Here is a 72,089-nt window from a genome sequence, read left to right on the forward strand (position 1 = left end):
CAAACAATAGCATGGCATTCTTTCACTCTAATAGCTACTGTAAATTGGACAGTGCAGTTAGATTAACAAGAATTTAAGCGTTCTGCCCATATATGTCTATGTCTTGGGAATATTTTTTGTTTCTTAGAACCTCATGCTGATCGCATTAGCCTATGTTAGCTCAACAGTCTTGCGGACAGGACACCGATCCTGAGGAAGTTTTTAATATTTTCTGGCTGACATAAATACTGACTGGCTTTCAGTCAGTATTTATGTCAGCCAGAAAATATATGTCTCTGTTGATAGCACATATAGTGGCTTGCAAAAGTATTCACCCCACCTTGGCATTTTTCCTTTTTGTTGCCTTACAACCTGAAAATAAAATTCACTTTTTGGATGTTTGTATCATTTGATTTATACAACATGCCTACCACTTTGAAGATGCAAAATATTGAGCGTGCATGACTATTTACCCCCGCAAAGTCAATACTTTGTAGAGCCACCTTTTGCAGCAATTACAGCTGCAAGTCTCTTGGGGTATGTCTCTATAAGCTTGGCACATCTAGCCACTGGGATTTTTGCCCATTCTTCAAGGCAAAATTGCTCCAGCTCCTTCAAGTTGGATGGGTTCTGCTGGTGTACAGCAATCTTTAAGTCATACTACAGATTCTTAATTGGATTACAGTCTGGGCTTTGACTAGGCCATTCCAAGACATTTAAATGTTCCCCTTAAACCACTCGAGTGTTGCTTTAGCAGTATGCTTAGGGTCATTGTCCTGCTGGAAGGTGAACCTCCGTCCCAGTCTCAAATCTCTGGAAGACTGAAACAGGTTTCCCTCAAGAATTTCTGTATTTAGCACCATCCATCATTCCTTCAATTCTGACCAGTTTCTCAGTTCCTGCTGATGAGAAACATCCCCACAGCATGATGCTGCCACCACCATGCTTCACTGTGGGGATGGTGTTCTCGTGGTGATGAGTGGTGTTGGGTTTGCGCCAGTGTTTTCCTTGACGACCAAAAAGCTACATTTTAGTCTCATCTGACCAGAGTACCTTCTTCCATATGTTTGGTGTTACGCACGCTCTGTGAAGAGGGAACGCAACTCCCTGCTGCAACTCAACTCCCCATGAAGTGAAAGCGCTATGGACTGTAGGTGCGGGTAAGGATGACAAAAGGCAGAATGTGGTACCGTTTACAAGGAATTTATTCCTTCACACGGTAATATGGAGAAAAGGGGCTGGACGGAACCAAAGCAAAGAAAGTAAATATCAAAGCCCCCTCTCCTATCTTACCTGCCTAACCACTACTTACCTAATTTAGCACCACCTGGTGCCCTAACCAAAATACAAGGGGGTGGTCCACCCAGGTCTTACCTAGTGTGCCTAGACAGTGAATATACTATGGGTAGATGTATACCCGCAGGCCTCTTGCCTAAGCACTCCCTAGGTGCCTTCCCCTTCCCCCTGGGAACAAATGAAACAGGAGAACAAACAATTTCTCAACAAACTAAGAAACAAAATACATCCAATAAGCTCTATCTGAGCAACAAACTCACACAGAACATACCAACTGCTCCCAGCAACAACTAACACAGTACATACCAACGACCAACATGCTATAACCCTGAGCCATCAACCTCCTCTCTCAGCAATGATCTATATCACATTCAATCTCTCCCCTGAACAACAGAACACTGGCTTTTATAGCTTCAGAAGGCATTGGAAATTGGAGACAGCTGCGTCCTGACGAGGGACGGGGTCAGCTCTACAATTAATCGTGGAGTTGACCAATCAGCTGCTGGGGGATTTCAGGAAGCCATCTCCTGAAACACACTCAAATACACAAACTATAACACAAGAGGTGGGGAACGTAACATTTGGAGAGTCTCCTACATGACTTTTGGCGAACACCAAAAGTGTTTGCTTATTTTTTTCTTCAAGCAATGGCTTTTTTCTGGCCACTCTTCCGTAAAGCCCAGCTCGGTGGAGAGTACGGCTTAAAGTGGTCCTATGGACAGATACTCCAATCTCCACTGTGGAGCTTTGCAGCTCCTTCACGGTTATCTTTGGTCTCTTTGTTGCCTCTCTGATTAATGCCCTCCATGTCTGGTCCGTGAGTTTTGGTGGGCGGACCTCACTTGGCAGGTTTGTTGTGGTGCCATATTCTTTCCATTTTTTTATAATGGATTTAATGGTGCTCCGTGGGAAGTTGTAAAGATTCAGATATTTTTTTATAACCCAAACCTGATCTGTACTTCTCCACAACTTTGTCCCTGACCTGTTTGGAGAGCTCCTTGGTCTTCATGGTGCTGCTTGCATGGTGGTACCCCTTTCTTAGTGGTGCTGCAGACTCTGGGGCCTTTCAGAACAGGTGTATATATATATATATATATATATATATATATATATATATATATATATATATACTGAGATCATGTGACATTTAGATGTCACATACAGCGAGGCAAAAAAGTATTTAGTCAGTACACCAATTGTGCAAGTTCTCCCACTTAAAAAGATGAGAGGTCTGTCATTTTCATCATAGGTACACTTCAACTATGACAGACAAAATGAGGGAAAAAAATCCAGAAAATCACATTGTAGGATTTTTTATGAATTTATTTGCAAATTATGGTGGAAAACAAGTATTTGGTCAATAACAAAAGTTTATTTCAATACTTTGTTATATACCCTTTGTTGGCAATGACAGAGGTCAAACGTTTTCTGTAAGTCGTCACAAGGTTTTCACACACTGTTGCTGGTATTTTGGCCCATTCCTCTATGCAGATCTCCTCTAGAGCAGTGATGTTTTGGGGCTGTTGCTGGGCAACACAGACTTTCAACTCCCTCCAAAGATTTTCTATGGGGTTGAGATCTGGAGACTGGCTCGGTGTCACACCCTGGCCATAGTTTACTTTGTATGTTTCTATGTTTTGGTTGGTCAGGGTGTGATCTGAGTGGGCATTCTATGTTCAGGCCTACAGTGCGCCTCGCCTCTCCAGCGCTGCCGGAGCCTTCCTCCTCTCCTGCGCTGCCGGAGTCTCCCGCCTGTTCAGCGCAGCCAGAGCCTTCCTCCTCTACAGCGCTGACAGAGTCTCCCGCCTGTTCAGTGCAGCCAGAGCCTTCCTCCTCTCCTGCGCTGCTGGAGTCTCCCGCCTGTTTAGCGCTGCCAGAGCCTTCCGCCTCTACAGCGTTGCCGGAGTCTCCTGCCTGTTTAGCGCAGACAGAGCTGCCAGCCTGCATGGAGCAGCCAGAGCTGCCAGTCTGCATGAAGCAGCCTGAGCTGACAGTCTGCATGGAGCAGCCAGAGCAGCCAGTCTGCATGGAGCAGCCGGAGCTGCCAGTCTGCATGGAGCTGCCAGTCTGCATGGAGCTGCCAGTCTGCAAGGAGCTGCCAGTCTGCAAGGAGCTGCCAGTCTGCAAGGAGCTGCCAGAGCTGCCAGTCTGCATAGAGCAGCCAGAGCTGCCAGTCTGCAAGAAGCCGCCAGAGCTGCCAATCTGCATGGAGCAGCCAGAGCCGCCAGTCAGCATGGAGCAGCCAGAGCCGCCAGTCAGCATGAAGCAGCCAGAGCTGCCAGTCAGCATGGAGCAGCCAGAGCCATCAGTCTGCCAGGATCTGCCAGTCAACCAGACTCTTCCAGATCTGCTAGTCAGCCAGACTCCTCCAGATCCGCCAATCTACCAGACTCTTCCAGATCCGCCAGTCAGCCAGACTCTTCCAGATCTGCCAGTCAGCCAGACTCTTCCAGATCCGCCAGTCAGCCAGACTCTTCCAGATCTGCCAGTCAACCAGAATCTTCCAGATCCGCCAGTCAGCCAGACTCTTCCAGATCCGCCAGTCAACCAGACTCTTCCAGATCCGCCAGTCAACCAGACTCTTACAGATCTGCCAGTCAACCAGACTCTTCCAGATCCGCCAGTCAGCCAGATTCTTCCAGATCCGCCAGTCAGCCAGGATCTGCCAGAGCCTTCCTCCTCTCCTGTGCTGCCGCAGTCTCCCGCCTGTCCGGCGCTGCTGCCGGAGTCTTCCGCCTGTCCGGCGCTGCTGCCGGAGTCTGAAGAGCCCCTCTGTCCCGAGCTGCCCCTCTGTCCCGTTATTAAGTAGGGTTGCGGTGAAGTGGGGGCCACGTCCAGCACCAGAGCCGCCACCGCGGACAGATGCCCACCCAGACCCTCCCTGATAAGTTCAGGTTTTGCGGCCGGAGTCCGCACCTTGGGGGTGGGGGGGTACTGTCACACCCTGGCCATAGTTTACTTTGTATGTTTCTATGTTTTGGTTGGTCAGGGTGTGATCTGAGTGGGCATTCTATGTTGGATGTCTTGTTTGTCTATTTCTATGTCTGGCCTGATATGGTTCTCAATCAGAGGCAGGTGTTAGTCATTGTCTCTGATTGGGAACCATATTTAGGTAGCCTGGGTTTCACTGTGTGTTTGTGGGTGATTGTTCCTGTCTCTGTGTTTTGCACCAGATAGGGCTGTTTAGGTTTTTGTTATTTTCTTAGTTTCTCAGTGTATAGTTTCTTTATTAAAATAAAATGAATAACAACCACGCTGCATTTTGGTCCGCTCCTCCTTCTACAGATGAAAGCCGTGACACTAGGCCACTCCAGGACCTTGAAATACTTCTTACGAAGAAACTCCTTCATTGCCCGGGTGGTGTGTTTGGGATCATTGTCATGCTGAAAGACCCAGCCACGTTTCATGCTCAATGCCCTTGCTGATGGAAGGAGGTTTTCACTCAAAATCTCACGATACATGGCCCCATTAATTCTTTCCTTTACACGGATCAGTCGTCCTGGTCCCTTTGCAGAAAAACAGCCCCAAAGCATGATGTTTCCACCCCCATGCTTCACAGTAGGTGTGGTGTTCTTTGGATGCAATTCAGAATTCTTTGTCCTCCAAACACGACGAGTTGAGTTTTACAAAAAGTTATATTTTGGTTTCATCTGACCATATTACATTCTCCCAATCTTCTTCTGGATCATCCAAATGCTCTCTAGCAAAATTCAGACGAGCCTGGACATGTACTGGCTTAAGCAGGGGGACACGTCTGGCACTGCAGGATTTGAGTCCCTGGCGGCGTAGTGTGTTACTGATGGTAGGCGTTTGTTACTTTGGCCCCAGCTCTCTGCAGGTCTTTCACTAGGTCCCCCTGTGTGGTTCTAGGATTTTTGCTCACCGTTCTTGTGATCATTTTGACCCCACGGGGTGAGATCTTGCGTGGAGCCCCAGATCGAGGGAGATTATCAGTGGTCTTGTATGTCTTCCATTTCCTAATAATTGCTCCCACATTTGATTTCTTCAAACCAAGCTGCTTACCTATTGCAGATTCAGTCTTCCCAGCCTGGTGCAGGTCTACAATTTTGTTTCTGGTGTCCTTTGACAGCTCTTTGGTCTTGGCCATAGTGGAGTTTGGAGTGTGACTGTTTGAGGTTGTGGACAGGTGTCTTTTATACTGATAACAAGTTCAAACAGGTGCCATTAATACAGGTAATGAGTGGAGGACAGAGGAGCCTCTTAAAGAAGAAATCTTGCTTGTTTGTAGGTGACCAAATAGTTATTTTCCACCATAATTTGCAAATAAATTCATTAAAATCCTACAATGTGATTTTCTGGAATTTTCTTTTGTCTGTCATAGTTGAAGTGTACATATGATGAAAAGTACAGGCCTCTCTCATCTTTTTAAGTGGGAGAACTTGCACAATTGGTGGCTGACTAAATACTTTTTTGCCCCTCTCTAGGTGGAATTTATTTAAATAATTTTGTGAATTCTGAAGGTAATTGGTTTCACCGGATCTTATTTAGGGGCTTCATAGCAAAGGGGGTGTATACATATGCACGCACCACTTTTTCATTGAATATTTATTTTATTTCCCTTCACCAATTTGGACTATTTTGTGTATGTCCATTACATGAAATCCAAATAAAAATCCATTCAGATTACAGGTTGTAATGCAACAAAAATAGGAAGAAAGCCCAGGGGGATGAATACTTTTGCAAGGCACTGTACCATATCATGCATTTCACACATATTATCCAGATACTCACTGTTAGCACTTGGTGGTCTATAGCAGCTTTGGTCAAGAATGGCCTTTAGGTGTGGCAAGTGAACCTGTTGCCATATTACTTCAACAGCATTTTACAGAGGAAGACATGACAGTGATATTTATGTTTGAGCTGACAGTGCAGGGTGAGCTGCACTCAGCGGACTTCCTACTAGGGCCAACTGCCTCAGTGCTATCAATGTAACTCAGGTTCATAGGCACATGATTACTGCATACTGTCACACCCTGATGTGTTTGACCTGTCGTTGTGCTTGTCTCTACCCCCCTCCAGGTGTCGCCCATTTGCCCCATTATCCCCTATGTATTTATACCTGTGTTCTTTGTTTGTTGCCAGTTCGTCTTGTCTCGTCTACCAGTGTTTTTCCCATACTCCTGTTTTTTTTGTCTAGTCCCTGTTTCCCCAGTTTTGATCATTCTGCCTGGACTGAGCTTGCCTGCCGTTCTGTACCTTGTAACACTGCCCTGGATTATTGACCTCTGCCTGTCCTGAATCTGCCTACCGTTCTGTACCATTCGGACTCTGCTTTGGATTACTGACCTTGATCTGTCATTTGCCTGCCCCCTGTTTTGTAATAAATGTTTGTTACTTCAAACTGTCTGCATCTGGGTCTTATCCTGAGATCTGATACATGCAATAGCTGTAGGATTGACAGAGGCATTCAGAGGAGTTAGATGGACATAAATTAGGTTACTGACATTGTGACTGCCAACGCCGCTAGGACAATGTACATTTGCAGCAGCACTATGACAACTCAGCAACACAATGGTAGAGATTTACTGAGCAGGGCTTAGGTCACTGATAAGCCATTGTCTCAATGCAGCCTTGAAATGCAGGACAGGGTCCAGGAGTCAAGATGATTTTGATGTACTTTGCATTCCTGTAGAGCATCTTCTGTTTCTTAAATGTGTCAAAGTTATCTATACAAAAGTTAGGCCAACAAAGCTACTGTTAAAAGCAAGAAAATAATATACTGTATAATTGAATATTTTCCGCACCTGGTTGCAGGAAGAGAATAATAGAGAGTTGTTATAGCAGATCTGGGGAGAAGCAGAGGCACTTACTGAGATGGAACGTTGAGGCCCTGGGCCAGAAGGCAAAGCATCTGCTCTCCCAAGAGACTGTCATCAGCAGTTTGGGATAAAAGAATGGTGAGTTATGAACAAATGCATCTGTATGTCCTTTATTTTCTGCCTAAGATTGCACTACTGTATTAATCCCTTTCAAAATTGCATGTGCATGCATTGATGTAACTACTTAGGTGTAAAAGGGTAAAGGTGTAAAAATGGGGGAAATTGACCCGCAATGATCTCAAAAAGACGACTTGTACAGAGAGGCTTTGCATATTGCTCAGTCTTTTTATAGACCTGGGCCCTACCAGAAACCAAAAACCAGAGTGTATATTATGTAAACCTCTTAAAGCGACTCCCCCTATAAAACAACTAATCCCTTTGAAAATGGCCTATGTGGCATCGAAATGAGTCAGAAACATTTAAGATGAGGGAATACGTTATTTATAAGGATTGCCTGCTGCAGTTGTTTGAGAGATGTCCAGTTTGCAGCCAAACATGCAACATAGAGAAGACCAGCAAGAAGACCCTCTGCATCACACAGACATGCCCTCGCTGTGAGCATTCCTATATATTGAGCAGGGAGGACACTTTAATCAGGTTGGTGACATTTAACCTAGTCAAAGGTCAACAAAAGTTTTGACTTTTGTCCCAATTCACCTTCATAACCTAGCCTGGAGGAACCAGCCTGATTTCTGCGTTTACCATTATATTTCACTTCATATATCACGATATCTGAACTGAACTAGAAAGGTGAATACAGCGATCAGGTTGGTTCCACCATGCTAATCATAACCATCATTGATAATGTAATCAGTGCTCTGTGTATGTGACCTACCAGTATCTTTGATGAGGGGCCAGGAGCTGATCTACGCTGTCCTGTCCATAAATGGGGCACTGGCAAAGACCTTACCTTCAGCCTCACCTCTTGCCTGCTCACCAAGGTCGTCGATAGGGAGACCAGAATTAGGTAGGTTTAGTCTGACTTGTTCAAACTTAAACCTAGTATATGATTGTTTGTCAGGTATCACCTATCCTAACTTCCATTGGTAATTGAACATTGACTGTGTATGTCTTCACAGATGCATCTATGGAGCCAGCATTTGGAGACTTGCAAGATGCTGTGATGAACTCCAGACTGACAGGCTTGATATTGATATCTCTAAATTTGTGAGCGACCTAGCACGTGGCATTCCAATTTTACTAGACAGAACTTTTACTTAAATTGTCTTTTTTTATTATTGAATTCAATGGTGCCAGTCAATATCGGGAGTGGGAAACCCTGTGTATTCTGCACCAGAATCAGGGAACTCCTGTTGTATACAGGACACTACACAGGAAGGTATGACCACTCTAACATGTTTGCCAGTGTAGCCCCATTACCACCAGACAAAATATTGATATGCACAGTATCTGTATCGGCTAGGAATGACATTGAAAGGTGAAAGGTGCACATTGTTACATTAGCAGAACACTGATGCTATGGTATTATGTAAAGGGTTGTTTATTCTATATGTGTCACGCCCTGACCTTAGAGAGCTTTTTATGTCTCTATTTTGGTTTGGTCAGGGTGTGATTTGGGTGGGCATTCTATGTTCATTTTTCTATGTTTTGTATTTCTTTGTTTTGGCCGGGTGTGGTTCTCAATCAGGGACAGCTGTCTATTGTTGTCTCTGATTGGGAACCATACTTAGGTATCCTTTTCCCACTGTTGTTTTCTGTTTTGTGTCTGCACCAGACAGAACTGTTTCGTTTTGTTCAACTTTGTTATTTTTGTTCTAGTGTTCAGATTTTAATAAACATCATGAACACATACCACGCTGTGCTTTGGTCCACTCCTTCTTCATTCAACAGCCGTTACAATAAGGATCTGTTACGACATTTGACATTTATCAAAACACTTAGTTTACACTTAATATCACACTTAGTATCTAAATAAATTCAGCAATCTCATATTACTCTGTAGGCTACTGACCTATTCAAAGCTTCATCCGGCATCTCACCATACATCTATCTGCCTGTAGCAATTGAACTCAACCTGCAGGAGTTTTTTTTGTTGTGATTGAGTGCGGGAAAACAGCTGCGGGCAAATTTCTGACAGATGGGTGTGTCTTGGTGGTGGCAAGGACACACCCAAGAAACACCCACATCATATCACCTCCAAGCCAACTCACGTTTGGTTTCTGTCAAGGCCACGAGCATTTCTTGAGGAGCAAGCCAAAAAAAACAAGGCCAAATCAGCAGGTGCAGTTCCCCTTTAAACTTCTGTGTCTCAGTTTCCAACTGAAATCACGTCGGGGTAAGAATAGTGAAGTTTGTGCCTGGTAAGTTAATTAAGTGTTTGCTGGGGGAAAGATTACATCTGTGTCTCACTGTCATCCATAACAAAAATCTATTAAATGTTAAGATCATCAGGTGTAAAATGTGGCCACACTCAATTTCCGTTAAACACGAGAAGGCAATACATTTAAAAATACCCAGCTTCCTCAGATCGAGACCAAAATTATTCTAATAGTGGTTTGATGGGATCCTACCCAGCATTAGCACACCACAATATATGATACAAGGCCTTGGCTTTCAGACTAGGTCTCCCTTTAAAGATAATCATATTTCTTACTTGGCTGAACCCACAAGAGGGCTCATGTAGATGGACCAGCCCCTAACTGTTTGCCATTGACCTAAGAAACAAGCCACAATTGCTGCTTAAAACAGAATCACTCAATGAAAATGCTAATGATTGGAAGTTGAAAAGAATCACTCATCGTCTCATGCTGTCTTGTGGTTTATTGGCACTGGTGATTGATATGCCTCTGAGAAAATGCATTTAGATCAAACAATAAAGGAAAGGCTTTTCCCCCTCTTTAAAAAGTCTTGTGTTTTCTCAACATTAAAACGGCTTTTAAATGAGACTCTTTATTAATGTCAGTTGAGGAAATGATAATTAGATTATGAATAGCAGAGCCTGGTAAGGTGGCCGGCACAATCACAGCTCAAGACTGCAAACGTCTGTGTCTGTCTCGGTGTCTGTCTCCATCTCTGTTTTCGTCTCTGAATCCGTATCTGTCTGTCTCCATGGGCAGATTCGATTATGCTAAGCCGCGGGGAACCGGCCTATGGCCCGTTACATCATCGGGCGAAAGCAGGGAGGGTGGAGCTCCCTTCTCAAATGGAACAGCAATCTGACATTTTGTCAACAAGGCAGTATGGTGCATCGTCCAGAAACATCTCTTTTCCATAAAATTGATGTTAAAATTTTCTAACTATATTTTACATTGGGAAGTCAGATAAAGCATTTTGCATGGGGAAACATTGAATCCTAATTGTACTTAATTGCATCACTTCTGTTTTGAGCGGACTTCACCTTGGGCACCTTTTTCACACACGGGGGGCAGCCCGGTTCCAAATCGAATGCAATCAACTTTCAGCTGATGCAAACGCGCCTACACGGGTACCCGGGGCAGGGTTAATCGAACCCCCTCCATCTGTCTTGGGAAAGACAGAGAAATTAATGCCCATTCCTGTTGCAAAAACAAAACACACACCATGATGAGGTTGGGTGTGCCTGAATACACAGGTGACAATGAGTAAAGCACACAACCAAGACTAAAAAAAAACAAGTTCACAGAGCCCTCAGGCAAGTGGTGGTTGAAGATCCTACCCGTTTGGCTTCCTCTTACTAAGGCAGCGTCTTGGCTTCTCCAGAAGTGTTAGAATAAGTTATCCTTCTGAGGAACCTACAGAGAGGGACCTAAAACACAATTAGTGGTTCTGCTGGCACGCTGTGGTTGTGTCCTTCCAACTGCACCACTGGTGTGGAACATTCATGCCACTGTGTTGATTAGAGAATGCCTTGCAGGTGTGTTGATTATTAATGCTATACAGGTATGTTGAGTGACAAAGCGCTGTCCTTTGCCAGCATGGTGCTGTAGTGATTGGGGTTGTAGCTGTTTAGGTTGCTGAAATTGGGTTTCTTCACTGTGATGCAGTGAACAGAGCTGTCCATGGAACTAAACTGGAGCATCTTGATAATACTGTAGTGAGTAGACCTGTCTATGGTGCTGAAACTGGAGCTGTTCAGTCACGGCTATACCCCTCACTGAGCTACACATGTGGAATAGCAATACATGTAATGGTGAGAAGATTTACAATCATTAAAGTGTTTATTTCAGTGTAACGATATCAAGCTTTCCTACTATGAACTCTTTGTAGTAGGTTCGACATGTTGTATTGTTCTGAATGAACAACAATACTGGTATAATTAAGAATTTTGACACACTCCAGGAAGTCTTTAAACAATGTGCCTTCAGGAGTAAATGTCAATGTCAGCATTAATATCATTTCCAAATGTCATGTGCGATTTTTGGAACACCAAAACCTTTCAGAATTTTGGTCACTCACGACAGCAGTAGACATTCCTGCAACTCACAATTGCATCACTGTATATGCACTGTTCACTTTAGACCCACGTGCATTACTGCCACCATCTCACAGAAAGGTTTTGAGATAGAGGTAACTGCCAAAATAATGGAAACACGAGTAAATGAGGGACACAAAATATAATTAAAGCAGGTGCTTCCACACAGGTGTGGTTCCTGAGTTAATTAAGCAATTAACATCCCATAATGCTTAAGGGCATGTATAAAAATGTCCAGTTGCCCATTATTTTGGCTATCATGGCTAGAAGAAGAGATCTCAGTGACTTTGCAAGAGGGGTCTCATAGGCGCATAGGGGGTTTAAAATGTGTGTGTGTGTGTGTGTCTCAGTCACCAGATCTAAACCCAATTCAAAATTCTGCAGCGGCGCCTGAGACTGTTTACCACCCCCAAATTATGGAAGAGGGGTGTCACATCCCTCCAATAGAGTTCCAGACCCTTGTAAAAATCTATGCCAAGATGCATTTAAGCTGTTCTGGCATTTTATGTTGGTGTTTCCTTTATTTTGGAAGTTACCTGTATGTCATAAATATATAGTCATATAAGTCATATAGTCACAATAAAGAAAAATAATAGCCCCTCGGAGACTAGAGAATTTACTCGCCTGGAGACTGAGCATTCAGATCTGCAGAAACTTAACGTGTGCTTGGTTGATGCCAGGACGTATTGTTTTTCAATGAGATCCTTGCATTTTTGCACCGCTTTGACGAAGTAGCTTAATCCAATGGAGCTTTGAAGCATATCGCTCGCTCCTAACGCTGTCAAAGACAAATCTCATTCATTCAATGTTAAAACAGCCCTGTTGTGGGCTGCATGCTGAAGATGTCTGAGGCTGGGAATGATTGTCTAACTCTGATTCTGCTCCAAGATATTTAAGTTGTCTCTGTTTGTTTCTCTGTTATCCTCTTCTTCACATCGTGTCTCCTCCATCCCCATCAGAGTGTTGATTATTACATAGCCTCGCAGCAGAGACGCTCATTCAAAGTGACATTATGCCCATAACCCCTGAGAGGAGTGTGTCACACTTTCTTCTCTTGCTCCATGTTTTTATTCACTCCTTGGCCTCCATGGGAATGAACCTCACCTTTCCAATCAAGCCGAAAATGTTTTCACCACTTTTAGAGCAGTGTGATTTCAGGGCCGGGGGCGTGTTCTGTATACCAGTGATAAAGATTTGAAACAATGCAGTGGAGGAGTGGAGCTGGCTTTCAGTCATACCGTGGGTATAGAGGAGGGAGGACAGCCTCTCTCAGCCTTATTGTCTTCCACACATACTGATCAGGGCTGACTTACTCCTTGTAATGGCACTTACCTCTCCCTTATTTCCTATGGTAGCCATTAAACCATCACTTGACTGATGAAGTTGACTATTTGAATATCCCTCTCCGCCGTCCAGTTTATGAACAGCCTAGCGTTAAGGAACCTTCACCAGAAGGTTGATTTCAGCTCTCTTCTTTAAACTTCTTATTACTAATGAGTGGCGATTTGGTTATGAATATATATTATCTGCAGTCACCATGAAGAGGATCAAGCATATGAAATGTACAGGGCAATTAGATGGTAACAGAGTGATACTGAGACTTAGATTTTTCACAAAATGAATGCCAAACAAAAACCAATGATTACAAAGTTAAACAAAACAGCCAACTATGCAGATGCAAAGTTTGGTGACAAAATGATGGCACAACAACAGCACAAACCGGCACAGCACAACGTTGCATCTGCACCGTTCTTCAAGTGAATGTGTTTTAGTAAAATATTCAGTGGAAATTGTCAAAAGTAACCCATGTGCATAGAGTTTTATGGTTTGTTTAACTTTTCAATCATTGTTTTACTTTTTTTAACATACATTTTAAAGTGAAAATCTGAGTCTCAGCATCACTCTCTTTGCATGGAATTGCCCTACATGAAATGTAGCCTGGTTTGATTGCACCCACTTGCGTGTCATATTACCATGTTATGCTGTGAGGAGAAGTGCATCAAAAAATGTGTAAGATGTACTAGGTAAATATAATCTATGTAAGTGTCTATAGGTGTTCTAAAGTGGGTGTTCCTATGTGAGACCACCTGTGTTGATTTCCAATGGTAAGAGGCTGATAATCAGGACTGACCATAATGTACCTTGCCGTTTCAGTGTGATACTAGGGCAATCTTGCTTTAAGACCTGATAGTCTTTACACTCAGGCAGGCTGTAGAGGAACAGTCATTACTTAGTGCTCGCTGAGGGGGACAGAGCTAGAACGTGTGCTCAGAGACTGCCTGTCAATGGGAGGAGGACGCAGACGGACAGAGCGAGAGAGAAAGCCAAAGAGAGAAAGAGAGAGCGAGAGGGGAGATTCTACAGCAGTTAATTAAGGATCACTCTGTATGTGCCTGTAAACGCAAAGAGGCAAATCTATTCTGTGTCAGTGCCAGGGTCTCCTCGAGGGAATACAGTGATATTTCAAAGGAGGAAATGGCAAGGCTCTAAATCTGTTTCAGTCTCTGTGCTCATTGTTGGTCGTCCTCAGACAAAGTGAAGGAGGACAAGCCGTGAAGTGTCAGAGGAGTTTGGGAGTCTCGACACCTAAATCAAGGATAAAGTTGTGGGGAGATTCACATCAGCTTCGGGATGGATGGATTTAAGATAATGTGATCTAATGTGATCTAAGAATAATTATTTACTCTACCAGGATTACCAGGATCTTTACTCAGGTAGGAGATTTACTGTATAAAGGAGGAGAAATGTTTAGTGTTTCGATGGAAGTATAAATAAAACTGTACCCAAGGGACTTGAACAAATATGGAGACCGTTTCATAAAATCTGCATCACTTAGATTTAAGTGAGTTTGTACGTAGTTATGCATTAAGCAAATTCCTTAAAAGTACTGTGCTCTGTTTTTATGACATACATTTGCTTGTAATTTGTAGTAACATTACTTTTACAATATTTACTGTTTGCATAATCTTGTGGATTTCATGTTCCTCTTTTATTCCAAGGCTGATTTATTCCAAAGGTTACATCCAGTCTGTTGAACTACATAATGTTTGAACTATCAAATGTACTGACAGTTTTTGGAAATGTTCTGGGCCAATTATGTTATGTACAGTACTTTACTGTACATGAACACATATGAGAACATCGATAGTGCATTAGAAAGAAAATACATGTAATGTGTTTTGCAGACTATGCCACCTTTTTACAGATGTAAGGTCCTTTAAACAGGGAAAACAGAGACTGTAATATCTAGGCTGAACTACGATAGGATCTTAATGTGATCACCCTGTTGTTTCTCCTGCAATGTAGGAAATGTAACACTTGTAATGTATTTAAGGTTTAAAAGGGCTTATGAAGTTTTTCATTTGGATTTAGTGTTGATTTTCACTTACGAAAAATGTATCAACCCCAAACAAAAATGTTCATTAATTATAATCCACATAATAATTCAATTTCCTGTTACTGCAGGAAGGTTTTATTGCTGTAGCAAACTGGCTCAAATGAAGATCCTATATCTATACAGTAGGATATGTGGAATGAATAACAAAAGGCCAGCTACATTTTTTGTCTGAAGCACTATCATTGAAAGCCAATCCAAGGCGGAAGCACACTCTACTCAAATTTCACACAGACACAGTAGGCTACATTCAAAAAAATATCTAAAACCTAATCTAATAGAAAATCTCATTAACTATTAAAGACACCTGCATAAAAGCAGATTTTCCTTTGACATGCTCCCTGAAAATATTCACATTTTGTAATGTGTTGAACCGAAACACTGCTTGCCGGCAACAACTCTAGTTTGTTGATGTAAAGATATGTTGACAGTGGTAATTATTTCGATTATAACTGAGAAAAAAACAACACTGAAACTGAATCTAATAAAAAATCGTACTCCATGACAAAGGCACCTGCCCAAAAGCTATTTTCTCTTTCACAAGCTTCACTAAAAATGAATAATTTTGTAATCTGTTGAATACAATCACAATGTAATGCTATCACCACATTTATTGATGTCAATATATTCTTACAGAGGCAATTATTTACAATATTGAATCATTCTCAACCCAACCCTAACCTTAACCTGGATCTGTATGTGTCTTGAAGCCCCTTATCTAAACAGCTTTGTGAGAGACATTACATGATCGTTGATTCCCATTATGGTTCTATCACTTTCAAAACCTTGTGACATCCAAAAGACACCCATAGAAAATAGATGGCAGCTAACTGCCTGCGAACCAGGAGAGAAATCTTCTTTTTTATTTCTAATTTTGGTTTAAAGGCAGGCAAGAAGAGATAGTCAGGTTGAAGAGGGGGATTCAGCCTGTCAGGGGAAATCTCAGCTGCATGGAATAAGTCTCCAGGGACCATTCCACATTTTCTGCGGCGCTGTGGCTCAGGGACAAAATAGGGCAGGAATAAAAAGATCACAAACGAGCAGTTGATTATCACGCTGAATGATACACTGTTTATTATGAGGTTTATGTGGAAGTTCATTGGGTCAATGTGCCAGGACATGGTTTTGTGTGTTTCTGTGTGTGCGTGCGCGCGTGTGTGCTTTCATTTGGTCATGAGGGTATCTGTGCTTGCGTGTGTGTTTCTGTGTGTGACATGATGACCTTTGACTGTGCCCCCCCACCCCGCTATAGCAGATGTGTGCTGTCATGTCCTGGCTGCTTTGCCTGGTCTTCTGGGTCAGTGGGACAGCCATCCAGCTCTGCCAGGCCACCTTCTATGAGACCATACAGCTACAGCCGCACCATGTGACACGGCCTGGAAGGACTTCCATTCACATGATTGGTGAGTCATCAACAACACCCTTCTCCACGTCTACCTCTGCTTTGTTCCACTTTTGAGCTGTGTAAATGTAGGTCTAATGGAACATTGCAAAAGGTTTTGTCCCTTTTTATAGCCTTTGTAAGGATAATTGCGGTACAGAGTAATGGTTATTTACTGGAACAAAACAAGATAGGGAGGAGGGCTTGTGCAATATACATATATTCTATGTAGAACTGTGTGTGTTCTTTGTAAATAGTCACTGAAAAAAATGACCAACTTTCCCTAACCTCTTGCAGGTTAATGTATTTCGTCATGAATCTTGTTCTGGAGGCAGCTCTTGTAATGCCAGGAGTATAGTGGAGGAAGAAGTCAGGCGCAGGAAACAGAGAATTCAGGGTAGCAGTACTTTTAATTCACCACACAGGTGAAACCGACGCCAACCCAAACAAATGCCCCAAAACACGGGGAACTAAACAGTCCAGAAAATACACACATACACGGACAACCATGACCTACAGTCGTGCACAAAATGTACACAGAGAATAATCCCGCACACCCAGTAGGCGGGCCGGCTGGATAATAAAGCCCCACCAATAAACCTAATTAAACACAGGTGTAACTAATAAACAGACAAGGAGGAAAAAAGGATCAGTGGCAGCTAGTAGGCCGGTGACAACGACCGCCGAGCGCCACCCGAACAGGAAGGGGAGCCACCTTCGGTAGGAGTCGTGACAGCTCTGCAGAGTGGTCACTAGCTGGCATAGCCACGAAGTCATACAATCTGATTTTAACCCTAACTTTAACCCTAACCTTAACCCTAACCTTAACCACATTGGTAACCCTAATACCTAACCCTGACCTTAAATTAAGGCCAAAAAGTGAACTTCTGTTGTCATACATTCTTACAATTTAGCCAATTTTCACTTTGCAGCTGGCCCATCTAGCTGAAGTCGCTACGTTCTGCCTCCAGGACAAGACATCCCAATAAACTTCAACCTGTTAACCACTTTAGAAAAGGTTATGGTGTGTGTGGTGTCACTGGGGGCTTCTTTTGACAAAGCCATTATTTTCTAATGGATGACAGGCTAATTCGCTAGGACTAATCACCCATTAGCTATCTAGCATGCACATTGCACTGTGTTACATTTGTCTTTTGTGTACAGAGGGTTTGCTTCAAAAGTCCAAACCAGTGTGGCAAGACTGTGTGTTTATTCATTTTGAGCTACAGTTTGCAGGATCTGGCGGAAATATTTACTCTTGGGTCCACCTCAGCCCCAATAACTCTCATGCTGATATATGAGTTAATTTACCAACAAACGATTCTCCTCCTTTTGGTTCGGGTGATTACAATCTCTATGAAATTGTGCTGAATTGAAATTGGACCAGCGGTACTTTTATTTTCAGGAAGCCTAAGTTATGGATATTGTGAATGGAAGTATACATAGGAGAGAATCATTCAAAAGCTGCATAGTGAATCTTGTCAAGGCTTTGCAAAGAGAGCTGTACCAGTGCTTTTAACTGAGCGTGCAGCACTCCTCAGTGGCTGTTCTATTTCCAACGCTTTAGTAGTGGTAAAGCAGGTCAACTGCTTCTTGTATTCAACATTTGATGTCAGTGTCAGGACAGTAATTCTCGCTACACCACCTTTGTTTCATCGCTCAGTCACACGTGAGTATAATATAGTATGTGCTATCATATGTGGACAAATACAGACCAAACATATTCCAGGGTATAATAACTTCTGGACAAATGCAGCCCAACCAAAACCCAGGGTATAATAACATGAGGACAAATGCAGCCCAACCAAATGCCAGGGCATTATAACATGTGGACAAATGCAGCCCAACCAAATGCCAGGGTATAATAACATGAGGACAAATGCAGCCCAACCAAATGCCAGGGCATTATAACATGTGGACAAATGCAGCCCAACCAAATGCCAGGGCATTATAACATGTGGACAAATGCAGCCCAACTAAATACCAGGGCATTATAACATGTGGACAAATGCAGCCCAACCAAATGCCAGGGCATTATAACATGTGGACAAATGCAGCCCAACTAAATACCAGGGCATTATAACATGTGGACAAATGCAGCCCAACTAAATACCAGGGCATTATAACATGTGGACAAATGCAGCCCAACCAAATGCCAGGGCATTATAACATGTGGACAAATGCAGCCCAACTAAATACCAGGGCATTATAACATGTGGACAAATGCAGCCCAACTAAATACCAGGGCATTATAACATGTGGACAAATGCAGCTCAACTAAATACCAGGGCATTATAACATGTGGACAAATGCAGCCCAACTAAATACCAGGGCATTATAACATGTGGACACATGCAGCCCAACTAAATGCCAGGGCATTATAACATGTGGACAAATGCAGCCCAACCAAATGCCAGGGCATTATAACATGTGGACAAATGCAGCCCAACCAATCCCAGGGTATTAGAAGATTCCATGTTTGTGTCCTGATCTCTACAGAGGCTATTGAGGCAGCAATAATGACAGGTTCAAAAAACACTTTCACAATATAGCCTCGAATGCACAATTTCAAAGGTTTTATACAGTACATCCTCCTACTGCATTTTTAGACTACTAAAAGTACCTTTTGTGTGTTAATTATATTGTTTTTCTTTGGTGAATGTAATGTCAGCACAACATACAGTAGACTAAATGCTTATTGGGTTCTGTTCTTTTCCATGTCAAATCTCCACTTTAGTGAGATTTATTTGGAGAAAGCTGTGAGCCTGATTGGAGTTACTGCTCTCTCGTGAGTCTTTGTTGTTTAGACGTCCCTGATCATAGGCTTTCCTGAAAAGATTGATTGCGCCGGTACTGAAAGCAGCTAACTGGCCTAGCTGGTCCAATCATAAAGCAATGAGGAGTAACCCAACATGGATGTCATATTAGTACAGTGGCTTGCGAAGGTATTCATCCCCCTTGGTATTTTTCCTAATTTCTTTCCTTACAACCTGGAGTTAAAATGCATTTTTTGGAGGTTTGTATCATTTGATTTACACAACATGCCTACCACTTTGAAGATGCAAAATATGTTTTCTTGTGAAACAAGCAAGAAATAAGACAAAAAAAACTGACAACTTGAGCGTGCATAACTATTCACCACCCCAAAGTCAATACTTTGTCAAGCTGTCTTTTGCAGCAATTACAGCTGCAAGTCTCTTGGGGTATGTCTCTATAAGCTTGGCACATCTAGCCACTGGGATTTTTGTCCATTCTTCAAGGCAAAACTGCTCCAGCTCCTTCAAGTTGGATGGGTTCCGCTGGTGTACAGCAATCTTTAAGTCATACCACAGATTCTTAATTGGATTATGGTCTGGGCTTTGACCAGGACATTCCAAGACATTTAAATGTTTCCCCTTAAACCACTCGAGTCTTGCTTTAGCAGTATGCTTAGGGTCATTGTCCTGCTGGAAGGTGAACCTCCGTCCCAGTCTCAAATCTCTGGAAGACTGAAGCTGGTTTCCCTCAAGAATTTTCCTGTATTTAGCACCATCCATCATTCCGTCAATTCTGACCAGTTTCCCAGTCCCTGCTGATGAAAAACATCCCCACAGCATGATGCTGCCACCACCATGCTTCACTATGGTGTTCTTGTGGTGATGGGTGGTGTTGGGTTTGCGCCAGTGTTTTTTCTCTTATCAATGTTTTTTTTTGGCCACTCTTCTGTAAAGCCCAGCTCTGTGGAGTGTACTGCTTAAAACGGTCCTATGGACAGATACTCAAATCTCAGCTACGGAGCTTTGCAGCGCCTTCAGGATTATCTTTGGTCTCTTTGTTGCCTCTCTGATTAATGCCCTCCTTGCCTGGTCCATGAATTTTGGTGGGTGGCCCTCTCTTGGCAGGTTTGTTGTGGTGCCATATTCTTTCGATTTTTTTTAATAATGGATTTAATGGTGCTCCGTAGGATGTTCAAAGTTCCTGATATTTTTTATAACCCAACCCTGATCTGTACGTCTCTACAACTTTGTCCCTGACCTGTTTGGAGAGCTCCTAGGTCTTCATGGTGCCGCTTGCTTGATGGTGCCCCTTGCTTAGTGGTGTTGCAGATTCTGGGGCCTTTCAGAACAGGGGGTGAATACATGTGCACGCACCACTTTTCAGCTTTTTATTTTTTTATATATATTTTTAAACAAGTTATTTTTTTCAATTCACTTCACCAATTTGGACTATTTTGTGTATGTCCATTACATGCAATCCAAATAAAAATACATTTAAATTACAGGTTGTAATGCAACAAAATAGGAAGAACGCCAAGGAGGATGAATACTTTTGCAAGGCACTGTAGCTCTAGTCATTGAGAGTAAAAACTAAACAGAACGCCATTTAAACCTACACAGAGCGCCACTTAAACCTACACAGAGCGCTATTTAAAACTAAACAGGGCGCCATTTAAACCTAAACAGAGCGCCATTTAAACCTAAACAGAGCGCCATTTAAACCTACACAGAGCGCCATTTAAAACTAAACACGGCACCATTTAAAACTACACAGAGCACCATTTAAAACTTAACAGGGCACCATTTAAACCTACACAGAGTGCCATTTAAAACTAAACAGGGCACCATTAAAAACTATACAGAATCCATTTAAAACTACAGAGAGTGTTATTTAAAACTACACAAAACCCAATTTAATGCAATGGCCTTGTACACAGATACACAATGCATAGACTTATTTTTCTACTGTATTATTGACTGTATGTTTGTTTTACTCCATGTGTAACTCTGTGTTGTTGTATGTGTCGAACTGCTTTGCTTTATCTTGGCCAGGTCGCAATTGTAAATGAGAACTTGTTCTCAACTGCCTACCTGGTTAAATAAAGGTGAAATAAAAAATTGTTTAAAAATAGATACACAAATTAGATGGGACTAATATAGGACTGTAATGCTGAATGTTTCAGTTGTGTGTCTGTCCCATAAACATTTCTAAACAACAATGAAGGGGAACATGTTTTCTGAGCTCGAGATTCCCAGCTATCGAGTAATAGCCTTATGAAATCTCCTCTGAGACATCAGTGCTGCTGTTCTATGAGCTTTGTGATGGAACAGCCCATAATTACATTCTCCCACTGAAGAATCAATCACTTGGGATGTTGGCATACAGCTGTAAAGACAATACACTCGACAAACACACATTTCCAACAAGGATTTGAGAGAGATTTCAAATTCAACCAAAAATATGAATAGTGGTTAGTTAATCTTGTAGAAAGCATACAATCGTTAATTTTCTGGATCAGGGGAAAGAGTAAAAACCTTGTTATTCCTGAATACCATAATTTGTCTTGTCCTCATGCCAGGATAAATGGGATGCCAGTATTATGAGAGCAGAATGGGATGCCTGGATTGACCGTGACATCAGGGCATTTGTTCTGTGTTGTGTGTTGTGTGGCTGTTGGATTGGTAGCAGTATTGGGGTTGACGGGTCATGAATTGGTGGCAGGAAGGACATTGGCTGTGGACCGTTGGGCCAATCATTGAAGCCGGTGACATGCCTTAAATTCTCAGTGACTGGTACTACCACAGGAAATTGAGATCACAAGGGGCTGGAGATCAGTTTTTTCTTTGCCAATGAAAAGTGTTGGGCTGTAGAGGTAAACAGGTTCTCTAAGCAGGATAAATGGCAGGCATAGTGCAATGAAAGGTTTTAATATGATGATTACGGCTAAATGCAACTCACATGGTCCAATATGAACACGAACAATGCATTATTCCAAACAACAGACATTGATTTTGAAAGCCTTGAACAAAGGTAGGTCTATGTGTATAATTGCCTTGAGCCAATTTTAAATGTATTGCAAAAACAACACAAAGCATCCCAAGGGTTCCAGTGTCCCAGGCCCAGCACGCACTAACTCTAGCTGGAGGTAGGATTCCTGAATAGCTGATTATGTATGTCCAGTGAATCAGGAGGAGGTAGTGTACTCCTCTCCACCCTTCAGCTGTACTTATAGGATGCAGCAGCAGCCGGAGCTTCACTCTCAGACGTGCTGTGGGCTGTTTTACGCTCCTCTGGTGAAGACGGACAGTGCAGTTTGCCGAGCTACGGGTTGCATGATTCACAAGGTGCCTTATTCCGTGCAATGAGCGTGAACAGCAGCAGGAACAGATTGTGGTTGTCGTGCATGCAAAAGGGGTGTCGGCTTTATGGTCCTGAGTTGACATGCCACCATCCACCCCCAACAGGGATCACAGGAAACACACTAGAGCACTCAAACGTAAAGCACTCTTGCCACTGTTACAAAGTTTTATTGTGTTTTTCTGATCACACATTATCTCTAGAACTCATACACTTTAACTCATACATAAGGCTTTGTCCCATGGTTTGAACTTACTTTACACACTTAACCATATTGCTCAAAACAAACAAGCAATGCCACCTACAATTAATCTGTAGTGATATGGTTATATAAACGATAAGGTTATATAGTATTTAAGTGTATGAAAGGGGTGTGTTGACAGGGACTTTTAAATGCTTAATGCTATCTGTCAGACAGTCCATTTTCCCATGTGGTGTGTGTGCACTTAAGAGTAATGTATATAGAGAAGAGGGAAACATAATGCTATCTTAAAATAATCTGGCGTGATTGTATTGTAACTTTGTACTATCTTCAAATAGGAGGACAGATTTGTTTTTAAATGGTAAGAATTCTATTGAGTGGTTGGCCTGAATCTCAGTTCCATCTGAAGGTGTCAACAGAGCCGCCTCTTCCTATAATTAGACTAGGTGCTGCGTGTAGGGCCCCACACACTCTAGGGGGGCCCAACCCCCCACACACAAAAAAATGGAACTCAGTCAAGGTCTCAACTTACTGTTGAGAGTTAGAAAAGAAGAATACATGAGGTGGAATTTCGAAATTTGGTTGTGCATCAGCAGTTTTCCACTTGTTATGTCATTCCCTCAATTAGCCCATGGCAGCTACATTTTGTGGGGATTGCTAGGTAATTGCTAGCCCCGTCCAAATCTCGCTTGGGGCCCCCAAAAGGCTAGAAGCGGCACTGGGTGTCCACAGAGAGACAACAAATAGGAATTAGGAGGACACAGAAGCCTGAGGTGGTCTCACTCATCAGCTCCCTCTCACCTACACTACGACTGGCAGGGTTTGAACTCAGACAATACTGGTTTGAACTTCACTCGGCTGAATGTTTTTTTCCCTAATTGCGCTGAAAAAACATCAACATCGGGTTTGTGTTCTCGACTCCCAGTATGTTCATTTGAATTCTCAGTGCAAATAAGTACTTAAACTGACAGACACCCAAACATTACACCCCAAATGATATAGAAATCAGACACACACGTCAACATATAATATATAGGTAAGGGGCAGTGGTTATACGTAGGCTATTCCATTTTAATGTTGCTTGCAAGCTACATGTTTTTCATTGTGTATCTTTCTATAAAAGAGAGCGAGAGAAAAAAAAGGAGCAAAAACATTTCCCCATGCTCTCTAACAAAGGAGAGACATAGTACAGTGCTACTTCCTCGCCAGAAACAAACATGAAAAATTGATTTTCAGCGGTCGCAAACAAAGGTTGCATCCTTCTAGACAGTGACAGTTTAATAGCCTTATATAATGCCTCTTGCAGGCACATTTCTTTGACTTACATGTCGCTCATCCTCCCCTCAGACCTCCTCTAATACTATTTGAAATCTGTCATATATTTTAAGCGTTTGATTCAGTCTGCATGGAGAGCCAGGTGTTATAGGTTCGCACTTTTGAGACTTTGCATTCCAACAGGAAAGGTTAATCAAGCACAGGTACAATATTTGAAAAAATAAATCCAATATTATTTGAACCCATGTCTGCCTCTGAGCCAGGAAGCCATGCCTTCACTAGGTCTCATCCCAGCCTACCTGCAGTGTCTATGGGAAGTGGCATGCAGCCTGAGCCTACTACATCTGGTGCCTGCCAAGCCCACTTTGTCCCAATATTCTCCATACATGCCAGTGTGACCCCAGGGGACCAACTCTCCATACAATTCCATTATGCAGTGGTGGAAAAAGTACTAAATTGTCATACTGGAGTAAAATTAAAGATATCTTCATAGAAAATGATTGAAGTCAATGAATCAATAAATCAATCAAATGTATTTATAAAGCCCTTTTTACATCAGCCGATGTCACAAAGTGCTATACAGAAACCCAGCCTAAAACCCCAAACAGCAAGCAATGCAGATGTAGAAGCACGGTGGCTAGGAAAAACTCCCTAGAAAGGCAGGAACCTAGAAAGAAACCTAGAGAGGAACCAGGCTCTGAGGGGTGGAGATTACAACAGTACATTGCCAAGATGTTCAAACGTTCATAGATGACCAGCAGGGTCAAATAATAATAATCACAGTGGTTGTAGAGGGTGCAACAGGTCAGCATGTCAGGAGTAAATATCAGTTGGCTTTTCATAGCCGACCATTCAGAGTTAGAGACAGCAGGTGCGGCAGAGAGAGTCGAAAGCAGCAGGTCCGGGACAAGGTAGCATGTACGGTGAACAGGTCAGGGTTTCATAGCCGCAGGCAGAACAGTTGAAACTTGAGCAGCAGCATGACCAGGTGGACTGGGGACAGCAAGGAGACTTCAGGCCAGGTAGTCCTGAGGCATGGTCCTAGGGCTCAGGTCCTCCGAGAGAAGAGAGAAAGAGAGAATTAGAGGGAGCATACAGACACCAGATAAGACAGGAGAAATACTCCAGATATAACAGCCCCCCGACACATAAACTATTGCAGCATAAATACTGGAGGCTGAGAAAAGTGAAAGTCACCCAGTAAGATACTACTTGAGTGAAAGTATTTGGTTTTAAATATACTTAAGTATCAAACGTAAATCAAATTACTAAAATATACTTAAGTATCTAAAGTTAAAATATGTGTTTAGTGATTAGTGAGTCTGTCAGATCAGAGGGAGTAGGGATGTGATTTGGACCATTTCCCGGTGCTGGTAAGCATTCAGAAGGTAACGAGTACTTTTGGGTGTCAGGGACAATTTATGGAGTAAAAGTATATTAATTTCTGTAGAAATGTATTGAAATTAAAGTAAAGGTTGTCAAAAATATAAATAGTGAAGTAAAGCACAAAACGAAAAAAAATACTTAAATAGTACTTCAAAGTATTTATACTTAAATATATCCCATTTAGCAGACGCTTTTGTCCAAAGCGACTTACAAGTCGGCTGGGGCCACTACCATGGGTGGCCCCTGCCATTATGCTGCAAGCGCCATGCTCTACCGACTGAGCCACACAGGACCCAAGGACTTTACACCACTGCCATTATGCTAAGGTACCTTCTTAGACTAATTTCCAATCTATAAAGTAGTATTTCCATGTCATCTGACACATTTTAATTAATTTGTATTACTTATGTAACCTTTTATTGAACTAGGCAAGTCAGTTAAGAACAAATACTTTTTTCCAATGACAGCAGTATTTGTGGTAATTATTATTATTTTTAACCATTTTTTATTTCACCTTTATTTAACCAGGTAGACTAGTTGAAAACTGCGACTTGGCCAAGATAAAGCAAGCAGTGCAACACAAACAACAACACAGAGTTACACATGTAATAAACAAACATACAGTCAATAATACAATAGAAAAAGTATATATACAGTCTGTGCAAATGAGGTAAGATTAGGGAGGTAAAAGCAATAAATAGGCCATAGTGGCGAAATAATTACAATATATCAATTAAACACTGGAGTGATAGATGTGCAGAATATGAGTGTGCAAGTAGAGATACTGGGGTGCAAAGGAGCAAAATAAATAAAATAACAGTATGGGGATGAGGTAGTTGGATGGTCTTTTAACAGATGGGCTATGTACAGGTGCAGTGATCTGTGAGTTGCTCTGACAGCTGGTGCTTAAAGCTAGTGAGGGAGATATGAGTCTCCAGCTTCAGTGATTTTTGCAGTTCGTTCCAGTCATTGGCAGCAGAGAACTGGAAGGAAAGGCGGCCGAAGGAGGAATTGGCTTTTGGAATGACCAGTGAAATATACCTGCTGGAGCACGTGCTACGGGTGGGTGCTGCTATGGTGACCAGTGAGATAAGGCGGAGCTTTACCTAGCAAAGACTTATAGATGACATGGAGCCCGTGGGTATGGCGACAAATATGAAGCGAGGGCCAGCCAACGAGAGCATACAGGTCGCAGTGGTGGGCATTGTGATAGACTGCATCCAATTTGCTGAGTAGAGTGTTGGAGGCTATTTTGTAAATGACATCGCTGAAGTCGAGGATCTTTAGGATAGTCAGTTTTATGAGGGTATGTTTGGCAGCATGAGTGAAGGATGCTTGTTGCGAAAATAGGAAGCCGATTCTAGATTTAATTTTGGATTGTAGATGCTTGATGTGAGAGTTTACAGTCCAACCAGACACCTAAGTATTTGTAGCTGTCCACGTATTCTAAGTCAGAACTGTCCAGAGTAGTGATGCTGGACGGCGGGCAGGTGTGGGCAGCAATTGGTTGAAGAGCATGCATTTAGTTTTACTTGCATTTAAGAGCAGTTGGAGGCCACGGAAGGAGAGTTGTATGACATTGAAGCTCTTCTGGAGGTTAGTTAACACAGTGTCCAAAGAAGGGCCAGAAGAGTACAGAATGGTGTCGTCTGTGTAGAGGTGGATCAGAGAATCACCAGCAGCAAGAGCGACATCATTGATGTGTACAGAGAAAAGAGTCGGCCCGAGGATTGAACCCTGTGGCACCTCGATAGAGACTGCCAGAGCTCCGGACAACAGGCCATCCGATTTGACACACTGAACTCTGTCTGAGAAGTAGTTGGTAAACCAGGCGAGGCAGTCATTTGAGAAACCAAGGCTGTTGAGTCTGCCGATAAGAATGTGGCGATTGACAAAGTTGAAAGCCTTGGCCAGGTCGATGAATACAACTGCACAGTATTGTCTCTTATCGATGGCGGTTATGATATCGTTTAGGACCTCAGTGTGGCTGAGGTGCACCCATGACCAGCTCAGAAACCAGAGCGGAGAAGGTACAGTGGTATTCAAAATGGTCGGTGATCTGTTTGTTGTTAACTTGGCTTTCGAAGACCTTAGAATGGCAGGGTAGGATAGATATAGGTCTGTAGTAGTTTGGGTCGAGTGTCTCCCCCTTTGAAGAGGGGGATGACCGCGGCAGCTTTCCAATCTTTGGGGATCTCACACGAAACAAAAGAGAGGTTGAACAGGCTAGTAATAGGGGTTGCAACAATTTTGGCAGATAATTTTAGAAAGAGAGGATCTAGATTATCTAGGCCGGCTGATTTGTAAGGGTCCAGATTTTGCAGCTCTTTCAGAACATCAGCTGTCTGGATTTGGGTGAAGGAGAAATGGAGAGGGCTTGGGCAAGTTGCTGTGGGGGGTACAGGGCTGTTGACCGGGGTTTGGGTATCCAGGTGGAAAGCATGGCCAGCCATAGAAAATGCTTATTGAAATTCTCAATTATCACGGATTTATCGGTGGTGACAGTGTTTCCTAGCCTCAGTGCAGTGGGCGGCTGGGAGGAGGTGCTAATATTCTCCATGGACTTTACAGTGTCCCATAACTTTTTGGAGTTTGTGCTACAGGATGCAAATTTCTTTTTGAAAAAGCTTGCCTTTGCTTTCCTAACTGCCTGTGTATATTGGTTCCTAACTTCCCTGAAAAGTTGCATGTCGCGGGGACTATTCGATGCTAATGCAGTACGCCACAGGATGTTTTTGTGCTGGTCAAGGGCAGTCAGGTCTGGAGTGAACCAAGGGCTATATCTGTTCCTAGTTCTAAATGTTTTTAATGGGGCATGCTCATTTAACATGGGAGGAAAGCACTTTTAAAGAATAATGGGTTTCTGACAAGACATCGAGGTCTCTTTCAGGGGAGAACTAATGTGCAGGTTTTGGATTTTGGATCTGGGCCACATTTTGTCAGTTATTTTGTGTGAGCAGTAATCATATTTGGATACAGCACCTTGCACATGCCTGATTATGTTCAGCATTGGTGTGATATTGGATTTTACAACACTAAATACTACATGCTCTCTCTTGATAATTCCATTCACGAGACCCACATGTACTTAGTGCTTGTAGATATTGGTCTTTACAGCATGTTTATAGAAAACGTACATGCAGCAGCATTGTGCAATGGGCTATGGTTTTGTGTGTGCAAAATGAATTTTGGAGGCCTAAAGCTTAATTAATTACACAGCACTGACTCTCCTCTGACTCTGCCAGCTGTTATCAGCCTTAGATACTCTGTATGAGGATCCTCATGCATTAATAACCATGCTACATCACTCCCACCAGGCTCAGTGGCTGCTGGCACAGGGGGTTCTCCAAGACCATACACACACACTTGCACACACACACATACACAATCACACACATACATTCACAAACACACACATAAATAGTGTAGAGTAGAGGGGAATTGTTTTGTTTTGCATGTTGGAGTCAAGGCCACCAGCCGCAGAGAATAGCAATCCATCAACACTGTGTCAAACAGCCCCCACATTCAATTTGATCATTTTCTATCCACTTTTCACAATTTCTTCTCCACAACATACTGTGTGAGGATGTCGGGCAGAAGAATACTGTTCATCTTAACCTTTGATAAGATCTGATTCTGAAACAGAGTAAAGTGATAATCCTTCCATTGAATTGATCATGCCTCAATGACTGATCCATTAGCCACAACATCCACATGACATGTCAACAACAACAATATGTTGTCAGCTATAGCAAATTCATTACACAGTGGTTGATGTGATTGGATAAAAATGAATGCAGCCCTTGCACCAACAAAAAATCACAAAAAAAACTTTACACGTGTGACCTTGTATCAAACATATTTACATTTTAAAACAAGTCAGACGTGGTTTGCAGACACTTGTGACGTTTCACATGTTATATAATTTTTTACGTTTTTCCCTTCACGTGTTTTTCCCTCACTTCCAGCTACATCTAGTCTCCCATCCAGGGATTGACCAGGGCCAACCATGCACTCAGGCTCCTGAGTGGCGCAGCGGTCTAAGGCACTGCATCTCAGTGCTAGACGTGTCACTACAGACACCCTGGTTCGAATACAGGCTGTATCACAACCGCCCGTGATCGGAAGTCCCATAGGGTGGCGCACAATTGGCCCAGTGTGATCTGGGTTTGGCCGGTGTAGGCCATCATTGTAAATAACATTTTGTTCTTAACTGACATCCCTAGTTAAATAAAGGTTAAATTAAAACTAAATAAAATGGAGGCAATCCAGCAGAAGAACTGTAAACTCCTATGTTTCTCAGAGGCTGAACGAGAACATGGATAACATACATCTAGTTGTTTTTTCTATGCATTGGCAGGACAGAACGTCTGCGTTGGGTAAACTCAAGGGGGAGGTGTGTGTCTCTTGTTAACAACAGCTGTTGTGCGATCTCTGATATTAAGGAAGTCTCGGGTTTCTGCTCGCCTGAGTTAGAATACCTAATGGTAAGCTATAGACCAAACTATTTACAGAGACTTTTCAGCTATATTTTTTTATAGTTGTCTATTTACCATCACAAACCGATACTGGCACTAAGACAGCACTCAATGAGCTGTATAGGGCCATAAGCAGACAAAAAAATGAAATGCTCATGCAGAGGCGTCACTCCTAGTTGCAGGTGATTTTAATGCAGGGAAATTAAAATCAGTTTGCCTCATTTCTACCAGCATGTCTCCTGTGTAACTGGAGGCGAAAATATCACCTTCACTCCACACACAGAAAGGCATACAAAGCTCTCCCTCATTCTCCATTTGGGAAATCTGACTATAACTCTATCCTCCTGATTCCAGTACCAGTGACGCGCTTAATATGGAAGTAGTCCAATGAAGCAGATGCTAAGCTACAGGACTGTTTCGCTAGAACAGACTGGAATATGCTCTGGGATTCATCCGATAGCATTGAGGAGTCACTGGCTCCAAGTGCATCAACGACGTTGTCACCACATTGACCGTACGTCCGTACATATCCAAACCAGAAGCCATGGATTACAGGCAACAACCGCACTGAGTTAAAGGCTTGAGCTGCCGCTTTCAAGGATGAGACACTAATCTGAACGCATATAACAAATCTCGCTACGCCCTCCGACGAACCATCAAACGGACAAAACATCAATACAGGACTAAGATCGACTCCTACTAAACCGGCTCCAATGGGAGAAAAACCTTTAAACAGGTTAACATTCACAAGGACGCAGGGCCAGATGGATTACCAAAACGCATACTCAGAAAATATGCTGACCAGCTGACATTTTCAACCTCTCCCTGACCCAGTCTGTAATACCTACATGTACATGTTTCAAGCAGACCACCATAGTCCCTGTATCCAAGAACGCCAAGGTTACCTGTCTAAATGACTATTGCCCCATAGCACTCACATCTGTAGCCATGAAAGGCTGGTCATGGCTCACATCAACACCATCATCCCAGACACCCTGGACTCACTCCAATTCGCACACCGCCCCAACAGATTCACAGATGACGTACTCTCAATTGGACTCCACACTGCCCTCTCCCACCTGGACAAGAGGGACACCTACAGTAAGTGCAGATTATCCATATCAGATGAACCGTTTAGAAATTACAGCACTTTTTGTACTTAGTCACCCCTATTCTAAGGGACCAAAAGTATTAGGACAAATTCATTTATTTGTTTTAAATTAGTCAGAAGTTTAGTATTTGGTCCCAGTGTCGTGTCTCTGACTTATCATTAAATGTGAAGACTGTTATTTAATCAAATCAATTATCTGTAAATATTATTACGTGATAAACTAATCATGTAAATTGAATTAGCTAGAATATATAATAACATTATACAGTAAATACCATCCGTAGTGGACTAAACAAAAACAGCTTGGTTATAACACTATAGATTCAGAGAGAAGAGAAAGGGGTTTTGGAAGGAAGACTAAGGAACATGGGTCTCTATTGGACCTGGGAAGCTATTCTCACGTAAATACATATGCCACTAACGATCGCTCATTCAGAAAATAATGTATCGTATTTACGTGATGCTGGCTTCAATAGTTGAGCTGGTGATGTGAGGCGCTGGTTTGCCCAGTCGATGTTGCCATTTTCCTTTGTAGATTCTTCTGCATTGTCATGTGAGAGGTTCACGTGGTCTGAAAGGTTCATCTCACTGTTGAGATTCTTCCGGTTCGGTCAGTGTTCTCATACTCGATTTGCTACCTTTCCAGCTGCAGTCTGTTAGGCTGTTATCTAGGACTCACTTCTTCTTGAGTGATCAGTTTCCTGGCCTGTAGAGTTGAAATTAGCCCTTTTCAAAGTGGAGGACAAGTCACCCCGTTATTTGGAACTGAGTTGATTTTTTGTCACGGAGGCTTTTATTCAAGAGTAGAAAAGGGGTTGGTTCATCATTTCTAACCAATATCTATTCACTTGGGCGTTGCTACTGACTTAGTTCAACTTTACAATGGAGGCCAATTCTCTAATTTTAAAGGTTAACATCACATTACATCATTTCGCAAATAGTTTAATCTTTACTCATTAATTTTATACAAGAATGAGATGCAAGCCTCACAACTGAGGAACCTATGTAAACAGAGTTAGGGTAATGTGTGTATTGTGTCTGTAATGGCTGTATTGTCTTTCATGAGGTCACAAACATGAAACAAAACAGACCAGGTCATAACTGGCTTCTCCACCGAACGTTTACACATTCTCCAAAATAGGAATATTTTTCAATTCTCAAGTAGAATTTGGCGGGAAAGTTCCTTTGTTCTACTGTGACCCTCTCTCTCTCATACAGCATGGTCAGGGAGACAAGAGTCTTGTTCACATTTCTGCTAGCCAATTCACTGAAAGGGCTAGCGTCATGACACCGGCCAAACCCAAACGATGCTGGGCCAATTGTGCGCCTCCCTATGGGACTCCCAATCATGGCCGGTTGTGATACAGCCTGCATATCGCCCCAACAGATCCACGGATGATGTAATCGCCATTGCACTGCACACTGCCCTTTCCCATCTGGACAAAAGGATTACCTATGTAAGAATGCTGTTCATTGACTACAGTTTAGCCTTCAACACCATAGTTCCTTCCAAGCTCATCACTAAGCTCGGGGCCCTGAGTCTGAACCCCGCCCTGTGCAACTGGGTCCTGGACCTCCAGACGGGTCAACCTCAGGTGGTGAAGGTAGGCAACAACACTTCCACTATACTGATGCTCAACATGAGGGCCGCACAAGGGTGTGTGCTTAGTTCCCTCGTGTACTCCCTGTTCACCCATGACTGTGTGGCCATGTACGTCTCCAACTTAATCATCAAGTTTGCAGATGACACAACAGTGGTAGGCCTGATCACCGATGACGATGAGACAGTCTATAGGGAGGAGGTCAAAGACGTGGCAGTGTGGTGCCAGGAGAACAACCTCTCCCTCAACATCAGCAAGAGAAATAAAATGATTGTGGGGAACAGGAAATGAAGGGCCGAGCATGCCCCCATTCACATCAACAGGGTTGTAGGGGAGGGGGTCAAGAGCTTCAAGTTCCTCGGTGTCCACATCACTAGCTATCTATCATGGTCCAAACACACCAAGACAATTGTGAAAAGGGCACAGCAACCCCTCTTCCCCCTCAGGAGGCTGAAAATATCCTCAAAACATTATACAGCTGCACCATTGAGAGCATCTTGACTGGCTGCATCACCACTTGATATGGCAGCCGCTTGACATTTGACCACAAAGCACAACAGAAAGTAGTGCATGTGGCCCAGTACATCACTGGGGCTAAGCTCCCTGCCATCCATGACCTCTATACCAGGCGGTGTCCCTAAAACTGTCATAGACTGTTATCTCTGCTACTGAACAGAAAGCGGTATCCATGCACCAAGTCTGGAACCAACAGGACCCTTTAACAGCTTCTATCCCAAAAACTACTAAATAATTCATCTGTGTAGCTATTGGTGAACTATTTAGCTATCTGCATTGACCTTTTTTGCACTAACTCTTATGACTCATCATACACTTCTTCTACTGTTTATTATCTCACTTTATTCCTAGTGATATGTACATACACTATATATACAAAAGTATGTGGACACACCTTCAAATTAGTGGATTTGGCTATTTACACAACAGGATGACATGGAGAAGGGTACGAGTAATGGAGGATTGGAAACACCCTGTATGGCTCACCAGCGTACTCTTAGCTACTGATGAGCCTGGTCTTTTAATGGACAGGTAGATATGTAATGAACTGTAGTTCCACAATACAGACAGCTCTTGGCGCTCGTTCTGCGTAAACGTTCAGCAGGAGACAATCTAGCCCTGCCCAGTTGCATCGGCTCCGGAGAAGGCAAGTTGACAGCCCTCGTTGACTCCCAAGGGAACCTGGGTGACATCGGATTCTCTTTAACCACCTCTGATAATCCATGAAGGAAAATGTCAAACAGAGACTCCGGATTCCAGCCACTCTCGGCGGTCAAAGTGCGAAAATCCACTGTGTATTCTGCCACACTACTTGACTCTTGACACAGTTGAAGTAGCTTCCGAGCAGCCTCTCTCCTGGAAAACAGAGAATTGGATACCCTTCTAACCTCCGCAATGAACTCCACCAAACATGCTGGTAAGACCTGACAAAACAAGACAAACTGGCAACAGACAAACAGAAAACGCAGGTATAAATGCACAGGGGACAATGGGGGAAAATGGGAAATACTTGGTGGGGGTGGAGACAAGCACAAGACAGATGAAAAAGATCAGGGTATGACACTAGGGCTGTTTTTCATGGCAGTGCACAATTGTCCCAGCGTCGTCCAGGATGTCCTTGTCCAAATCGCACTCTAGTGACTCCTGTGGCTGGCCAGGCGCATGCATGCTGACTTCGGTTGCCAGCTGGACGATGTTTCCTCCGAGACATTGGTGCGACTGGCCTCTGGAATAGGTGAGCAGTGTGTCAAGAAGAAGTGCAGCTTGGCGATGTCGTGGCTCTCGACCTTCGCCTCTCCCAAGTCCGTATGGGAGCTGCAGCAATGAGACAAGACTTTACTAACAATTCAATATAACAAAATTGTGGAGAAAAAAAGGTAAAAAGTACAAAAAAATAAATAAAGAATTGAATAATGGTTTGCCGAAATTGGTGTGGACGAACTTGACTGGCCTGCACAGAGCCCTGACCTCAACCCCATCAAACACCTTTGGGATGAATTGGAACGTCGACTTTGAGCCAGGCCTAATCTTCTGTAGCGCAATGGATGTCCCCGCAGCAATGTTTCAACATCTAGTGGAAAGCCTTCCCAGAAGAGTGGAGGCTGTTATAGCAGCAAAGGACCAACTCCATATTAATGACCATGATTCTGGAATGAGATGTTTGACAAGCAGGAATCCACATACTTTTGGTCTACCTCAATTATCTTGTAACCCTGCACATCGACTCGGTACTGGTACCCATGTATATATTCAAGTTATTGTTAGTCATTGTGTATTTATTATAACTTTTATTATTATGTTTTACTTTTCTACTATTTCTGTAAATTGTTGGGAAGTGCCCGTAAGTAAGCATTTCACTGTCGACACACCATTTAAAAAAAATATTTTTTAGATTTGGGATGCAGAGTACTATGTTGCTGGAATGAATGTGCCAAAACATGCACCTGGAAAAGGGTAGTGAAAGCGAAGTCCAGGGTAACATAACTAACGATGTGGAAAATTGCAGGAAGTGGGAGGCGTTTCATTTGGGTCCTGTGTGGCTCAGTCGGTAGAGCATGGCGCTTGCAACGCCAAGCGTCGTGGGTTCGATTCCCGCTGGGGCCACCCATATGTAAAAGTAGTGGCCCCAGCCAACTTGTAAGTCGCTTTGGACAAAAGCGTCTGCTAAATGGGATATATTACTATTATATTTATTTGCGTTATTGTAACATATACCCTAAGAATCGGGAAACAAGTACAGGGAGTGAATTTAGTAAATAACAGAACATGGAACAAAACAAGAAACACAAGTAGCGTACAAGTAGCGTACAGACATGAAACACAGGAACAGACTCAATAACGCCTGGGGAAAGAACAAAAGTTAGTGACAGATATTGGGGAGGTAATCAGGAAGGTGATGGAGTCCAGGTGAGTCTCATGAGGCGCAGGTGCGCGTAACGATGGTGGCAGGTGTGCTTAACAATGAGTAAACTTTCGACGTTGAGCGCCGGAGAGCGGCAGTGGGAGTAGACGTGACGGTTATCGTTAAATAAAATCACTGAAAAGTCCATTTACAATTAATTTGCTCTCACATAAAAAAAATTTTTTGTTTTTCTATCAATACTTTTGAGTCTGTTTTACTTTCAATTTCATTCAAATGTAATTTTCACATGTGAAAGTGAGATTTTCACGTGTAGTTTTCTTACATGAGAATCTGCAAATTTCACGTGATTGATTTTCACGTGATTTATTTTCTGGTCACAGTTTATTTGGATAGTCCGGATAGTCCATACTATCAACAAATTATCTGTTGTTAAGCAACTACTTACTACGGTTATGGTTAGGGTTAGGTTTTGAATAAGGGTTAGGATAACGGTTAAAGTTAGGGCTAGGACTAGGGTTAGGAAGTAGATATGAAGTTGAAGTGTTACTGATAGTAGAGCATCTACAGATGGACAATCCAAATAAAGTGTTGCCGAGTTTCCTTACATGTGATTGATTTTCACGTGAACTTGCATATCCACATGTGAAATCCCACTTTCACATGTGGAGTTGTTTTACATGTGAAAATGCAAATGTAATTTTCACATGTGAAAACACAATTCCACATGTGAAAGTGGGATTTTCACATTTGGAATATTCTTACACGTAAAACGTGAAATGTGATTTTCACATGTGAATGTTTTTCTGATTTGAAAATGCAATTCCACGTGTGAGTTAGATTTTCACGTGAACATTTTTACATGTGAAACTGCACATCCGAATTTCACGTGAAAGTTTTTAACATATGAAGCCAAAAATGTCACATGTGAAACTGCAATTCAAATATGAGGTGAAAACATGTTATTGTCCTCACATGTGAAAAGGTGGTGTTAATGTTAACATGTGAACTATGGTTTCATATGTGAAAATGCAATTTTTATATGTAAAACTGCAAACTTTTTTTGTAAGGTAGGATATGCTGTATGAATGATTTACACGTATACCATGTTCATTTGAATATCTGATAAACTGCTACTAAAGTGGCATATTAACAGTGATACCTTTCACACCACCTGACCAGTTGATGCGAGTTTCTGAGTAACATTAATTTATCATTATACCAGCATCAGCTCTAAATCAAATCAAATTGTTTGTTGCATGCTTCATAAACAACAGGTGTAGACTTACTTATGGGCCCTTCCCCCCAAAAAACGAAAGAACAATTAGAAATAGTAGAACATTTAAAAATAATAACACAAATAATAAATAGAAACATTATAGCACAAGGAATAAATACACAATGAGTAATGATAAATTGTCTATACACACTGGGTATCAGCACAGAGTCGATGTGCAGGTGTACTAGGTAATTGAGGTGGGTATGTACATATAGGTAGTAATAAAGTGACTAGGCAATGGGACAGATAATAAACAGTAACAGCAGCGTATGTGAGTCAAAAAAGGGACAATACAGATATTCCGAGTAGCTATTGGTTAACTATTTAATTAACTAACTATTTAGCAGCCTTTCAGCTTGGGGTAAAAGCTGTTCAGGGTCCTATTGGTTCCAGACTTGGTGCGTAGGTACCACTTGCCATGCGGTAGCAGAGAGAACCGTCTCTGACTTGGATGGCTGGAGTCTTTGCCAATTTTTAGGGCCTTCATCTGACCACCTGGCATAGAGCTCGACCCCAGTGATGTACTGGGCCGTGTACACTACCCTCTGTAGCGCCTTGCAGTTGCCATACAGTTGCCATACCAAGTGGTGGTGCAGCCAGTCAACATGCTCTCAATGGTGCAGCTGTAGAATATTTTGAGGATCTGAGGGCCCATGCCAAATATTTTCAGCCTCCTGAGGGGGAAGAGGCGTTGTTGTGCCCTCTTCATGACTGTGTTTATGTGTGTGAACCATGATAGTTAATGACACCGTCATTAACCACATCACCTTTGTTTTGGAGGTGTTCCGAACAAGGTTACGGGCAGAGAGAGCTTGTTGGACTCGAAGAAAGCTTTGTTGTAGAGTGTTTAAAAGCCTCTTTTAATCTTGTAACTAGGGGGCAGTATTTTCATTTTTGGAAAAATAACGTTCCCAAAGTAAACAGGATATTTTGTCAGGACAAGATGCTAGAATATGCATATAATTGACAGTTTAAGATAGAAAACACTACAATTTCCAAAACTGTAAAAATATTGTCTGTGAGTATAACAGAACTGATATTGCAGGCGAAAGCCTGAGAAAAATTCAATCCAGAAGTGACTCATGTTTTGAAAGCTCTGCGTTCCGATGCGTCCCTATTGAGCAGTGAATGGGCTATCAACCAGATTACTTTTTCTACGTATTCCCCAAGGTGTCTAAAGCATTGTGACGTAGTTTTACGCCTTTATGTTGAAGAATACCCGTATGCGACTACATTGTGTAAGTGGTCACCTGATGGCTCTCAGAGTGATTCTCGCGTAAAATACAGAGGTAGCCATTTTTCCTTCCGCTCCTACTGAAAAACCAATTTTCCCGTTGGATATATTATCGAATAGATATTTGAAAAACACATTGAGGATTGATAATAAACAACATTTGCCATGTTTCTGTCGATATTATAGAGCTAATTTGGAATATTTTTCGGCGTTTTCGTGACCGCAATTTCCGGTCGATTTCTCAGCCAAACGTGAAGAACAAACATGAAAAACAAAAGGAGCTATTTCGCCTACAAAAATAATATTTTGGGGAAAAAAGGAACATTTGCTATCTAACTGGGAGTCTCGTGAGTGAAAACATCCGAAGCTCATCAAAGTAAACGATTTAATTTGATTGCTTTTCTGATTTTCGTGACCAAGTTACCTGCTGCTAGCTGGACATAATGCTATGCTAGGCTATCGATAAACTTACACAAATGCTTGTCTTGCTTTGGCTGTAAAGCATATTTTGAAAATCTGAGATGACAGGGTGATTAACAAAAGGCTAAGCTGTGTTTCAATATATTTCACTTGTGATTTTTATGAATAGGAATATTTTCTAGTAATATTTATGTCCGTTGCGTTATGCTAATTAGTGTCAGTCAATGATTACGCTCCCGGATCCGGGATGGGTAGTATTGGATCCGTCCCTTTTTTCAATTTTCACCTAAATGCCATATGTCATACCCAAATCTAACTCCCTGTAGCTCAGGACCTGAAGCAAGGATATGCATATTCTTGATACCATTTGAAAGGAAACGGGGCGGCAGTGTAGCCTAGTGGTTAGAGCGTTGGACTAGTAACCGGAAGGTTGCGAGTTCAAACCCCCGAGCTGACAAGGTACAAATCTGTCGTTCTGCCCCTGAACAGGCAGTTAACCCACTGTTCCCAGGCCATCATTGAAAATAAGAATTTGTTCTTAACTGACTTGCCTGGTTAAATAAAGGTAAAAAATAAAAATAAAAAGAAGGAAACACTTTGAAGTTTGTGGAAATGTTACATTAATGTAGGATAATATAACACATTAGATCTAAAAAAGATAATACAAAGAAAAAAACATTGTACCATCATCTTTGAAATGCAAGAGAAAGGCCCTAATGTATTATGCCAAGTTCATAACTGTGCACTCTCCTCAAACAAGAGCATGGTATTATTTTACTGTAACAGCTACTGTAAAGTGGACAGTGCAGTTTGATTAACAAGAATTTCAGCTTTCTGCCAATATCAGATATGTCTATGTCCTGAAAAATGATTTTGTTACTTACAACCTCATGCTAATCACATTAGCCTACGTTAGCTCAACCGTCCCGTGGGGAACCCACCGATCCCGTAGAGGTTTTAACAACTTGGGACTAGCCATTGTAAGTTCAGAGACACTCGCCCCAACAGAGCGGAGAGGGGTGGGGGTACCTGTAACAGACAGGGGGAGACAGGCCAGGGTAGACGTTGAACAGATCGCCAGGTGGAATCCAATCAGCAGTCCAGCAAGCAACGGGAGTAAGTGTCACACCCACTTGGGAGAAGCTTATTTCGGGAGGCAGATTCCTTGTAGAATATCCCAGCTACCTAGCTAACGTATCAATTCTCTGTCCACCATTTATTCCGACATGGAAAAGGAGGTCATTAGTTGGCTATATCTCTTCAGTTTTGACAAATGGTCCTTTACGATATCCAAACAAAGTTGTCCTGTGGCTGTTGTATTTTGGAGTTTGTGAGGAGTATATCTTCTGATGTGATCAAAGCCACAATATTGTTTCTTATTGAGGTAATTTACAATTGAAGTGTCATTGCTGCATATCAGTTCAAAATAGAGATGAATCCAGGGGGTACTGTATTGTAACGACCTCTGCACCAATGGGGGGGCTTCAAAGACCTCTGCATTTGGGTGGGAGAGGCTGTGAAACTCTCCTGCCATTGTTGGGCTCAAGGGCTTTGACATCTCTCACTTCACACCTCAGTGCTAATCGAAGTTGCAGCCAGATCTGTGCTGTCCTTAACTTAGCATTCTGTCCTTATAAAGTAATATGTATCATTGTAATTTATTTTTCTTCTTGGCTTTAAAACTAGCTTCAGACTAATATTATTCACTCAGTTCCAGGTTGGATGGTATTTTCAGGGTTCTTGTGCTTCTTTTAGTGGTTTTTTGTTTGCCGGAGCATTTGCTGTATAGACCTTGGAAATAAGAATCTTTGGTAGTAGGAATCCTTCAAAGTAATTTTGTCCAAAATCAGGTTGTAGGTTTAGAGGTTTGATTTGGAGTGAAGGTTATGTTGTACCCTAACCCTAGCTTCATGTCCACATCCTGGTTCAACCCTAACCCTAGCTTCATGTCCACATCCTGGTTCAACCCTAACCCTAGCTTCATGTCCACATCCTGGTTCAACCCTAACCCTAGCTTCATGTCCACATCCTGGTTCAACCCTAACCCTAGCTTCATGTCCACATCCTGGTTCAACCCTAACCCTAGCTTCATGTCCACATCCTGGTTCAACCCTAACCCTAGCTTCATGTCCACATCCTGGTTCAACCCTAACCCTAGCTTCATGTCCACATCCTGGTTCAACCCTAACCCTAGCTTCATGTCCACATCCTGGTTCAACCCTAACCCTAGCTTCATGTCCACATCCTGGTTCAACCCTAACCCTAGCTTCATGTCCACATCCTGGTTCAACCCTAACCCTAGCTTCATGTCCACATCCTGGTTCAACCCTAACCCTAGCTTCATGTCCACATCCTGGTTCAACCCTAACCCTAGCTTCATGTCCACATCCTGGTTCAACCCTAACCCTAGCTTCATGTCCACATCTTCTGGTTCAACCCTAACCCTAGCTTCATGTCCACATCCTGGTTCAACCCTAACCCTAGCTTCATGTCCACATCCTGGTTCAACCCTAACCCTAGCTTCATGTCCACATCCTGGTTCAACCCTAACCCTAGCTTCATGTCCACATCCTGGTTCAACCCTAACCCTAGCTTCATGTCCACATCCTGGTTCAACCCTAACCCTAGCTTCATGTCCACATCCTGGTACAACCCTACCCCTAGCTTCATGTCCGCATCCTGGTTCAACCCTAACCCTAGCTTCATGTCCACATCCTGGTTCTACCCTAACCCTAGCTTCATGTCTGCATCCTGGTTCAACCCTAACCCTAGCTTCATGTCTGCATCCTGGTTCTACCCTAACCCTAGCTTCATGTCTGCATCCTGGTTCAACCCTAACCCTAGCTTCATGTCTGCATCCTGGTTCAACCCTAACCCTAGCTTCATGTCCACATCCTGGTTCAACCCTAACCCTAGCTTCATGTCCGCATCCTGGTTCAACCCTAACCCTAGCTTCATGTCCACTAACCCTTACATAAAAATGAATGTCTTGTCAATAAGGGAAACTATATGTCCAGTACACCTACAGTATTTCTGCAGGATGATCCCTTACTGAGTTGTTACCCTTCATTCTTACTTATTTCAAATGCCCGACAGGGATTTTCAATTCATTATCATGACTTAAACCTCATTAGCTAGTAAAATAGCATCTTGAATTCCTAATTGGGTCCAAGGGGGAGAGTTGGTATTATAAATAAGCAAGGTAATTAATACTGTGAGTATCAGGCTCTATTGCAGATTTCAGCTTCTTATGCCTCTAATACCTCCTTGGTTTGCCACAAATCACTTTGCATATTTAAACCACAGATCCAATTACAGCAGGTTCAGAGTTGCTGATAAGCACGTCGCATGCCGATGTCATGACGTTGGCCTCTTTGGGTATAGCAACCCCCCCCCCCTTGCCTCCTTCAACTAGGCTGCTGTGGTCAGAGGTCGTAAATTCCTGAGAAGACCCTGCCACATGGCCACATAGTAGAGAGAGGGTAAACTTTCATAAAGGACAAAGAACTTGAGGTACGAACAAATTTCATGTTCCGGAGAAAGTGTAAAAGATCGTTGAAGAATCCAGCTATGAACTGGTCCATTTGTCACAACTTGGGAAGCTCATGGGAGACTGTGTTGCCACATTACCATAACGCTGTTTATATAATAGCCCCAGATATAAGGTTTACATCTAATTGTTGTATAAGATGAATGAGTGAGTATGATACTGTTTACACAATTTTACAATGTGATTTTGGACTGTTTAATGAAGGAAAAGTCAAAAAGGGAATTGGATTTTAACTAAATCAGAGGACCGCCCCTGAGCCCAGTTAGGGTCAGACATCCTGGGACAGCCCTTTTCTGCCATTCTGAATAAAACCCAATTTTGAGAATTTATCACCAGACCATGTTTCTCTCAATCACGGGAGTACAAAGGTTGTAGACCATTGCTGAATCTTTTAACCATACCACGTGGTTAAACTCTTAGACTATCAATACCGACAGAATGAGAACAAGTCTTTGATATGAATTACTAGTCTGCAGCTAGGAATTCGGTATCATTGAACGCGAAGAACGACAACCGCCGAAACATCTATTCTATAAAGAATGTCACTATGAACAATCCCCTCTAACCACAACAGAGAGAGAGAGTGAGAGAGAGAGAGGGAGAGAGACGGACAATTCTACAAAAGACACTAACTTTTCACCAGCGATCAAGACGACACACTAAGCTTAAATATATATATTGATTGCAATTGTTCCCGAATGATTGAGCGTTCATGTGGAAAGGATTAGCATTTCAATTGTTATAATTATTAACTCTGTAGTGACTTCTTAGTTGACCCCCACTTCCCTTTTGTCTAACAAGCCGCCATGCCAGTTTAGCCCACTAGAGCACATCCTCCTATCACCACATTTACCTTTGTTGTTTGTTTGTTTATGCATTTCTGTGAATTACTCAGTTAGTAATAAATAAATTATTTAAGACAATTGATATATGGATGACTCATAGTGAAGACTGGGTTTGTGCAGATAACCAACAATTTACAACGTTTGGAATGAGACTAACATGAGGTAAAGTAAATCATTCATTAATTCGAAGACTAATTGATCAGATAAAATATCTGAAAAGTTATTTTAGGAAATGATAACTTTGTAATCTGAATATTTTTCCTTGGTGCCCCAACTTCCTAGTTAATTAGCTACGTGATTAATCAGTTGATCACATAGTAACTAATTACAGAGAATCTTTGATAAAAACTACCAGCCTTCAGTTAATGATAGTAAAGACACGACACCGAGGTAGAGTGGTGTGGTATGATAGAAATGACTGCTCTGTTGCAATAATGAGAACCCTACCATAGGATGAGTGATGGAGTTAGGCTGGAGAGCATCAATTGGGGCAGAGAATGAGTAGTGTGTGTTGTTCTCACATGGGACATGTGATAAGCAAACACCTACACAATGTTAATAGAGATGATAACTGGTGTACTGTCCCCTCACAGTAACCAAGTGGTATACTAATAGCAAGCATAAAGAGTGCAATTATTGTACTTTCATACAATAGGCTGCATACGTCACCAACACCCACATATCTAGTCTATTCACAATGCACAATAAAGATAATTGAAAGTGATTATTACCTAAGACATCTCTGCACAACACCAGCATATTGGATTAGTAATTAACCATTTCCTTCAACTCCCATTACCTGCCCTGCCACCCTGCAAAACTTAGGTAAATCATTACTACCCAACCCAGGAGAGTACATTGCTTATTGTATGACAGGTAATTTAAGCATTCTATTGTGCTGTACATTATTTATACAGAGGAAATGTTGCAGAAGAGTGCATTTACAGGGCAGCCAGACACACTCGTACCCTGTACCAGACTACTGCAACGTCCGTCCATTCAACCCTGAGAGGAGAGGACCTACACTCAAACTAAAAAAATGATATCTAGAACCTAAAATGGTTCATCGACTGTGCCTATAGGAGAACCCTTTGAAGAACTTGTTTGCGTTCAATGTAGAACCCTTTCCGTAGAGGGTTCTACATGGAACCCAAAAGGATTTCCCTGCAACCAAAAAGGGGAACAGAAGAAGATCCCTTTTGGGATCTTTTTTTCTAAGATTGTAGCCACAGATACAAGCTCAGCAGCTTTCCACTGACAACTCTTTGAATAGTGCCCACCTTTCATCTTCCCTCTTTTTTTAAATGTCTTTTTTTATGCAGACTGGAAGTGTTTAATCTGGGAAGGCTATATACTGATATTAAATACCTGGAAATGTAGAAGGCAGCGAGAGCTAGGGAAAGATGGATAGATAGGCAGACAAAGCATTGACATTACATTTTTGGAAAAAGAAGAAAGAAGAATAGAGACTCATGTTCCATGTTTTTTGTCCTATTTTTACCAAATGGAACGTTTTTGTTTCATTGCATGATTTCTGCTGTAGTTTGTTGTCACACCCAACAACACATAGTATATCCATAGCAAAACGAAATCACCATGGGCATTTTGTCACATAAGGATCCTCCTCCTCAAGACTGAGAATATGATTTTATGCCCTTGATCAATACCAGTTTTACAGCAGCCTTTGCGTCCCTGTGTGACAGCTGTGGAGACAGGTTTTGAGGCTGAGGTGCAAATAGAAAACCCATTCCCTTTCTCTCTCTTGTTCCTCTCCTCGCTTTCTCTCTCTGATTCCTCCCTTTCTCTCTCTGGTTCCTCTCCTCCCTTTCACTCTCTGGTTCCTCTCCTCCCTTTCTCTCTCTGGTTGCCCTCCTCCCTTTCTCTCTCTGGTTCCTCTCCTCCCTTTCACTCTCTGGTTCCTCTCCTCCCTTCCTCTCTGGTTCCCTTCCTCTCTGGTTCCTCTCCTCCATTCCTTTCTGGTTCCTCTCCTCCCTTCCTTTCTGGTTCCTCTCCTCCCTTCCTTTCTGGTTCCTCTCCTCCCTTTCTTTCTGGTTCCTCTCCTCCCTTCCTCTCTGGTTCCTCTCCTCCCTTTCTCTCTGGTTCCTCTCCTCCCTTCCTCTCTGGTTCCTCTCCTCCCTTTCTCTCTGGTTCCTCTCCTCCCTTCCTCTCTGGTTCCTCTCCTCCATTTCTCTCTGGTTCCTCTCCTCCCTTTCTCTCTCTGATTCCTCTCCTCCCTTTCACTCTCTGGTTCATTTCCTCCTTTTCACTCTCTGGTTCCTCTCCTCCCTTCCTTTCTGGTTCCTCTCCTCCATTTCTCTCTGGTTCCTCTCCTCCCTTCCTCTCTGGTTCCCTTCCTCTCTGGTTCCTCTCCTCCCTTCCTTTCTGGTTCCTCTCCTCCATTTCTGTCTGGTTCCTCTCCTCCCTTTATTTCTGGTTCCTCTCCTCCATTTCTCTCTGGTTCCTCTCCTCCCTTTCTCTCTGGTTCCCCTCCTCACTTCCCTTCTGGTTCCTCTCCTCCCTTCCTCTCTGGTTCCTCTCCTCCCTTCCTCTCTGGTTCCTCTCCTCCCTTTCTCTCTGGTTCCTCTCCTCCCTTCCTCTCTGGTTCCTCTCCTCCCTTTCTCTCTCTGGTTCCTCTCCTCCCTTTCACTCTCTGGTTCATTTCCTCCTTTTCACTCTCTGGTTCCTCTGGTTCCTCTCCTCCCTTCCTCTCTGGTTCCTCTCCTCCCTTTCTCTCTCTGGTTCCTCTCCTCCCTTTCACTCTCTGGTTCATTTCCTCCTTTTCACTCTCTGGTTCCTCTGGTTCCTCTCCTCCCTTCCTCTCTGGTTCCTCTCCTCCTTTTCTTTCTGGTTCCTCTCCTCCATTTCTCTCTGGTTCCTCTCCTCCCTTCCTCTCTGTTTCCTCTCCTCCCTTTCTCTCTGGTTCCCCTCCTCACTTCCTCTCTGGTTCCTCTCCTCCCTTCCTCTCTGGTTCTTCTCCTCCCTTTCTCTCTGGTTCTTCTCCTCCCTTTCTCTCTGGTTCCTCTCCTCCCTTCCTCTCTGGTTCCTCTCCTCCCTTTCTCTCTCTGGTTCCTCTCCTCCCTTTCTCTCTCTGGTGCCTCTCCTCCCTTTCACTCTCTGGTTCCTCTCCTCCTTTTCTCTCTCTGGTTCCTCTCCTCCCTTCCTCTTGGGTTCCTCTCCTCCCTTCCTCTTGGGTTCCTCTCCTCCCTTCCTCTCTGGTTCCTCTCCTCCCTTCCACTCTGGTTCCACTCCTCCCTTCCACTCTGGTTCCACTCCTCCCTTCCACTCTGGTTCCTCTCCTCCCTTCCACTCTGGTTCCTCTCCTCCCTTCCTCTCTGGTTCCTCTCCTCCCGACCTCTCTGGTTCCTCTGTTCCATGCTGTTTTCATGCATCTTTAACACATGGGGGTTAAAGATATGGTCAGGTGCAACGGGCCTCTGAGAATGGACAATACTTTATTGAAATGCAAAATAACTACTAAGAGGAGGGAGATGCTACTGCTGTTAAGTGACAGTGCTGCCAGTCATATATTTCATAAATGTCCTGGCTTATATTAATTTTCTCATGGGCCGTACTTTTTCTGAGTAGCAATTTATATTTTTCTTCAGCCATATGTAAATTGTGCATGCTATGAAAAAGTACTTTGCTGAATCCAATTCAGAGGGGGAGAGTAATTATTTCTGGTCTGGGAGGGTAAATGTAAACACATATACCCCATTTTAGCTTTCTTGATCAGTGCATTATTAGGACGTCTTAGTGCTTTTCAAAGCCATGTTATTTGCTCAAATTGTTTTTATTTTACCTTTATTTAACCAGGCAAGTCAGTTAGAAACAAATTCTTATTTTCAATGACAGCCTAGGAACAGTGGGTTAACTGCCTGTTCAGGGGCAGAATGACAGATTTGTACCTTGTCAGCTCGGGGGTTTGAACTTGCAACCTTCCGGTTACTAGTCCAACGCTCTAACCACTAGGCTACCCTGCCGCCCCTAAGAGAGAAAAGAAAACATTGATCTTACATTGTTCATAACATTCAGCTATTCTGTTTTTGTTTTCTCTCCCGTGACTCACACAATTCATCTAGATGTAATTTTGTCTTTTGAATTGCAAAAGACAAACTTATGATTGTCATCATATCATGTTATCATCTGTTTTTCTTTTTTGCAGAAACAAATTTGTCATGATTGGCACACAATTTATCATGCAATAGTTCTCTCCATGTTTTTCCCAAGCATTTGAGACCAGAATAACAACGGCCCTGCAAGGACCTTACTGTGTGGGAAAACCTAGTCTTTCAATTTGACACCATGCCGGCTTGTGTTTTGTGACCCTCACTGTCTTCCATCTGCATTAATTTGACATTCTCTAATCTGGTTGTCTCATTTCCTGCCAGTGACAGGGCTGTGGTAGCCTGCTGGCATGAACACAGAGAATGAACTGTGAGCGCGGCCTATTACAGGTCACCTTGAGCAAACCTTCTATTTAATGGTGAGAGGCTGGCTACTTCCATTCCAAACATGGGCTATGGTTTGCCAGAACTCGTGGAGATGTGTGTGTATATGGGAAAGAACCATTCACAACGTAGTATGTGTGCATCCACAGAACCTCGGAAAAGAGCCATGTTACCTGCTAAATTGAGTGTCTGAGGCTTTCCAAGTGGGTGGCAGTGTGAAACACAGCACAGAGAGCACAGTACATTCAATTGCAGTTTCATATTTTGTTTTAGACTAGCACACACACACACACACACACACACACACACACATACACATTGCTTGAGAGGGAAAGAATGCACCCACTACCCATTGAGATAGAATACATGCGGTCAGATCCTCTGGAGACTACTTCACATGTGTTTATTACAGTAGACAGCAAGTCTTGGCATGCTTATGGCACATTTCTAGTGAGATGTAGAGAACATTTGTGTCTGAGCAATAGCAGCTTCATCACTGGTGAATAGCCATTTATTGGTCGCATATGGCCCCTGTTCACATTCATTAGGCACAGAGAATCTTAGATCCACGCAATTGTAGAATGTCAATGTTGTGTGTAATTGTCATACATGGGTTGACACTACAGTAGGAACCTCTATTGCAGGGGTAATAAGTCCTAATTCCTAAATTCTCCTGGCTTTCATCGCTTTCCAAACTCCAAAGAAACTGATTTACTCCTCTGTTACCCCTCAGAAACTGATTTACTCCTCTTTTACGCCTTAGAAACGGATTTATTGTGGACACCAGGTGTTGTGACCTGTCCAAATCATGGGTTCCTAAAATATTAAGAGCTCACACAAATGTCTTTCTCTGCAGGCCCCACGAACCAGGCCTCCCCACCCCCTTTTACTCTGGTTTGAAGTGTAACAACCACGTCCCCTGAATGCCACAGAAAGTACATGGTCAAATATCAGGACAGTACCTTATCTTTCCTCAAAATGCAATGAAAAATAGTTTATAACCTCAGCAAACTTGCAGGCGCTTTCAAAAGGTCAATGTCTCTAGCTAAATAAATAAATGTGACCCAGACCTATCGGGTTGCAGGTTGTGTGGCACCTGTGTTCTGACAAACCCAATGTTTAGATTACTGTACAAGACAGGAAGAGGGCACTGGCAGAAACATGGCATGGTATGGCAACTAAAATAGTGCGTTACTAACAGAGCCCCTCCTGTTCCTGCCTGCATTACCCCTCTACCCCCTGGAACGACTGTCTCGGCAGGATTCCTGTTCTCCGCCAGTCAACACAATAGTGGGAGAAACAATAAAGAAAGAGATAAGGAACTGGCCCATGACCTGCTTAACATAATGTGCTTTTCAGAGAGAGATGGGATATTTTGTGCTTTTCAGAAAGCACACCATCCCACCCAACCTTTATACAATATCACAGCTTCCATGAGACACATAACTACACAAACACGCACGCACAAGTTCTGAAGCCATTTGTCATTAGGGCAGCTGACTTTGTTCTCAGTGATTGATAATGGAAGAGGGAATGGAAATACAGAAAACAATTATATCCTGGCATGGCTCCAGCAGCCGTCACCTGATGAGACACTATTCATCTCCAGCCATGTTATTCTCCATCTCCCCCTGATATATTCATGACGCAGAGATGTGGTCTCTGAGCATGCAGCGTGTGTGCGTAGAGATGGAGTCTCGGAGCATTAAGAGTGTGGCAGTCACAAACTGAGCCACACCGACTGAGCTTAAAGAACGCTCATCAGTTTCACATGACTTTTGTTTAAAGCCACCGAAAACACCTACCAGCTGGAAATAACCAAGCCTATTTGCATTTTTATTTGATTTTAATATATTCTTCAGAGGTGACGATTTCCAAATATAGAGTATATCCAGACTCAAACTTCTCCTATTCTCGTTGCTGCTCCTCTCAACAAGCAACGAACAAAGTGGATTCTGTTGAGTAGTGTGGTTTTTAATGGATCAAAGGATTAATCTGGGTCTTGTCTTATGCAATTAAGAAGATGCATTAAAGAGAACAAACCCCTGTGGGCTGTTGTTGTTTTAGCTGATGGCCTACTGCTTCCACTGCTAAATAAAATCAGGATTATCATTGTGCAAACATGCCCACGTTGTCATACAGGTTCAGAGATAAAGTTTATGTCTCTCCTCAACTCCTGCCAAAGGCTGTTCTCAACCACCAGCCTTGAGTCACGAAAATCCCACTGAAACCACACGGTATTATTGAGAAATCTGGTCAGACAGAGAGATTTGGAAAGCGAAGGTCTTTAATTTGTTTCCTCCCATTCAATTAAACTTAGTCAATTACCATTGTTTAATTATTCTATTACAATTATTTCTGCCAATTAAACCTCTAGGCTGTCTCCAACGGAGCTTCCAATCTCTATTGCTGTTATTTGCAGTCACTTCTCAGTCAAGCTAGGCTGAAACAACACTTCAGATAGCTGACAGGGTGATGTACAATGCACACTCTGAAAAACACAATGTTATGCAAAAAGGCTGTGTGTGGGTGAAGTATATGAAGAATCCTAATTAAACACTAACACATAATGGTAACATTTGGCAGTCTTCACAATTCTTTCCATGTTGTATTGAAGATGTTTAAACTAAATCCTCTTGCTATTGAGATGAGGTGGTGGAATGATTGAGTCAGTCATTGTTAGAGGAGAATAGGCTGTGTGGTCTCCTTTCAATCAGGGGTCAGGAGGTCATCCAGGGTTCAGGAGAGGTCGTGTTAGATCATCTCTCCAGGCTTGAACATGATCGCTGAATTATAGCATGAAGCTGACACCGACCTCTTCTCCAACCTGAATTTAAACTCTTTTAAATGTCTATCTGGGCTTTGACTCTGAATATGGGTCTCACTTGAAATCTTATATGTTAGAAGACAAATCTACATTTCTATCTAGTTGGGAAAAAGTCCATTGGCTGTATTTGACTAATCTTTGGATATTGCACAGGGTAAGGTGATAGCAGTATTATTCAACCCAGTCTCATGGGTTATCTGTTCCATGGTATTACTTTCATCAGCTGGTGATATCCACTGCTGCTCTGCAATTACATTCTCTAGTCGTAACACATTTTGAAAACGTAATGGCATATACGTTTCTCTCTAAAAACTCCACCAAATGGGGAACATTTCATATTTGCCTCCTGATTCACATATAAACTTTCCTTGTCTTTGGTCGACAGACAGGCCTAATTATTGGATTGGTCATACTTGTTGTGTTGTTAGTGTTAGTTGTAGGGGGGGCATCCTGATAGGGAGATGTTCCGTAGGCAGAATAAGACAGCCAGCCTGATGAGGGGGATGGCGGGGGACGGTGTCCTGTAGGCAAAGTGAACCAACCTCCTGATAATTACATGAAGGGACATTATTCAGACTAAGACGGAGGGAGGGCCCCTGGAGGCCTTCTCATCCTGATGATGTCTTTATCTAGTCTCTCATACAAGCTAGGGACCTCTGGGGCCTCACTCAATCAATGCGCAAAACGCACGACAGACATTACTCACATGTAATACACTTGAGATATCTTGCATAAAGAGATACCATCTACAGTATGTTGATATTGAGATAAAGCCTAGAACATACACAGGAATTTAACAGGCCAACAACGGGCCTACCAACATACAGTAGCTACATAAATCATTGTTGATTGTTCTAACTTTGCCATTGACTAACCTAAGTTATTTTGAACAGTTTTTACTTGTTTGCTTTTGTTTATCTTTTCCTAGAAGGAGGAACGTGTGAAGTGATTGCAGCTCACAGATGTTGTAATAAGAACAAGATTGAGGAGCGGTCCCAGACGGTCAAGTGTTCCTGCCTACCAGGGAAGGTGGCAGGGACCACCAGGAACAGACCCTCCTGTGTTGATGGTGAGTAGAGTAAGACTAGCATCCCAACCCCCATTGGTATTGCAGGTGCAAGGGAAGTGTGTGCCCTATCACAGATTGGACTCGCACACACAGATGCTTCTTATAGAACCAGTTCTTGAATCATTTTTTTATCAGGGTTGCATAACTTGGATTGTATATAATGCTTCAGCCTTTCCCAATAGATCTGGGATGGCATTTCTCACAGCAGGTGGCCAGTAGAGACGGAGATGCACCATCCCTTTCTTTTGATTTGCTCACTGCAGAAGTATTAACCTGAGAGAATGTATAGAATGTATATAGAACACACGCATTCATCAATGGCATACAGTACATTCCCTAGAGAGGTTGCAATGGTTCTTTGTGTATTATGCATCCTGTATTGATTTGTGCCAGGTCTAAGACAGCAGCCTAAGGAGTTGTTGTTTAATAGATGCACTATAAACTTTGTTCGATCAGACTCCTGGCAAAAAAAAAAACACGGTGACCCTCTTCACCGTAAGGAACAGGTCCAAGTGGAAAACCACTTAGACTAGGACAGCCAAGAACACTCAGACAAATATTTTACTGAAGTTGTGGTCATACTCAACTACCTAATTTTGTACTGTGGAAATGTACTGTTGCTTTATGAATTGTATGTATTGGTTTTTTGACAGATGAGACAATTTTAGCATCTCTAGTAAAGATCCAATAGAAGACAGTAGTAGCCTATATTACTGCCTATATACTGTATTTTTTCCTATGCTGTGGGGCAGAGAGAAAATGCTAAATTGTATACTCATTTTGCCATGTAGTGAAGCTACATTTTTGCAGTTTTATAGCTAATCTCCTGCAATTCTGCACATTTTGCAATGACTTATACCATGTTAATGATCTCTGAGTGAAAGTGACTAACAAAATAGTACCCAGTCGGTATTCGGCTGTAATTACTATAGTTAAGTGATAACGCCCGAGAAGCTGGTTTTGGAGGATATATTTGCAGGGGTGTTGTTTCATGTCAGGCTCGCAAACAATGCCAATACATCCTCCAAACACCAGCTTCAAGGGCATTATCACTTTTATACAACAGGTTACCAACATATTCAAATAATGATTGACATATTTTCATTAAAAACGTTATTTGGATACTATTTCAGATATAGTCCCGACACAAATCTAAGGTTTCTACCCAGGTTCCTCACACTCAACAGTTTCCCATGTGTATCAAGAATGGTCCACCACCTAAGTGACATCTAGCCAATTTGACACAACTGTGGGCAGCATTTGGAGTCAACATGGGCCAGCATTCCTGCGGAAAGCTTTGCCCCAAAATATTGAGTGTGTTCCGAGTGCAAGGGGGGGGGGTCCTTAATGTTTTGACCACTGTCTTACATTTTTTGGGGTCACTTGTGTCGCTTATGCCTGGGGCCCTGACAGCAAGCATCACTTCTCACCTGCTTGTATGCTTCTTTAGATTCTAACCATTAGGAAATGTTTCCACAATTACTGAGCAGAGTACACAAACAGAGTGAGGGAATTTGAGGTCTCTTTTGTCTGTCAGGACTGACAGGGTATTTTTCTCTGTCAGACATCCAAGATGTGTTGGACATTTACCCTGTATTTAAGGCAATTTTCTCTTTCCAGAGCAAGAATATGTCCTGCATTAGTTACAGCTATGCCCCCTCTTTCAATTAACATGTCTAGACGTCTGGCTTTCTCTTTGATTTGAAATGCATGTAAGAAATGCTTTACAGTGCCTTGCAAAAGTATTCATCCCCCTTGACGTTTTTCCTATTTTGTTGCATTACAACCTGTAATTTAAATGGATTTTTATTTGGATTTCATGTGATGGACATACACAAAATAGTCCAAATTGGTGAAGTGAAATGAAAAGAAAAAAGTGAAACGGAAAAGTGGTGTGTGCATATGTATTCACCCCCTTTGCTATGAAGCCCCTAAATAAGATCTGGTGCAGCCAATTACCTTCTAAAGTCACATGATTAGTTAGATTGCACACAGGTGGACTTCATTTAAGTGTCACATGATCTGACACATAATCTCAGTATATATACACACCTGTTCTGAAAGGCCCCAGAGTCTGCAACATAACTAAGCAAGGGGCACCACCAAACAAGCGGCACCATGAAGACCAAGGAGCTCGCCAAACAGGTCAGGGACAAAGTTGTGGAGAAATACAGATCAGGTTTGGGTTATAAGAAAATATCAGAAACCTTGAACATCCCACAGAGATTAAATCCATTATTAAAAAATTGAAAGAATATGGCACCACAACAAACCTGCCAAGAGAGGGCCACCCACCAAAACTCACAGACCAGGCAATCAGAGCATTAATCAGAGAGGCAACAGAGACCAAAGATAACCCTGAAGGAGCTAAAAAGCTCCACAGCGGAGATTGTAGTATCTGTCCATAGGACCACTTTAAGCCGTACACTCCACAGAGCTGCGCTTTACGGAAAAGTGGACTGAAAAAAAGCCCATGCTTAAAGAAAAGAATAAGCAAAAATGTTTGGTGTTTGCCAAAAGGCATGTGGGAGACTCCCCGAACATATGGAAAAAGGTACTCTGGGCAGATGAGACTAAAATTGAGCTTTTTGGCCATCAAGAAAAACGTCATGTCTGGCGCAAACCCAACACCTCTCATCACCCTGAGAACACCATCCCCACAGTGAAGCATGGTGGTGGCAGCATCATGCCGTGGGGATGTTTTTCCATCGGCAGGAACTGGGAAACTGGTCAGAATTGAAGGAATGATGGATGGTGCTAAATACAGGGAACTTCTTGAGGGAAACCTGTTTCAGTCTTCCAGAGATTTGAGACTTGGATGGAGGTTCACCTACCAGCAGGACAATGACCCTAAGCATACTGCTAAAGCAACACTTGAGTGGTTTAAGGGGAAACATTTAAATGTCTTGGAATGGCCTAGTCAAAGCCCAGATCTCAATCCAATTGAGAATCTGTGGTATGACTTAAAGATTGCTGTACACCAGCGGGACACATCCAACTTGAAGGAGCTGGAGAAGTTTTGCCTTGAAGAATGGGCAAAAATCCCAGTGGTTAGATGTGCCAAGCTTATAGATACATACCACAAGAGACTTGCAGTTGTAATTGCTTGTCATGACCGTCGTTGGAAGCATACTCGGACCAAAGCGCAGCGTGATCTGGGTTCCACATGTTTATTGACGTGAAACTTTGAACAAGACCAGATAAAGAAACAACGAAACGTCATGTCAAATGAAGTGCTCAAAGGCAACAACACAAAAACAAGATCCCACAAAACACAGTTGGGAAAAGGCTGCCTAAATATGATCCCCAATCAGAAACAACGATAAACAGCTGCCTCTGATTGGGAACAATACCAGGCCAACACAGAAATAAAACAACCTAGATTACCCACCCTAGTCACACCTCGACCTAACCAAAATAGAGAATAAAAAGGCTCTCTGTGGTCAGGGCGTGACATTGCTGCAAAAGGTGGCTCTACAAAGTATTGACTTTGCAGGGGTGAATAGTTATGCATGCTCAAGTTGTCCTTTTTTGTCTTTTTTGTGTGTTTACAATCAAAAATATTTTGCATCTTCAAAGTGGTAGGCATGTTGTGTAAATCAATTGATACAACCCCCCAAAAATATTTTTTAATTCCAGGTTGTAAGGCAATAAAATAGGAAAAATGCCAAAGGGGGTGAATACTTTCGCAAGCCACTGTAAATACACCTAAGGTTGCTTCAGTGCTAGCCACCAATCCATCTTCAAGTCATATACTGCTCTCTCATATTGCCTCCGTTTCCACTGGGTAAGACATACTCAGGTCACCTTATGGTTTTGTTGCCTGCAGCATCCATAGTGATTGGTAAGTGGTGGTGCGAGATGGAGCCATGTCTGGAGGATGAAGAGTGCAAGACGCTGCCTGACAACTCAGGCTGGATGTGTTACGCTGGGAACAAGATCAAAACCACCCGGGTAAGATAACCTCTCATTACAATTTGAATCAGAGTTATATTGGAGGAGGGATAGGTACAGTCATGGGAGATTTGCACCAACAGACCAATATAGAGTTTTATATTGACAGACAAAGGCACAAGGTATTGACTCAAGAATATGAGAAAACTGTCTCTTTTCTTGTTTAGAACACCCAACAACCTGCAAGCAAAGAATACCTCTAACTTTAGATGGGCCAACTGCAAAGGTCAGCTTTGACATGTTCCATCTTCCATAGAGCTGTTAATGTATACCATCTTACCATAAACCATCTAATAATCAATACAATTATATCTGCACTGTAATACACTGTATCACAATATCTGAGTGCACTCCCTTTTGTTTGTTTCAGATCAATCCAAGGACCCAGACATTCAGCATACCTTACAGTTATACGTGTGAACATCCCTTTATAGAAAGGTGTGAATTCTCAAAGAAACTGCTGCTCAAGGGCACTGAGGAATGATGCAGCTGAAGCATAGCAATGGGGAACCCAGTGATTTCACAATGTTGTAATTTGATGGAACACTGCATTTGGATGTACAGCACATCTGAAATGTGTCTGTTATTCGTCTGAGAATCTACTGCCGCCACTGTTCTCCAGCTCTTCGTTCTCTGGTATCAGCAAACTCAGACAGACTCGGCGAAAGAGAGACATTTCTGGGTTACTTTGAGGAAAACTTGCCGTGGGGCCTCAGGATTCTGTATATACCATGTTTCAGTATCTTCATGTGAACAAGAACATTGTCTACAGTATGATGGTGGTGAGATGTAAATGATTCCAAACTCTGATCTGTTTTGTTCTTGTCCATGTGTTCCAGATTCCAGACCACAGCCAAAGGTCTAGTGTTTCTTAAACATACAATAACCTATAGGTGTAGATCATGTGAGGATGCAACTGTACATTGGAATCATTTGGCCAATAACAAGACATGTTTCTTTTATCAAAACCGTTTTTGTACTTGAATTCCTTAGGTCATCTCTGTTGCTTCCTTTTATAGTTCTGTTGTCCATCAAACAGTTGAATGTTTACCAAAAAACACAGTAGGCCTATTTTGTTGTTTTTTACTTCTTTAGAAGCCTTATGTGTGTCAAATTCTTCAACATATTAAAAGTCTACCATTGCATTGTGCATAAATATTAAATTAATCTATGGTGTGTTATGTAATGAAATATCTATTTAGCATTGGCTGCTTGAAGTATCAACAAAATCAGCTTATCATAAGTGATAATCTGGATAATAATTGCCTCCAGTGCACAGATGTCAGAAATCACAACGATCACAATCAAATAGCCTGCTAATTGGGTTAAGTAAGTAGAGGAAATCACATGACCAGAATGCCAATTTTTAATTTGTACATTCAAAGGTGAAAGATTTATTTTCTTACTGCCGAAGTAGTGGTAAAATAAATGACACCACCTATACTTTCAATGCATTTTTCTGCAAAAGCTGGGTAAACTGTCCAGCCCCCTAAAAATGTGGGTAAGCTGCATTGTTTATCCTCCACTACACCACTGTGGTAATGTTAAATAATGGTTTAATAGCCTATAGTTTTATTGGCATTTTGTGTAAATTATTGTGATAGACTCAAGTTTTACCGGTATAGCGTACCCCCATCATTTATTTTGCTGGGACGCCATAATGGACCGTACCGGCCTACTTTCACCCGTGTACATGCATCTTTTGTATTGGGTAGCTTACTTGACCAGTTGAATCCATAAAACAGTAGCTACAGAACTGCAGCACTCTGGGAATTCTACCCTAACAGACTGGGGTTTTGAAGTGTTCTGCTCACATTGTAGAGAAGAAATTAACTTGACGAATAAGGACAGTCAATAAAAAACAGATTTACTCTGAAGTCTTCAGCTCAACAAAGGATGCCCAATGGAGCACGAAGCAGATTATAGAAAATATTTTTATATTACAAAGCACCAGCAACCAAGCAGTCAGCAGGCAGATGTAAAACCACCAGACACCCTGAAGGGATCTTCTGAGTGTTGCTCTCTGGCACATGTTGTCTGGAATCTCCATCTGTGCTTGTGGGTCAAACACAGCATATAAACACACAGTGAAATCACATCGCACCAGCGGCAGGCAAGGCTAGTGACAGCAGAAAGTAACATGCAAATAAAGGCACTGTATTGTAACTGTATTCTGAAATTTGTTCTAAAGTGTATTCCAATCTGAACAACTATTGATGAACTGCTAGTGTGCATACAGTACCAGTGTAAGCGCACAGCCTAAGAAAGCAAATGAATGACTAAAACACTGTTTAATGGAGGTGGTGCTTCCTTTAAAGGCTCCCTTTACAATCATGCTGCAGATGAAATGATTAAGCTGGTAGGACTGGGCTACTGGGATTCTGTGAAAAAGATAAATGAGACAGAGGTGAACAGTAGTTGAAGGTGAAACCACAGTATGCAGCATTGTGCCTCATGGAGGGAATCATCGGCTAAATTGAAGCACTCTGAAAAGTTATCATCTTCAATTATCTGTGGAGGAGCTGTTGAAACTGAGGTCTTGACTCAGTGGTCATTAAAAATCTTGTGGCTAGAACAGGGGTGATAACCTCGGTGCCCTGGCCTGGATAGATTCCCAACATGGCTGCTCATCCTACCAATGGCTACTCAACCGCAGCTTCCAATTGTCTCATTCAGCTCTCCTCTCCCTCTTACCCAGAATCTGACATTCAGCCATATTCTGTTTCTAACTAAAGTCGTTTGTTTGACAGTAAAACAGATCCTCCATCACACTACCAAACACTATGACACTAATGATAATTTAATGTTAGCTAACTGCAGGAGATTCTGAAGAAGCACCAGCTCCATAAAATCAGACACACTCCAGGCTGCTCCCGCGGGGCCTGATGGCTCACATTGTGGTGCAGAACTGTGACAAATATGTGACAACTGACGCTGATCCACCTTGACTTTTTGTCAGGAAGCAAGTGAGGCATCAGGGGACAACAGAGAGGTACCCATAGGACCCCTTCTCTGCTGGATCCCAAGGGGCCAGGGTTCTGGTCTGGAAGCAGTTTTGACTACTCCTACAGTTTTGCTTCGGTACTGCAGTTTAACTGATGCCCACCCCAGAAAGACAATTTCCATAAACAGCCACATAGAAAAGTCAGATTTGAAAATTCCTAATAAGACACATTAGTCATCACCTTCGTGCACAAATGCAGATTTTCTTTCCACATCACTCACAGCCAATGATATTAACAAATTATATTCATCCAATGTCTGCCTTGTTTTTGGATGATGTGATGATGTCGTCGCTACTCGCGCTGCTACATGTGCGCTAGTGCACATGTGATGTTGGTCGGTATAAACCGGATGCAACCCGGATGTAGACGGTCGATGAATCGACGTCTACGAGCGTGAGTAGATTACCTTGAAAACAACAGTTGAACATCTTGGATGCAGTCTCCAGTTCTTATTCCACCTCAGTGCTGGATCCCCATGGGATATTCTAGATATAAACATATTCACACTGGATGGCACTGACAGTGCTCACACTCAACACCTGCACCAACCCATTTACACATTTTGTAAGTCAGTCAAACTCAATATCATGATGAGTAGTGTCAGATATTAAGTCAATGATTGTACCAAGATCGAGTCAATGAATCAGTGTGTACCACCACTTCAGCCACCACTACATTAGGTGGTTGTGCAATGTACAGTAGTTTATGTGGACAACTGGCAAGAAAATTAAGCACGGACCCCATACATAGCCTACAGTAGAGTAAAACAAACTGTTCTAGTGTTTGCCATTCTTTCCAAGTACAACAGGCAGCAGCCAGCCACCAAGATATTACCAAGTCTAATCACATCCTCTCAAACCAGGCACTGTCTCCCTGTGGGATGCAGGGATTTCAAAGTCAAGGTAATGCGGACCAAACTCGATTCTAATTAAAGTTGACATCAGGTTCCTCTCCAGGCTCCTCCAGCGTTCATCTAAATCATTCATGCTGAGAACGCCGGTGCCGCCAAACCATTTGGGCTCCATCAATGATTAAAGACTTGATCAGGCAAACAAAAACAATAACACATTTACAAACAGTGATAAATCTACAGGGTTAGTAGTGTGTCAGTGGTGACCTGCTTTGACATGTGTTGAAACTGACTGACTATAACCTCACTTATACCTAGTTCTAACATGAGTCATTTGTCCTGATCTTATCCACATTCTGATTGTACCCACATTGTAGCTGTTGCATCTACACATGGTATTAAAATGTGTCTCTTGGCCTCCCGAGTGACACAGTGGTCTAAGGCACTGCATCGCAGTGTTGCGGTGTCACTACAGCCTGAGGTTCGATCCCAGGCTATGTCATTACCGGCCATGACCTGGAGTCCCATAGGATGGAGCACAATTGGCCCAGCGTCGTCCGGGCGAGGGGAGGGTTTGGCCGGGGGCTTTACATTGCTCATCACGCTTTAGTGACTCCTTGTGGCAGGCCAGGCACCTGCAAGCTGACTTCGGTCATCAATCAAACAGTGTTTCCTCTGACACATTGGTGCAGCTGGCTTCGGGTTATTTTTTTTTATTTTACCTTTATTTTACTAGGCAAGTCAGTTAAGAACAAATTCTTATTTTCAATGACGGCCTAGGAACAGTGGGTTAACTGCCTGTTCAGGGGCAGAACGACAGATTTGTACCTTGTCAGCTCGGGGATTTGAACTTGCAACCTTTCGGTTACTAGTCCAACGCTCTAACCACTAGGCTACCCTGCCGTTAAGCGAGTGTGTGTTAAGAAACGCCATTTGGCGAGTCATGTTCCCCTAGCCCGTTGGGGAGTTGCAGCAATGAGACAAGATTGTAATCACGAAAAAGGGGTTAAAAGATAATATAATTTTAAGAATGGTCTCTTATCCGTCCACTGTATCCACATTGTGACCAGATTTCCTGGGGCCACACTGTATGCAGATTATTTAACACATATCCTTTCAAAATAATATGCATTTATTTACTTTAAGACAATTATTGATGCCATAAGTCAATGGTGCTACCTGTCAATGATTTTAGAGACCAGTATAATTATGATTTAAATGGTTAGATCATCCAGATCTGTTTAAAATTGATGGATATCCAGATACAAATGGTCCCTGACAACCTCTGGAGGTGGTCGTCTCCACTTGTCTAAAAAGGTGGGCACATTCAGAATGTGGATAAAATCATGACAAAGGATGCATGTTAGAACCAGGTATATAAACAGGGCTAATATGTTATTTATGTCTTATTTACCTTGTAAACTCAGTATACCTTACATCAACATTACCCCGCTGATGTTCAGGAGGTAAAACGTTTGAACGTACAGTTTTCCCCTTGTAAAGTAAACCCACAGAAGACAAAAGTTAATAATTGATTAACTGTAAAATGCATGTTGAGGGATTTTCTGGAGGAGATACATTTTTCTGCGGATAGCATACTCATGTTTAGGACATAACAACGTTACACCAATATTACTCATGAAAACAGGCAGTGCCTGAGTCTTTGTGTGCTCTCCCTATCTGTTGTGTCTTGCTGTGAGGTTATTTTATTTCCTCTGTTGTGAGCTCAACATGTTTACTTTAAAAGAGTGTGACAGTAAATTACAATATTCCACATGCAAGATACTTTCAAAATAGTTCAGGAAATTAGGCTGTACTAATAGGACGGTTGCTATATAAGTCAAAGTGTATTTTACATCATGCATTTTAAATATTAAATCATTTATACCCATGTTAACTGCAGAGAATGTCATAGTTACCATATGATATCATTAACATCACAGCACAATGAAAACAAGGAGAGACTAAACTATGGTTTCATGTATTTGATTACAAGTAGCTACAGTATGCATCAATCTGCCTACAGTACAACTATGACGCATGACCATGCACACACTATATATTAATTAAATACAGATGAACCAAGATTGTTATTCCAATTAATATTATATTCATTAAAATATAATTGTTCAACTCTCTAATTATGTTAAATGCAATTTCAATTCTAGACATCATGCACATGACAAGACACATGGAACATATCTTTGAGCCATAACCAAATTACACTCAGTCTATCGCACTGAGTAAGTTGAAGGCATTTTAAAACCAGTTGGATTTTAATTCTTGTCTCCCCAGGCAAAACACGCACACCCATATGCATGCACACAAACACACAGCGTAATAATGGTTTGCATTTATCATATTCACACTTTATTAATTAGCTGTGTCCTCTCTAGGTCATTAAGAGAAAGTTGTGCAGAATAAATTAGGAAGATAAATATTTGTGTTGAGTAAAACTGTAGGTTAGGCATCATGTGCACTAGCATTAATTATTATGTCATAAACACAACATTACATCTGATCCTTTGTGACAGCTCAGAAGATATAATTGCCAAATCATTTTACAGGGTAATAATTTTGGCGGAGGTGAGCAAACACCTCTTGTGTTAGGTTTGACAAGCTGAATTTGAATGGCTGTTTGGCATGTTCTGATGGGATGTTGTTTTGGGAATAAGTAGGTTTTTATCAGTGAAGCTCTGTAACATTTCTGCATTGTCATGTTAAACTGTAAAAACTCTTCTGCTTTCTCAAACTACTTTAAAAGAATGAACAAAAGAATGGCAATTATTATGAGTAAGCATGGATGTACAAAATGTGTTGAGAGGACAGAAAATGAGGAAAGTAAATGACAGTAGAGTGAATGTTCTATTTTGCTTGTAGCCACAAGTTGCTTGAAGGCACGGGCAATTCTGCACCATTTCACATCATTACTATAGCAGAGGTCCTCTCAACAGGAGACAGCAGTTAGAAAGACAAACAAATGCGTGATGTAAATAGTAAAAGCCCCTTTTCTCTCTCCTCCTCTCCTAGTGATTAGCATTTCAAACAGCCGTTGTTTTGCATCCGAGTTCCATGTTCATTTCCATGCCATCACATCCTTGCATGTGTGTGTGTGTGTGGCTGAATCTGGAGTAGCTCGAGGAATAGCCCAGGTTTATCCAACCCTTTCCTCCAAAACGTTGGACAGGACAAATCAAATGACAGTGTCTCTCCACAAAAAGTATCGATAAGAATGCCCAAATTAAAATGTGCTTCCATTCATCAATAGCAGGGTACATTGCTTCACTGAGACAGTCAAGACAAGAGCCTCTGTTCATACAGTCATTGGTCCAAGTTCACAATCTATTTCAAATGTCCAGTTGTCTCTCTGGGTGTGACTCATCCATACAGACAATACATACAGCAATCACCAGCTCAGCATTTATCTCTCACTGAAAGACAATGTCCCTCTGACAGAACACAATATGGAATCCAACAGAGATGTGCAAAGCAATATTTTTTTTTATCTGCCCCCCCCCCCATCTCTGTCTCTCAGAGGACACAGGCAGGGGAGTAGGGATACATATATTATTGCACAGGCTCCTTGAATTCCTCGAGTTCTTCTTGTTCTTCTTTTCATTCACACCAGTCACTTTATTTATCTGGTAGAGCTGCTCATTTGCTAGTGTATTTCTAATTGTGTCCCAGGAACTGAACGAGATCTTCACTTTGTTCAAAGAAAAAAACTAGTGAGATTTACTGTAGGCCAGGGCACATTCAGGGTCTCAGTCGATTGGCTGAGATGGGTTTTTGCTACTGCGCTACCTGGAAAAGGTAAAAGTAGTACAGATGTAGAATCTAAATTAGAGCCAGTTTGCTACAGCAGGAAAATAATCCTGCAGCAACAGGAAAAGGTAATTGTGTGGATTCTAATTAGTGGACATTTTTATAAGGGTTGATACATTTTTCATAAGAAAAATTAAAGACTGACATTTTTAATTGGAATTTACAAACTGCAGAAGCCTTTTTAAACCTCAAATACACTTAAAGCAACAACAACAACAAATCCTGCAACAGGGTGCAATCCAAGAACTTCTGAAAGGTCTATTAAATGCTGGGTGACCATGTACCAACAGCCTTCACTAGAAATCATTATTTCTACTGCCTGGTCCAAATCTTAGAGATACTGTATATAGTGGACAGGGAAATGTCAGAACAGAGTTTCTTCCAGAGGCAACTATAACATCAGATGGGTATAGTATACCTATCCAGAAAGATTCATGTTGGAATGTTTGTTTCGCTTTTTATTCATTCATTACTTTATGCAGTATATGTTCAGCTGTTTTTCTATTCTCTTCAAGTTGACTCATGATAGGTTTCTCTACTGCATATATATTTCAAGCTGATAAAAGGCAAGACATCACAGATTTGTACATTCCTAAAGGCAGCAGTTTGGCATGAAAGGCTGTCAGATTGAATTACATCCCATTTAGATCTCTGTATCAGCTGGTTTACATGTATAAAACAGTCTCATTTCATGTTTGTCCTTTTGGCCCCATCTTCCACAGAATTACCAAATGAAGCTTGCTTAGCCCTCTGTGACTGACTGGGAGCAGTAATCATGTCAGATTGGGGGATATTTTATAATTAAAGCAAGGCTTATTGCAAGTACTGTAAACACATGTGATGATTCTGCACAAATGCTGTCATTCAATCTTTGCATTAGCTAGATGTGCAAACATAATTACGCTTCATGGGGAGGGGTGCAGAGAGAGAGAGCGCGCGCTTACATTCCTTCTTACTTTTATCAAAACAATCAATAATTTCATTAGGTTATTTATCATCATCTTTACACAGGGACCACTTTGAAGCATGCATGTATCATTGGTGCCATTTCCTTGATGTAATACTAGTTGAAACAGATGTATCGTTTGCTTGTCATTTAATTATTGTTTTCTGAATAGGTTGGTTTCATTGCCTTCCAACTGTACTGTAATAATGCATGAATTCAAGGTCCTTAATTTAATTTCCTTTGCTGTCCCTTCACATAAACTCACCTTGGTGGTCTTGACTTTGTTTCCAGAGCTACAGGACCAGCCATTGAGATCCAGCAGTACTTTACACTCCTCTCCCTTTAAGACAGGGCTGCATCTGGCACCACCACTTCTGAAGCATGATGGATGCTGAAAAGAACAGGAGAGAACACAGCACAGTGGGCAGTCAGTCACTTGAAATGAGATGAGTTGCAGCGTGTTGTTTGGAGAGCACTTCAATAAACACTGATTTCCGCTTGGAAAAACTGGCGAGATAACTGTAACATTGACAATATGTTGGTGTAATGAAAACCCTTGAAGTACTGAAACTCTACCATCTTATATGAAGCATCCTACCTTCAACACAAGAGGGCATTGCTCTTGTTTTCCCAGCGACCTGGCCAGGGAAGCAGGAACACTTGACAGTTTGAGAGCGCTCCTCAATCTTGTTCTTATTGCAGCAGTGATGGGCATCCACCACTTCACATGTACCTGTCATTACCTGTGATGAACCTGAGACAAAGGGTTTAGGAAAGGTGGTAACCTGACTAGCATGCATAGACATGGATGAAAAAAAATAAATCTGCCAAAAAGAGGTGAAGTTTTTTGTGCACATCCCTGCCTTCACATACAGATGTAGGATCTTCATTTGATCACTCTTTTGTTGTTAAGCATTTTCTTGTAGTGTATTTGAACACTTGGTCATTAAAGGGAAGATAATAAATTACTGACAATTACCTGTTTGTTATTTATGAATGTGTAGCTGATTACTGTAGTATTTTAAAGTCTCTTCCCACAGTCGCTGTAGGAGAACCATGAGTTTTGGCCTTTCTAGGGAGTTTTTCCTAGCCACCGTGCTTCCACACCTGCATTGCTTGCTGTTTGGGGTTTTAGGCTGGGTTTCTGTACAGCACTTTGAGATATCAGCTGATGTACGAAGGGCTATATAAATAAATATGATTTGATGAGCCTGGCAAGAGACTACATTAATTGTAGCATCAGCATATGCTGAGTTTAAATTCTACCATGCAGACCAGACACCTCTTTTCACCTCATTAGTATTGGCCGTGCTCAGTTCCCAGTAGAGCTAGGCATACTGGTGGCCAGGAGCCATAATGAGTCTTTTGGGGGCCGGGGGGGGGGGGGCTGGCCTGGCTCTGGTACATACCCAACTGCCCCAAGGGACTGTGGTTGCCGGTGGACACTGGTTGGCAGTAGAGGATCACTATGCAGAGCAGGAGGCCGCCCCAGTGTACCGGCCACACCATCTCCCAGCTAATAACCTTCATCCCGTCAGCCTAGCAACAACAGAGAAATACGTAGTTAGTGGGAAGTTATGTTACATCAGCCATCGCACAGTATGGGGGATGGGGTCTGAAACCTCTGTTAGAATATTCAGTATTAGTTCAAATACTTTGCATACAGCTACTTCAAACATTTGATTTCTTAAAATAGAAAAATGTTGGGTTAACACTTTTATCTACATATTGTGTCTACATTCCATCATGAAGTTTTATGAAAGCTTGATGAAAGACATACAATACAATACGACATACAATTACTGCCACCCAGTGGTTAAAAAAATATACCCCCCTACTATCTGACTGCACCCGTGAGTGGTGTTAGACCCAGCTTGCTGAGACCACCAACGGTCAGACTGAGCAACCAATTGGTATAGTGTTTACAGTGCTGCCATAGTATAGGCCCATTCAGTGCTGCGGGTCCTTGAACTTTTGATGTCTGATGGCCTGCTCTGTAGCCAATTCCGTAAGGATTTCCTGACCCAATAACCTAGGCCATACCACCCTTTCACAACTCTCTGAGAACGTTTACCTCACAAACCCCCTCACCCAGTCCACAACAATACCCCAGATAACCGCAAGTATTCCAACACAACCAAGTCGTCCCAGAAAAACTAGGACAAGGATTTCTTCTTTTACATTTAATTACAGTGATGAATAATGCAGAGACAATTGGGATAAAAACAGTTCCAACGCACCGCTGTTGCTCAGAGATTCTCCCAGAAGAAGTATATCAGGAGTATTAACTACTGTATTTTTAACCAGCATCTGTTCTTCAACAAGGTCTTAAACCCGTCACTGTGTCTGTATGCAGTAGGTAGCCTACCTCAGTGATACAAACTACTAAGGTGATCACATTCTGTAACAAACACCACAGTGATCAGGCAGGTTATCACATTACCACTCTGTGACCAGATGGACAAGACTAGCATTAGATAGACAAGAATGCGTTTGAATTCATGTGGATTTATGGCAACCAAAACTAATAATTATTTCCCCCTTGGTCCATAGTGTATCTGCTACCATGTCAAACTCAATATTAAAGAGAAAATCTGCTTTGATATTAGGCCTACAGTATCTAAAAGAGTGTGTTCTTCAACACCTGGGGAAATAGAGTTACGCTACATGACCAAAAGTATGTGGACATATTCTCATCAAACATCTGATTCCAAAATCATAGGCATTAATATGGAGTTGGAAGGGGAAGGCTTTCCCCTAGATGTTGGAACATTGCTGCTGGGACCTGCTTCCATTCAGCCACAAAAGCATTTAGCGAGGTTGGGCACTAATGTTGGCGGATTAAGCCTGGTTCACAGTCGGCATTCCAATTCATCCCAAAAGTATCCGATGGGGTTGAGGTCAGGGCTTGTGCAGGCCCGTCAAGTTCTTCCACACCAATCTCGACAAACCATTTCTGTTTGGACTTTGCTTTGTGCACAGGGACATTGTCATTACGAAGCAGGAAAAGGCCTTCCCCAAACTGTTGCGACAAAGTTGGATGCACAGAATCATATAGAATTTAATTGTATGCTTTAGCGTTAAGTTTTCCCTTCACTGGAACTAAGGGGCCTAGCCTGAACCATGAAAACAGTCCCAGACCATTTACAGTTGGCACTACGCATTGGGGGAGGTAGCATTCTCCTGGCATCCTTCAAACCCAGATTCGTCCCGCGGACTGCCAGATGGTGAAGCGTAATTCCCCCCCCCCCTTGAGAACTCATTTCCACTGCTCCAGAGTCCAACGGTAGCGAGCTTTACACCACTCCAGCCGACGCTTGGCATTGCACATGGTGATCTTAGGCTTGTATCCAGCTGCTCGGCCATGGAAACCAATTTCATGAAGCTCCAGATGAACTGTTCTTGCGCTGACGTTGCTTCCAGAGCCAGTTTGGACCTCAATAGTGATTGTTGCAACCAAGGACAGAAGATTTTGATGTGCTTCGCGGCTGAGATGTTGTTGCTCCTAGACGTTTTTGTTTTGTTTATACTTTTACAGTCTTGTCTTATTCTCCCCTTCTAGGCAGAGTTCCTCTTTCCAGGGTCTGTGTTCTTTTGCCCATCTTAATCTTTTCTTTATATTGGCCGGTCTGAGATATGGCGTTTTCTTTGCAACTCTGCCTAGAAGGCCAGCATCCCGGATTTGCCTCCTCACTGTTGACGTTGAGACTGGTGTTTTGCGGGTACAATTTAATGAAGCTGCCATTTGAGGACTTGTGAAGTGTCTGTTTCTCAAACTAGACACTAATGCACTTGTCCTTTTGAGGGGCCTCCCACTCTTTCTATTCAGGTTAGAGACAGTTTGTGCTGTTCTGTGAAGGGAGTTGTACACAGCACTGTACAAGATCTTCAGTTTCTTGGAAATTTCTCACATGGAATAGCCTTCATTTATCAGAACAAGAATAAACTGAGGAGTTTCAGAAGAAAGTACTTTGTTTCTGGCCATTTTGAGCCTGTAATCGAACTCACAAATGCTGATGCTCCAGATACTCAATTAGTCTAAAGAAGGCCAGTGTTATTGCTTCTTTAATCAGAGCAACAGTTTTAAACTGTGCTAACATAGTTGCAAATGGGTTTTCTAAATGATAAACTTTGATTAGCTAACAACGTGTCATTGGAACACAGGAGTGATGGTTGCTGATAGTGGGCCACTCTCTGTACGCCTATGTACAGTTGTGGCCAAAAGTTTTGAGAATGACACAAATATTAACTTTCCCAATCTGCTACCTCAGCTTGTATGATGGCATTTTGCATATACTCCAGAATGTTATGAAGAGTGATCAGATGAATTGCAAAGTCCCTCCTTGCCATGCAAATGAACTGAATCCCCCCCAAGAAATTCCACTGCATTTCAGCTCTGCCACAAAAGGACCTGCTGACATCATGTCTGTGATTCTCTCGTTAACACAGATGTGAGTGTTGACAAGGACACGGCTGGAGATCACTCTGTCATGCTGATTGAGTTCAAATAACAGACTGGAAGCTTCAAACGGAGGGTGGTGCTTGGAATCATTGTTCTTCCTCTGTCAACCATGGTTACCTGCAAGGAAACACGTGCCGTCATCATTGCTTTGCACAAAAAGTGCTTCACAGGCAAGGATATTGCTGCCAGTAAGATTGCACCTAAATCAACTATTTATCGAATCATCAATAACTTCAAGGAGAGCGATTCAATTTTTGTGAAGAAGGCTTCAGGGCGCCCAAGAAAGTCCTGCAAGCGCCAGGACCGTCTCCTAAAGTTGATTCAGCTGCTGAAACAGAGCTTGCTCAGGATTGGCAGCAGGCAGGTGTGAGTGCATCTGCATGCACAGTGAGGCGAATACTTTTGGAGGATGGCCTGGTGTCATGAAGGGCAGCAAAGAAGCCACTTCTCTCCAGGAAAAACATCAGGGACAGACTGATATTCTGCAAAAGGTACAGAGATTGGACTGCTGAGAACTGGGGAAAAGTAATTTTCTCTGATGAATCGCCTTTCCGATTGTTTAGGGCATCAAGAAAAAAGCTTGTCTGGAGAAGACAAGGTGAGCCCTACCATCAGTCCTGTGTCATGCCAACAGTAAAGCATCCTGAGACCATTCATGTGTGGGGTTGCTTCTCAGCCAAAGGAGTGGGCTTACTCACAATTTTGCCTAAGAACAAAGCCATGAATAAAGAATGGTACCAACACATCCTCCGAGAGCAACTTCTCCCAACCACCCAGGAACAGTTTGGTGACAAACAATTCTTTTTCCAGCATGATGGAGCACCTTGCCATAAGGCAAAAGTGATAACTATGTGGCTGGGGAACAAAACATCGATATTTTGGGTCCATGGCCAGGAAACTCCCCAGACCTTAATCCCATTGAGAATTTGTGATCAATCCTCAAGAGGCTCTGACAAACTCCAAGCATTTATTATGCAAGAATGGCCTGCCATCAGTCAGGGTGTGGCACAGAAGTTAATTGACAGCATGCCAGGGCGGATTGCAGAGGTATTGAAAAAGAAGGGTCAACACTTCAAATATTGACTCTTTGCATCAACGTCATGTAATTGTCAATAAAATCCTTTGACACTTGTAATTATACTTCAGTATTCCATAGTAACATGTGACAAAAATATCTAAAGACACTGAGGCAGCAGACTGTGAAAATATATATTTGTGTCATCCTCAAAACTTTTGGCCACGACTGTAGATATCCCTGTTACACCCTGACCTTAGAGATCCTTGCCATTTTTGTCTTGAAATATACATTCTCAGACCTTCCCCTTCCCTTGAAAGTATTTGATGTTGCCTAATGTGTTTGTGTTTGCATTTTTGTTATTTTCCTTTTGGGTTTTGTGGGATCTTGTTTTCTGTTTCGTGTCTGTACCTGACAGAACTGTGCGCTTTCGTTTTCACTTTGGTTATTTTATTTGAGTGTTTTTTGAAAATAAAAATCATGAACACTTTCCACGCTGCGCTTTGGTTGATATAATTCCATAAAAAATCTGCCGTTTCCAGCTACAATAGTCATTTATAACATTAACAATGTCTACACTGTATTTCGGAACAATCTGATGTTTTAATGGACGAAAAAATATTTTATTTAAAAAACAAGGACATTTCTAAGTGACCCCAAACTTTTGAACGGTAGTGTGTATAAAACCATATACTTTCCAAGGTGTTTAGAATTTAATGAACAATACTGCAGCTTCAGATCATTTGACTGACACTTTGTTTGCAGATAAAGCAGTCTGTCATTTTCTGATCACGATAGTATTAAATCACATTCATGAAACAATGGATTCAATTTAGATATAAATACTCACTTACCTATAGAGCCATATATCATTGTGGTGACAGCTAGCACCTAGGTTACTTTCCTGATTGTTTCTTGAAGTTGCCGTCCATCAACCAGACAGTTTATCGGTCCAAGAATGCACTCACTATTGAGAGGAAAACATTCTCATGCATGATAAAGTATGCCTACACTTCACTCTGTTCGTATCTTTCTTTGACTTTTACAGAGCTAATTTCGTATTAACCCCTAAAAACGTGGTTCCTACGTCAAAAAATGTTGTCCACACCAATGCGCAATCGGCTAGAAATAATGGTTGAAACAGTCCCCTCCTCAATAATTATTGATTTCCTTGAGTTTGTTTGCGTTCAGGAGCCGCCTCACATTTGATCTGAAAACTGAGACGAAACCGCGTGATAAATCACTCCAATTCAGACAATTAACGTTGAACAGGATAAAGTCCGAGGCAAAAAAAAAATAGAAGGGTTGGAGAGAAATATCTCTCACAGCTGTTGAAATATATTCCAGCCTATGCTTCAGAGCTATCCTCTCATCATTGATGGACTAATTTGGAAATTTACAGGTATCATATCTTCATGCAGTCGCTACTGGGGAAAAACGTGTGAATGGGTATGATGTACTTCCCCAGAGCTAAATGACTACATGAGGGCACAACACACCAGTTTTCACATGATACTGACTGTTTAGCATGCCATGAGGCTTTCTCATCATTAAATAACTTAATCAAGAAAACCAAATGTCTCCATACCACACCAAAGCTCATTCAATAAGATACGTACGGACTAAGGAGCTTATGCTGATTGAACACAGTGATAGTGTGTGGGTACATTTGATCAGCTCACTCACTGCGGGGTATGAATCCTGTACCAGGGCTGCATTCAGTAATTGAACGGAAATGGTGCTGTACTGAAAGACAAGTTGAAAATGGGGATGGGTTGGGGAACGATGTCAGCATGACCACTGTCCTTTAAATACATCACTCAATTGCTTCAAGCCAACCCACACCACCAAATGGGAGTAAACCAGTGGTGGTCAGTGCATTTTAGATGAGGGAGGATGATTATATTTTTTATGAGCATGGCCTTATTTCTATTACAACATATTGGATGACTGTCATTCATATTCCATTCACCCAGCTCAAAGTAACAGTGATAGGTGTAGACTACTACCTGATACTAAAATCATAGCAGCCACATATAAACAGCATGGTCCCTTTGATCGTTGGATAATTCTTTCTCGCATCTACGCACTCTCCTCCTCTCACCTTTTCCCCTAGCTTCTGGACTAAAGTGCAGAACACAACAGTGGTCTGTGACCAGAAGAAAAAACATTTTCTAGTCAAACCTAAATATCATAACCGCTACACACAGCCTACATAGTTGTCACCATGTTAGCTAATGTCAAGTCAACATAGCTACTAGAACTAACGTGTTAGTAAACCCGCTACAATCATGGAATACAGTGTACAGTTATCAAGCAGTTTAGCAGTTACCGGTGGGTACCAAAAGCTTACTTGGAAGAGTTCCGGTGTTGGATAGCCATAGCCAGCTAAGTAACATAGCAACCCTCTGTTTGAGCTGGGTGTTTGAGTTGGCTTAACTAGCTAGCTGCATTCACTAGGTAAGTAAGTGGAAGTGAAAAAAATATAGCCATCTCTCTCGCTTCTCATTCATTTTTGAAGAAATTAATTTAAACTATGGTCTTTCTCTTTGTCAACTACTCTCCACATTTTATGCACTGCAGCACCAGCTGTAGCTTCTGCTTTCATTACTAGATTCATTCTCTGATCCTTTGATTGGGTAGACAACATGACAGTTCATGATGGAAGAGCTCTGATAGGTTGGACGAGGTCCTCCGGAATTTGTCATAATTACTGTGTATAGTCTATAGCCCTATTTGGACAGGATTAGTTTTACTGGGGGATGTTGGGTAATGTAATTTTATGTGCATGAGCACAAAACACCACATCTGTAATTTTACTCCTGTCTGAATCTGCCATGGCAGTAATTTTTACATGGCAGGAGTATATCAATTCCAGCCAGAAATACCATAGTTTTTTGGCGAACTCCAATATCCTCTGATAATACTAGTCCTGTGTGAATTGCCATCTCTGTGTTTTGAGAGAAATGTCTGAGTTTGACATGTGATGCTCGCCGTTTAAGCAAGAAAACAATAAC

General features: G+C 42.3%; 1 protein-coding gene and 1 pseudogene across 2 annotated transcripts; one reads left to right on the plus strand and one right to left on the minus strand.

Annotated features, from left to right (window-relative positions):
• The first annotated feature begins 13,816 nt into the window (after positions 1 to 13,816).
• Positions 13,817 to 56,101, plus strand: LOC135503655 (chemokine-like protein TAFA-1). Of its 2 annotated transcripts, none has more exons than XM_064921809.1 (6): positions 13,817 to 14,240; positions 16,173 to 16,323; positions 50,875 to 51,015; positions 54,845 to 54,969; positions 55,137 to 55,195; positions 55,340 to 56,101. In XM_064921809.1, exons 2-5 carry the CDS (start codon positions 16,176 to 16,178, stop codon positions 55,170 to 55,172), a joined length of 450 nt encoding a protein of 149 aa, XP_064777881.1. In that variant the 5' UTR covers positions 13,817 to 14,240; positions 16,173 to 16,175; the 3' UTR covers positions 55,173 to 55,195; positions 55,340 to 56,101. The 2 variants fall into 2 exon arrangements, with proteins under 2 accessions (XP_064777881.1, XP_064777882.1); XM_064921810.1 differs by having other exon boundaries at positions 16,176 to 16,323.
• A 5,034-nt stretch (positions 56,102 to 61,135) lies between these two features.
• On the minus strand, positions 61,136 to 65,188 carry LOC135503656 (chemokine-like protein TAFA-2; annotated as a pseudogene).
• Between the last annotated feature and the right edge of the window lie 6,901 nt (positions 65,189 to 72,089).

This window comes from Oncorhynchus masou, chromosome 18, assembly GCF_036934945.1.
Source record: "Oncorhynchus masou masou isolate Uvic2021 chromosome 18, UVic_Omas_1.1, whole genome shotgun sequence".
Classification (NCBI taxonomy): domain Eukaryota; kingdom Metazoa; phylum Chordata; class Actinopteri; order Salmoniformes; family Salmonidae; genus Oncorhynchus; species Oncorhynchus masou.

What these genes read in the sequence shown, in the direction of transcription:
- LOC135503655 (XM_064921809.1), top strand. Translation starts at nt 16,176, where the DNA reads ATGTGTGCTGTCATGTCCTGGCTGCTTTGCCTGGTCTTCTGGGTCAGT. An exon ending in CAGACCCTCCTGTGTTGATG is followed by an intron (nt 51,016 to 54,844) that starts GTGAGTAGAGTA and finishes TGTTGCCTGCAG; the next exon opens with CATCCATAGTGATTGGTAAG. An exon ending in ACAAGATCAAAACCACCCGG is followed by an intron (nt 54,970 to 55,136) that starts GTAAGATAACCT and finishes TTTCTTGTTTAG; the next exon opens with AACACCCAACAACCTGCAAG.